At 38.6% G+C, this 51,606-nt stretch overlaps 2 protein-coding genes across 9 annotated transcripts; both read left to right on the top strand.

Moving 5' to 3' along the window:
- The first annotated feature begins 8,428 nt into the window (after positions 1-8,428).
- POLR2K (RNA polymerase II, I and III subunit K) lies at positions 8,429-12,181 on the top strand. Of its 6 annotated transcripts, none has more exons than XM_071421494.1 (4): positions 8,429-8,511; positions 10,757-10,820; positions 11,533-11,625; positions 12,026-12,181. In XM_071421494.1, the coding sequence occupies exons 2-4, from the start codon at positions 10,760-10,762 to the stop codon at positions 12,046-12,048; spliced, it is 177 nt and encodes a 58-aa protein (XP_071277595.1). In that variant the 5' UTR covers positions 8,429-8,511; positions 10,757-10,759; the 3' UTR covers positions 12,049-12,181. The 6 variants fall into 6 exon arrangements, with proteins under 6 accessions (XP_071277595.1, XP_071277600.1, XP_071277598.1 ...); XM_071421499.1 differs by having other exon boundaries at positions 8,433-8,624; XM_071421497.1 differs by having other exon boundaries at positions 8,449-8,539.
- Positions 12,182-13,514: 1,333 nt separating this feature from the next.
- On the top strand, positions 13,515-51,229 carry SPAG1 (sperm associated antigen 1). Of its 3 annotated transcripts, none has more exons than XM_071421491.1 (19): positions 13,515-13,671; positions 14,999-15,140; positions 15,692-15,851; positions 16,174-16,299; positions 20,915-20,982; positions 22,846-22,964; positions 23,432-23,537; positions 25,718-25,848; positions 26,468-26,574; positions 28,984-29,146; positions 33,058-33,480; positions 33,862-33,961; positions 36,065-36,217; positions 40,406-40,578; positions 43,083-43,224; positions 44,125-44,251; positions 47,423-47,587; positions 49,499-49,876; positions 50,045-51,229. In XM_071421491.1, exons 2-19 carry the CDS (start codon positions 15,001-15,003, stop codon positions 50,174-50,176), a joined length of 2,913 nt encoding a protein of 970 aa, XP_071277592.1. In that variant the 5' UTR covers positions 13,515-13,671; positions 14,999-15,000; the 3' UTR covers positions 50,177-51,229. The 3 variants fall into 3 exon arrangements, with proteins under 3 accessions (XP_071277592.1, XP_071277594.1, XP_071277593.1); XM_071421493.1 differs by lacking the exon at positions 13,515-13,671 and adding an exon at positions 13,714-14,016; XM_071421492.1 differs by lacking the exon at positions 13,515-13,671 and adding an exon at positions 14,221-14,690.
- The last annotated feature ends 377 nt before the right edge of the window (positions 51,230-51,606 follow it).

Genomic DNA, 51,606 nt, shown 5'->3' with positions numbered 1-51,606 from the left:
AAAAGTGCTGTTTTATCTGCTTTAACATTTAAGTGTTATTTTGTAAAGAAGCTCTCTGCTTTTGGTCATCTCTACAGGTAAACTGAGTGTTGTGAAGGCTTACATTTTAAAGAAAATGACTACTCACCAGGTACCTAGAATTTAAGAGCTACTATATATTTTTCTAGAAAGGTTAGACGTGGCTGATGCACACACTTAAATAAAAGATGTGTGGAAACAGGCTTACTTTTGCCACTCACACACTGCAGAGTTTCTCCACCCTAACTGTAGAGGCATTGGGTCACTGCTTTCTATGCACAGTAACTGTACAAAAGATGTTATGACTAATGCAGCAAGAGGGCTGTTCTCACAGACACCAAAGTCATTCACATCAGGGTTGCAATACTCAAGAGTTTGAATCAGCAGCTTTTACTGTAGTATGTTGCCTCTAGAACTAAAAGGAACAAAAAGCCTAGAATTAGCAACTGAACTTTCAAAACAGAAGTAGCAATCTTTAAAGGTGGCTTCAACCCCAACTGCTAAGCCATTGCTAATATCCCAACAGTCCTTTCTTAATCTAGCCCTAAGCCAATAATACTAGCAATGGGAACTCAAACTGCTCGAGAGAAGGGAGGCAGAACTATTCTTTGATGATCTTGGATCATTAATCAGCATTTTTCGACCCATATGGAAAGCACTTTTTAAGATGATTGCAATATTTTAAAAAAAAAAAGCTTTGTTTTGTTTTCTACCGTAAGAAGATAGCAACAAGAGAAGTTCAAAAGGAAAAGGATGTTAAACAGCAGAATGGTGTTAAGACATACACAATCTTGCTAATATCAGTACGAAATCAAATAGACTTAAACAAACAAAATCCACATACATAACTGAGAAAAACTCTTCTATCAAAGACAGGTATGTGAAAATAATTCCAAGACAACAACAAACTGAAATCTGACATGCTTTGTTCCCTTCTCCCATTCACCTCTATAAGTACCTTTCTTTCCCATTTGTTTTCTGTCTCTGCTTTTTTTTGTTCCCTGTTTTACACAATGAAATAAGTGACAGCAAAAATAGGAAACACAAGGGCAAAGCTCTTAGTGTTTAGTGAATTAGAGATTACTTCTTTGCTGCTGCAGGACCAACTCCAAATAGCATTTAATGTTTCATCTGCATCACTTCTCCATGTTTTAGTAGACCTGTAAGTACTGGTGTCCCCCAGTGGTTGATCCTGGGCCCACTATAGTTCAGCTCATCATCTGTGACTTGGATGAAAGGGGCAGACACCTCCCTCAGCAAGTTCACTGATTGCACAAAGCTGGGAGGAGCAGCCAATACCCCACAGAGCTGTGCAGCCCTTCAGAAGGACCTGGGCAGGCTGGAGATGGGCAGAGAACCATCTGAAACCCAACAAAGGCAAATGCAGATCCTGCACCTGGTGAGGAACCCAGGGACCAGCAGCACAGGATGGGGGCTGGCCTGCTGGGAACAGCTCTGCAGAGAAGGTCCTGGTGGACAACAAAATGTCCATGAGCCAGCAGGGTGACCAAGAAGGCCAATGGTACCCTGTGGTGCATGAGGAAAAGCATTGCCAGCTGGTTAAGGGATGTGATCCTGACCCTCTGCTCAGCCCTGTTGAGGCCTCACCTGGAGTGCTATGTCCAGTTCAGAGTTTTCCAGTTCAAGAAAGACAAAGAAATACTGGAGAGAGTCCAGTAGAACTATGGACATGATTAGGGGACTGGAACACCTGAGTTATGAGGAAAGGCTGTGGAATCTGGGCCTGTATAGCCTGGAGAAGGGACCTTATCAATGTCTATCAGTATCTGAAGGGAGGGTATCAAAAGGATGCAGCCAGGCTCCTCCTGGTGGTACCTGGTGATAGGACAAGAGGCAGTGGTAAAAACTGCTGCATAGAAAGTTCCACCTAAACATGAGAAAAAAATTTCTTTACTGTGAGGATGACAAAACAGTGGAAGAGGCCACCCAGAGAGTTCAAGGGGTCTCCTCCTCTGGAGATACTCAAAAGTCATTTGGACACAATTCTGAGTAATATGCTCTGAGGACCCTGCTCAAGCAGGAAAGTTGGACTAGATGATCCTTCCCTATGGTCATTTCCAATCTTACACATTCTGTGATTCCATGGTTTTAGGAAATAGGCTGAAAAGGCTTTCTCATGAACCAAAAAAGAACGTCTTCCTATATTTTTAAAGGTATGGAATCTCTGTGCAGTACACTGCTATACTTCAGTTGATTATTCATGCTATGAGCAAAGGACCACATGAGCATAGCTCTTTTTGTAAGAGGACAAAGACCTATAAAAAATCTGTCATAACAAGAGGGCATTATCTTCACTTTTATGCTGAATTTTGGAAAAATACAGTTAGTTAGCAAATGTTGCCAGTAGATATTATTGCCAAAAATGTTGATAGAAATTTAAACTGAATGCTAGAGACAGCCGTTCAAAATCTCAATCCCACCCAAAAAAACCCCCAGTCACACATCCACACTTACCTTTCAAAATATTAGTATTTCCCTTAAATACAGTCGAACTAACCACACATTTAACAAAAGCCCAAAGGCTCCCAGGCTTAGAAAATTAATTTTCAGGCAGGACGCTGAAGAAGCAACAACAGGAAAACCTCATGCTTGCAGGTTCACTCTCAGGCATTCTAGGGTAGAACTGAGAACAGAAAAAAAATTAAAACATTACAGTACAAAAGAAGCAAACTTGTGTTTCAAGTAACACAAAAATCACAGCAAAACAAGATTTTGCAGCTATAAGGGAGGTCAGAATAGCAGAGTTAAAGAAATTTGTGTAACTCTAGTAGAAGCCGAATATAATGCTGTCCCCCAGCGTCCGGCAGGGGGAACTCGTGAGCGCATGACATTGATTCGGATCTGTTAAAAAACATTACAGGAGAAAATAAATAAAATTGCCAATTGACAAAAAAAAAAAAAAGTGAAGAACGGCCGTCCATTAAGCTTCATTTCACCTTTTTTTCTTTACCTCTCCATTCATTCATACATTTTTATACTTATGTTTACTTCTTTACCCCCTCCTTCACAATTCTGAGACCTCACATGGAGTACTGCCTTCAGCCCTGAGGCCCCCAAAAATAAGGAGGACATGGACATGTTGGAGTGAGTCCAGAAGTGGAGCATGAAAAAATCAGAGGGCTGAAGCACCTCTGCTCTGAAGAGTCTGAGACAGTAAGGGCTGCTCAGCCTGGAGAAGAGAAGCCTTCAAGGAAAAATAATTGTAGCCTTTCAGTACCCCACGGGTACCCATCAAGAAAGCCAGAGACTTTTTACAAGCACATTTGGTGATGAAACAAGGCAGTAAGGACTTTAAACTGAAAGAAGGAAAGCTAGGCTAGATGTTAGGAAGAAATTCTTCACTATGAGGGCAATGAGACACTGGAACAGGTTGCCCAAAGAAGTTACTCCATCACTAGCAGTGCTGAAGGTCATGCTGGATGTAGCTCAGAACAACCTGATCTAGTAGAAGGTGGCCCTGCCCATGGAAGGGGCTCAGAACTGGATGATCTTTAACATCCCTTACAACCTGAACCATTCTGGAATTTACACAAACCCCAGTATACACCTCAAGCTTGCATATGATTTTTTTCCAAAATGTAGTACCTGTACAAGTTAAGTTTTAATTTAACATGAGGTCTCATTTTACAAATACAAAAGGAAAAGCCTTTCAGAGGTGCTGAACATTTCCCATAATAGAGCAAGATTCTATTCCTATTCATAAGAGATACATAACAAATGCTCTTATAACACTACCTTTTATAAACACTTTTTTATTATGAGAATTTCATCTACTAAATTTGAGCCATAACACCACATCTTTTTCATTTGGGGATCTTTAACTAGTTCCTGAAAGTTTTATTAGCCTTGTGTTAGATGTCATCAAACAGATGTCCCGGGAAGGAAAGGCTGGTCACACCACTAGTCAGTTACAGAGGAAGTAACAAAATCCACGTGTACTAAGGACAGATTTGTGTGCATTTCTCATATCTATTATTAATTTTGCCATTCTCAAATCAATTTACAAATCAACTGCAAATTTTCTGGGAGTTTACTGGACAAAATAATTAATATTCAGAGACTCAAATTAAATTTAGGGCAGGATTCGCAGATTTGGACAAGGAATAATTTCTAACAAGTTTAGTCTTCCCAAGCACCCTAAAGAGATGAAAATGTTGGTCACTAGAAGGTAATATAAATGGTATCTCCAATGTAGACATAAATTCTAGGATGGAGTCACACCTGTTCCTAGCAACTTATATTCCTCAGTAATACACACAGAACACTTATGCATTGAACAAGACATTTTCTGCCTTTTTTTAAAAACCACTGTGGTGACACTGCTAACAAAATAGACAAAGTCTTGGTGATACAGAAGTATTTTTGCTGTTATTTAAATAGATATGGTATCTGCAGTAAAACAGACTCCGCTCTTTGGCCCCAAAGTCACTGATACCTTCCTGGTAATAATACTGAAGATGACACAGCCAAGTCCTGTCTGCATGATGTGGGTCACTTACCCTAATTTGTGAAGCAAATCAAGATCTTCCAATGCAAAAGCGGTGTATTCAAAGTATTGCTTACCCCTAGTGATGACCTGAAGTGAGAAAGGATGTGGAGAGAAAAGAGAGGTGCAAGAGAAACATTACGCAGCTGAGAGCTTTCACTCCACAAATATATGTGTTAACTGCAATGCCTAATTACCCAGCGATGGCGATAATTAAGACGCAGCTGAGGACCAGCACCCGAGGGTCTCTCAGTCCCCTGGGATGCCGGACACAAGCAAAGCAACCGCTTCGCTTTCTCGCCGGGCAAACCGGTGGGCACAGGAGCGGAGCCTGGAGGCCGCCCTCCCACCGGGAGCAGCTGAGGCGGCGGCGGGGCACCCCGAGCGGGGCTGAAAGCGAGGAGCAGGAGTGAAGGCGGGCTGGAGAAACTTCAGCCGCTCTCGCCGCCCGGCCCGGGGCCCGTTGCCCTTGGCGAGGAGCCGCTTCGCTCTCCCCACCCACACCGGCCCCTCGCGTGCCGCCGCCGCTTTCCCTCGCTCGGCTTTGAACTACCCGCCCTGACCAACCGCTGCCTCCCCGCCCCCTCCGCGCTAGCCCGGCCGGGAGACTGAGGAGACCGGGAGTGCCCAGCCCGCCCCGCGGGGACGTGAGGGAACAGCGGCGAGGCTTGCCCCGCTCTTCACGCTTTATACTTCAGCCCCGCGGCCCCCGCCGCACCCAGCCCACTGTTAAAGCGCCCCCGAATCGCTCCTGCCCCTGCTCTGCTCTCCAGAGGAGCGCAGCGAGAGTGAGGTTTTCCCGCCTCTGCCAGAGCCCACTCCGCTCCCTACGGTGGAGGGGAATGGGGGGCGGAGGCGCAGGGGCGCCGGCGCTAAGGGGTGGCTCAGGGGTGCCTGAGGCATTCACAGCTAGTAATCCTTATCAGCACTACAGGCTTTGAGCTTGGGTTATAAGGGCGCTAGTTAATTTGAGTTAATTAGCACCTTTTTACCCGACAGCCCAGGACTAAACAGTCACAGACAGTTTGTTAAGTACATCACCTTCAAAGCAGTCGGGAGGAGGATCTCCGACTCCAGCACCGCGTAGGTTCTCCTCAAATCTCCCCATGTACTTTTTGCCAGAGATTCCAGGAAGGACCATTCTCCCTAGCTACGGGGAGAGCACATTTTCCACACCTTGTCCTGTCGTGAACGGCCTACGGGCTACTCCCGTTTAATTTCTTAAAAATCTTGTAGTAATTCAGAAACTGGCGGCTGAGTTGTGCTGTGGTTTTAGTTTTTCTGTATACTAAAATAAACCCAAACATAAAACTGCCAAAACTACAACCACATGGATGGCTGCTTTTTCTGGGCTCGGTAAGGATAACGTGAGGCTTCACACCGGCGGGATGGGGAATGTCAGACCTAAAACCGACTCTAAAAACAACACCTACATTTTAATAAGCAAACTCCGGGTTTAAGTAACGTAACCCCTGTTCGTAGGATCTGGCAATTTCTCAGCCTTCCCCTTTGGCAACTCCGCTCCTCCTGGTGTGAGGCTGCCTGAGAGGGCCCCGAGGAAATAAGGGATTAAAAGTTCCCTACCCAGAGCCGGTGGAAACCGACATTTTTAGGGAAAGAATATCGGTTTATTTGACTACAAGGTAACAGTTATGGCTAAAAAAGGAAAAGCTCTTGGAGTATCTCCCCCTTCCTTTTTAAAAGGAGAAAACATTAAAAACTTTCTTTAGGGTAGTAGAACTTTTCTGAAAGTGTTTTCTGTAGTACCGTCTGTTTCGCAGGAACTGAATAAAATTGTTTTTCAAATATCTGTACTTTTTTTAAAAAATACCTTCTCAGTAAACCTGGAAGCTTACTAGTGGGACAGCCGCTGCGAGCTCTGTCTCCACACAGACCTGAATGGATTTATGCGAGCTGGATCAAAAATATCCAAGAAATTTAACAAGTCGTAATTGCGACATTTTATGCAATACACAGAAGTCACACTACAAAGTGTGTTTTAACAAAAAGAAACAAAAAACAAACAAAACAAAAACAACAACAACAACAAAACCCAACCAAAACCTGAGAACGCTACTTCTAACAAGTGAAATGAGGTGAGACATTCTGCAACACTTTCACTGCGCTCGGTTGCGGCTGCATTTCCTTCCCCTGTCTAAAGCACCTGTACCCCTGTGCCTTCCCCATCTCGACACACAAGCCTTTCCTCTGATGTGCCTACCCATTCCCTAAGAATTAGTTCACTTTACAGTACAGTGGGAGTCTCTCACACAGTCTCAACACTCTCTGCCACTCTAAATCCGAAGGAGCATCTTTAGGGCTAGAATTTACCGGCAGATGGGAACGTGACTTACCAAAGCTCTCCTCTCGTACGTAAGGGGCGGATTTTATCGGAAACGGCTGAAGTAACCGAAGTAAAGCATCCCATTTTTCCAAGTGAATGTTGAAAGGATGCCGATAATCAAACAATTACATTATTTCTTTATTAATAATGGAAACATTATTTTCAGAGGATTAACTAAATTCTTCGTGGAGATATATTTATTAAGTCCTTTTAAATTTGTCGGCTGACAAATGCGTTTTTAAAATACTAACTAGCCTAGAGAAATAATACCGGGGGGCGGCGGGGGGGGGGGGGGGTGTGTGTTGCTATTTGCCTTTTTAGGACTTGTAATTTCTTACCATGCGTTTACCAAGAAAGATAGAGATCAGGCTGTTTTTCTCTTCTGTTTAAACCTCTTGGTACCCACCCATACCAGCGGCTCCGTAGCAGAGGAGTGGATGCAAGTAGTGACCTATAACAATACCTCTGCCTTTTACAAACCATTTTTCTTGCCCGTGCTTCATTCTGACATTCCAAAAGTTACGTGTAGCTTTATTCTTAAAGAGCAGTGTGAAGAAGCAAGTCTGAAGCCATTGCTGATTTCATTACCTTTAATTTAAACACAGAATTAGGAAAACTACAACTATTTATTATTACCTGAGTCCATTTTAGGGAAGATACAAGTCCTATATGAAGGTGATTTGCTGGTAGGAGAACATCAATGAATTACAACTGATAAAACCTCATCCGTACTAATTTGGATGCTTAGGAAACAATTTTTATTCAATATTGAGAAACAGAAAGAGATCTTTCCTTAAACTAGAGAACCATAGAACGATCTAGTAGTTTAAATTGGCATGTTCACAAAACATAGTATTCCTTAAACATGGGGGGAAATACAGCAAAGATACCTAATTATACAAACTGTCAGTTGAAAACTCAAAATTCCTACCACAAGCGAGGTGGAGCCAGTGACAAAGAGCAAGCGGGGTCGTTTCAAATCTTGCACTGTTTTAGTTCAGTACATCGGGAAATACAGACATATGAACTTCTTTCATAACAGAACCTTACACTTAAAATGTGAAATATATATGTTTGTAGTGTGTAAGTCTGGCTTCATGCGGGTACATACGATACCGACCACGGCATCAAGATATCAAGATGCCGGGTTTATCCACGAAATTTTTGTTAAAATGCTTCTGAAAACAGAGGGGACCTTGAGGTAGAACACCTCGGTGGTTTAAAACTCCGCAGCCGTATGACCAGATCTGGTGCGGGGCATTGTCTATCCCGAATATGTTGGGTACAGCTAAATAAAAGAATGAAAACACCGGGTACCTTGGGGCTCATTTTACCTAACCATGCAGCTGCCTACTTTCTTCATTGACAACTGACGCTGCTATTCGTATGGAAGCTTGTGTTTTAAAATAATCTATAATCTGTGTGCCTTTTTTTTTCTCCTTTTTTTCCCCTCAGGTGGCTATCACCCAGAACGGAATACTCGTTACTGCCTCAGCCTCATTACCACTGACGGCGCGGAGCCGGAGCTGGCGGCGGGCCGCAGCACGCCCCGCCCCGCGGGCGCCGGGCGCGCGTCATCAGCGTGCGCCGGGGAGGCGGCGAGGCCGGCGGAGCTGCGGGAGCCGGCGGGCGGCTCCTCCGGGTGTTCCCTTCGCTGCTGGGCGGTGCTGGTGCGGCCGTGGTGGGCAGGGAAAGGCCGGGACCAGGCTCGTGGGCTTCGCTTCTGCGTGCCAGACCCGCGGGACGGTGCAGGAGGTCGGAATTGGGCCGGGATGGGGGGCCTGCGGCCCGTGGGCTGAGAGGGCTATCTGCCCTTCTCCTTCATGGGCTCTGCGGGACGTGAAGGAGCGGGTTGGCCTCTTTTACGGGTGCATAAAAGATGCTCGGAGAGAGGACCTCATTGATATGTAAAAATATCTGAAGCAAGGGGTGCCAAGAAGACGAAGCTAGACTCCTTTTGGTGGTGCCAAGCACTAGGACAATAGGCAGCAGGCAGAAACTGAGGCACAGGAAGTTCCACCTGAATAGGAGGAAGACCTTCTTTACAGTGCGGGTGACTGCGCACTGAACAGGTTGTTCAGAGAGGTTGCAGAGTCCCCCTCACTGGAGGTACTCAGAAACCATCTGGGTGCACTCCTGTGCCATGTGCTCTAGAACGGTCCCGTTTAAGTGGGGAGGTTGGATCAGATGACCCTGTAGTCCCTTCCAGCCTTTCCCATTCTGTGATTTGAAGTGCTCTTGCACATGGTACCCCCACGTCTCTGCAATGGATTCACCCCAGTACGTGTTGGTGCATCACTGGGCCTGTTGGCTCTGCCAGCTTGGTGGCACTTAGGGCTGCAGGGTGTGTGAAGGCCAGCTAAACTATGCAAAACACAGAACTGTAATTCACTGCTGCCCTTAGCAGCAGTGTAATTTTGCTGCACAAGCAGCACTAACCCAGGTTATTTAGCTACAACGTTGTAGCTAAGTTAGCTGAACCACCTTAGTTCAGCTCTGTGTTTTAGAAGAGTCTGCTGTTTTCCACTGGTAATGGGTGGCTGCACATATATTACTGCAACGTGCTGACACAAAAAACTGTAGCACATGTGAGTTAAGATACCACTATGATTATGGTGTAGCATACTTGAAAGCTGTAGAGTTCAATGGATTCTTTTCAGTTCTCCTAAATGGAGTGACATAGTGGGAGTTTTAAAAAGATGGTTTTTCAAGTGTTGATCAGACTCCTAGAGTATGAAATGTCTCTGCCCTGTTTTCAGTATCATAGTTTTCCCAGCTCAATTTATGCTGAAACAAACTCTGAAGCTGAGGGAAATAATATTTGCTCTAAGCAAAAGCATCAGAGAGCCATTCTCATAAGGAAGCATCAAGAAGGCTATTTACTGGCATAAGGGTTAGGAATTCTTGTTTTCTGTGTCAGAACAGCAATACAGAAAACAGCAGCCTCAAAAAACTTAATAGGAAATATTCGTGTTCTTGTCTAGACTTAAATTTGGTGGGGAAAAAGTGTTTATCTATGTACAGTAACCACCTTAAAATTCATGGTTGCAAGGACATTTACATGTTAGGATAGGATTACTTAAAGATTGGTAGAGTGTTTGTGGAGTATATGTAACTATTTAGTCTGATGCCATGAAGAAATACTTGTCTTTAAATTAAAGTCTGAACAATCAAAACCATTCTAGGACATTAAGAGGTGTTTGGAGAATAGCATTGAGTTATTACTCTTGATTTGGTAGGATTGGAAGGGTTGTACTTCATCATGTTTGGGTTTTTTGGTTTTGTTTTGTTTTGTTTTGTTTTGCATTTTATTTTCTGCTACTCTTTTACCCACAGTCTATTCCCAGTATTTCTAATACCTTAGAACAACAAATAGTGTATCAGGTTAGCTAGTGTGTCAGAGGAGGAGGAAAGGTGACAAGGCTTACCTTCTTTGTTAGCACCATTGTTACAGGAGTGGCATATAAGAAATTATTGAACTTTATATTTCCAGCAAGGAAATTCTTAACTTTGGCAGGAAGGAGGAAAAAAAATATTACTCATTAGTCTTTAATGTTTAAAATACTGTTTAATAGAAAATACAGTGTTGTCCTCATCCTTAGAGGTTTTCTATACCAGTGGTAAAGCTCTGTGGAACCTGATGTTACTTTGCTTTTAAGAAGTTGAACTAAATGACTTTCTGAAGTCTCTTTCAACCTGAATTAACCCATGCCCTGTGCATCAAATATAAATGGAATTTGTTTGTATTTACTTTTAAGGAAGTGATTTCATGTTCTCTTGCCTTCAGCTTGAGATATTAAAGTGATTGTGTATGCCTTGGAAACAAAAAACGAACAAAAAAACCCCACACCCAAGCTAATGTGCATGTTGTGTATTTTTTATTTTAGAACATGGATTCACAGAAGGATGTTCAGCCTCCAAAGCAGCAGCCAATGATTTACATTTGTGGAGGTAAAGAAAAGACATTACTGATTTTTTTATTACTTGTTACTGGAGATTTGGTGTTTTAATAATGAATGGTGCTTAGTCATTATACTGAAGGGTACATAGATAGAAGTAGTTGCAGTGTATGTCCTGATGATGTTTAAAGCTTTATGCATTGATGGTGACACACATATGAGGTACATACACAGTGTTGTGGAGATAATTCCCTAGAGCTTGTGTTGCTGTGTGGAGCTCCTCGATCTCTGTATGTTTTATTGACAGTGCTGTAAGAGCACTCAGGTTTTCCTGAAGTACAGTAGTCAAATTCTCTCTTACCTATAGATAAATCAACAACTTAAAAATTAGTGATTTTCAGGAATCCCTGGAATATTTTGTCTTTTAAGGCAATAGACTTTGGGCTTTGGAGGGATGAACTGAAATTTTCATTAGTAGACTATCTAGTATCAACTGTGGAATGTGTTCTATGCAAGAATATTTGGGTGATTTTAGCAAGATTCTCTTTTATCTTAATGTAAATGAAGCTTGCTTTTTATTTTCTCTTTTTCTTTTTTTCATGGTATCTTGTTACCATTGAGCTCTTGATATAGATTAATTACACTTGCTATGTTTGTTTGCCACAAGTAGGAATTTGACTATCACACCTTTTCAAACTTATCTGTGCATTAACAGTGCTGTTCTTCTTTGCCCCCATTTCCTTTTTCTTCCTCCATAACATCAGAATGTCATACAGAAAATGAAATAAAGGCAAGAGATCCTATCAGGTGCAGAGAATGTGGCTACAGAATAATGTACAAGAAAAGGACAAAAAGATGTATCCTTTTACAAGTGCACTTGAATGCCTTTGGAAAGCTGTGGATGGAGACAAGAGGAAACAGAACAGAAGATTCAAAAAATCACATAGCAATTCTTCAGGGTCAGAAATCAATACAGTACAGCAAGCTACTATAGCACAATCTCTGCAGTGTTATTTGGCACCTGGATTTCTTTTCTGGCACTTTCTCTTCTTTTTCCCCATTTTCTTTCTATATTAAGTTACTATAATCTGCTGGGTAACATACTGTGAATTGTTGATATTATTCAGCATCTTACTAAAAATGACTTTTGAAATACTTTATGTAGAAAGTTGTGATTAGATTTAGACAGTCTCTTTTCCTCTCCCCCATCTTTTTTTCAACCAGAACATATTTTTTTCTTTAACTGCATTATTCCAGTGGTCGTTTTTGATGCTCGATGATGTCTGCTGAAGATAGTGACTTCATGATACAATCTTTCTGATAACTTTGTTCTGTAAAACTGTTTGTGTGTAAATGCACGCTCTTATTTGTGTTTCAAGAGATTGAAATATTAAAGTTCATTGTAAAACTAAATTTTGTCTATATTGTCTTCCATCAGTAGATTTCTAAAGCTGTTGTTTAAATTGTAGTCAAAGTATGCAGTGTTTTTTAAATTCAGTGATAACTGTATTCTTTTTGAGTTATCTTTGTTTTCATTACACTCATCTAAACTTTATTTGCATTTTAACTTTGCTAAATGTTCTTTGGACTTCGGTGAACTGCATAAAATAACTGTGGTTTGAATAAATTCTACTGAAAATGAATAGAAGGCTAGATTTGAAACAGATCTGGATTTCAAAAAAGAAAATCTTAAAGGACATGAGAGCACCCAATTCTGGCACCCAGTTGTGGACATGTCAAAAGTATGGATGTCTGAAAGTATGAAAAAATCATTTCTCCTGAAAGAAGAGGGAAAGGGAGGCAAGTTAAACATTAAGAAGCAATGCAGAAATAGAAATTTCTTAAGTGTTGTTTGACTTGTTTGTATTCAAGGAAAGAATTAGATCTGTGTTACAAAGATTTTTTGGATAGCAGCCCAAAAAAGTGGGATCTTGTTTTGCTTTTCAGATGACTTTTCAGGGGTCTGTAATTTAAAGTGGTGGGTTTGTGATGATGAGCCAAAACTTTTTGCATCTGTTTGTAATGTGTGTTACGTAATACTACTGAAGGGTACTACAGCATACTGCTGGACTGTGTGTGTCTGATCTCCGTTTTGATGGTGCTAACGGTGCTGAGATAACTTGCTTATCTCATCACTGTAATAATATCTTTTTTAAGGTCTGCATGACTGTGTGATGACTTGTAAATGAACTGCAGTGGCTTGGTATAGGGGATAAAAAGAGCATTCTGAGATGCTGTTTTGGAGCTGTTTGGTTAAGATTTTCTTAGGTACCTGATCTATGCTACAAAGACTAGATTTTTTTCCTGGAAACCAGATACACTCGGGTGTAAATGATAACCTTTTTTACTACACAGTTGCCAGCAGTTCGCCAGCCTGGCCTGCGCAGCGTGCACCTTGTGCCTGCACAGCAGAACGAAGGGGTGGCTGTGACACGGCTGCTCGGAAGGGTGAGGAGGAGCGGGCGGCAGCAGCGCTGCCGAAGCTCGCCGGCAAACGGAGGCGGGCTTGGTCCCCGTGCGGGCAGGCCGGGTGCCTCTGGCTGCCGGACTAAGGCGGCGAAGAGCCCCCAGTGCCCTCGGGAAGGGGCACGGACCTTTGGAGAGCAGGGCTGGGGGAGTGCAGAGCTGACGGGCAACACTTAACTGGGGACACCGGCAGCGGGAGAGGGACCGCTTGCTCTCCGCTGAGTGAAATACTACGCTGAAACACAAGGATGGTGCTGACCACAGCTGCACCCCCGGGCGCTGCATCTCTGCCCGCCCTCGGCAGCCGCTCCCCTCAGCCCAGATCCCCGCCCTGAGCCCAGCTGCGCCTGCGCGGCCTGGGCGAGGGCCGGGCGGCCCCCGGCTGCGGTGTGGGCAGGGCCGCGTCCGTGTCCCGGAGACAGCGCGGCCCCGGGCAGGTGGGTGCCGATGGGCGACGGCAGTTTGGCCGCTGGAGCCCGGCGGGGCTCTGCGGGAGCCTCGGCTGGGCAGCCCTGGGGCGGGCGGCACCGTGTCCCCGGCGCCATGTTGTACATAGCAACAGTTGCTAGGCACGGGCCCGCCGCGCTGCCCCGGCTCCGGCCGGGCGTGAGGGCAGCCCGGGGGCCGGCCTGGAGGTAAAGCCCCGATCCTGCCAGGGGTGTGTGGGGAGGCTGTACTGGAGCCGGGCTGTGTCACCGGGAGCCCTGGTCACCGCGGTGCCCGAGAGCTACGCCGGGCAGCTCCTTCCCGGCCACGGGAATAAACGGGAAAAACCGCCGGTGGTGATGAGCTTTTAGTTCTTCTATTCTTCTTTAATTATTTCCTACATTTGTCCCTCTTTCCATGCGACTTCTTCCTTTTCCAGTACTGAAACCGCAAAGTCTTGGGGCAGAATCTCTGTGCAGCACCTAATTATGACCAGTTATTATTTAAGTGATACTGTATTGTAAACGTTTTTTGTGTAACTACAAATTAATGTGTGTAATTATGCAAGACATTAGAACACAATTATTTTAATTTGGTTTATAACTACACATAGTTGTTTTCACATACTAGCTAGTTGCCCTTATTGTATTTCTTCAAAATTAACTGATCGCTTTGTGCACTATGTAAAAGGCGGGGGGGTGGGAGATTTCAGCTCCCTAGAGCTTGTGGTCAATACAGAAAAAGATGCAGATGAGCAGATCAAAGGGACAGGGAGACAGAAATATCTTATTTGAATCCCTCATTTCTTCATTAACAGACTTACTGGAAAAGATTCAGATTCATGTGTAATATAATCAGAGACCCAGAAAATGCAGTCATTGAGGAAAGAGAATTGAATTTATTTTGTCTACCGAGAAGCCAAAGATTTTTGTTCCTTTAGATATGCTGCATTGGTTAATGTCTTCCCTCTGAAAAAAGGAGTGTCCTTCACTATCTTCTCCTTTGTGATTATCCCACTTGGTTAAAACAGGTATGTGTTAAATAAAACAGAGAATGTGATCGGTAAAAATTGGCAATTTTTCTTTAAGAGGTCTTTCTGAATTGTTCTGACTTGCAGTAGAGTTGCATACTCTTAAAAAGCATATCTCATACTTCTGTCAGTAAGCCTCTAGTCAGCAACAGTTAATGTGATCAGGCCTTCAAATCTGATATTTTTTCTTTTACAGGTCTGCTTGCATGAGACAGTGGCGAGTGAGCAATTTTATTCCTTAAATTTGCATTACTTCAAAATGTAACTAGAAGCTTACAGAATCACTTTTTTTTTCTTTTAATATTTAGTTATGGGTGATGCATCAGTACCATATTTTCTGGGTGAAGGAACCACTAAAACATATCAAATACCTATTAGTCATCTGGACTACAAATTCATTGAAAAATGCACAGATGTTAAGCACCTGGAAAAGATTCTCAGGGTATTAAGGTAAACTTATTTTTTTACCTTCATTAATAATTACATTCCTGTTCTGTAAAATTTGAGTGAACCCTTTTCTATTTGTCTGAACCTGTCTGTGACTTTCTAATTTAAAATTAAAGTACAAAGTTAAAGTGATCATGCTCAAAGTGTCCCAATGATAACACTAGAAATCCAAGTCTTTTTTTAACCATCCAAAAGTTTGAGTAGCTCAGTGCTAGGTTTTTTTAAATGCTGCCACTCTGTTTTGGTTCCCTCATGATCCATGTTGCATGACTAGCAATTTCAGATGCCACACCTGTTTAACTTTTGCTTTAAATGACACAAGTTTCTTTTTAATGAGCACTGTGGTGAGAACTTTTGAACAGTGTATGTGGGCATTGGAAAATGATTGAAGGTTAATTGGGATTTTCTAATAAAAATGTTATTAGGTGTTAGTAAAATTGGGTTGTAACAGGAAAATAGTCCTCTGCAGTCACTGTATGGACTACACATGGAGGGAACATGGAGGATGTAGTGCAGTTCTTTTTTGTTAACATTTCTATCTTTGCATTTTAAAGGTCTGGGGAGGAGGGGTGTTACCCTGAACTGACGATGGTTTGTGAGAAGCGAATTGAGTGTTTGGATCCAAGGAGCAGAGCTCTGAGGAAAGATAAGCCTGCAGCCACAGCTTCTGATTTCACAGCTGAAGAATGGCAAGCAATTAATAGTGAACTGATGGTACAGGATCTCATTTATAGTGGGCCATAATACAATCACTGTGATGTATCAATCTTCTTGTGCCTAAGTAGAATATAATTATTTGATTAAAAGAGGAAATTATCAAAGGATTATGTTTTAAAATTTATTTTTTGCTTAATGTCACTGAACATTAACTGCCCATTTTAACTCTACGTGTTGGTTTTTTTTGCAGATCACTTTTTATTCAAAAAAGCACTATTGCTCTTTGTCTTAATTGCTTTTCCCCATTAAGAGCAGTGCTTTTTAAGGATAATTGCTCTACTGCCTTAAGGTAAAAAAAATATTATTTATTTATTTCCAGAGCTGGCTGGCAGAAATGAATGAAGATGATAAGAAATCACAGCTCCTGAGAACAGACACACCAAATGAAAGACAAGATAACTTGCCTCCCATTCGTTGTTCCAGCAGCTGCCTTCCCACTGATCAGGTATCTCCAGTTTTTCTAAAACTGGGAGATTTTATATGTATGAACTTCTAATCATTGTGCCTTTCTTACTAGATTTATTTTGTTAACCAGAAAATAAAAACTTTTGTTTAAGCATTGGTCTCTTGCAAGGGACCTTTAAGCTCCCTTGCAAGAGACCAATGCTTAAACAAAAGTGCTTTCTGTACTAGCATGTGTATTGCAATAATGTTTTAATTCTGATCAAGAATTCACTGCCAAAGCAGATCTCTTTAAACAGCCTTTTATGTTCTTTGATTCATATTTCCAAGTACTGCTTAAGCATGTGAACTAGGCTCCTTCTGGATGAAATTATGCCAGGAGATTTTCTCCAGCTGCCAGCAGGCTTTTTTTCCATGGGACCAGTCAGAAGCCAGTCCAAAACAAACACCCTGGAACTCATACAGTGGGGATGTTAGAGCCTCTGCAGCAATTCTTTTACTCTGTAGCCACTCCTGTACTGGGTAGGCTATGGTGTATATGTAGCCTTTGATTGTGTTGGTACCTTGTGTTGATATTCCCACTGCAGCTGTACAGCATAATTCCCAATTTAGCCCTTAAGCAGACTTAACAAATCTTCATGACTACAGAAAACATATTTACATTTTCCCCCCAGGTATTAGTTTCCTTACATTTTGCTGAGTTTTACTTTTTTCATTTATTTATCTGCCTGAAATATTTTTTTTCTGGCCAGCTTTTCTTGCTAATACTAAATACAGTGCTGCTGAAGTGATTGGCAGACAAGTAGGTGTGGATGGGATTTTTCTGAATTGTCAGGTATTGTCACAAATCAGTTCAGTCTGATTCTCAAAATTATTTTTTTTTAAATTCTGGGACACTGCAATAGGAAATTCATTAAGCATTGTTCTTTTTGGAGGTTTGTGAGTCAGAAACATTATGAAGGGATCCTTACAGGTCGTGTGATCTTTCATACTAATTTCTATTTTCTTGAATAATTATGTATTAGTAAATGCCTGATCTGTGTTCTTATGTTGTCAGAAACTACTTCTTATTGTCAGCTACATAGATGTTGGACCAAGACATTTGGGATAGCTAGGCAGTCTCTGTTATGTGGTATACAAAGAGGCTGGAGATTCCAGTGCATGTTTTATAAGTGCTTAGTATTGAGGCTAAGGTGTGCTTTTGTTTGGTTTGGTTTGTGGTTTGGTTTTTTAATTAATGTGTACTCTTTAATATTTTGCAATGTATGTTCCTCTTGACTGTCCTATTTTGCTGAGATGGATTGTGCCACTATAGCTTTATCCTTGATTCATGTCCTGTGTAATTGCTAGAACAGAAAATGGCTTAATACCATTTTACTGAACTCAGTAAACCCAGTTTAGAATGTTAGCATAAAGTGATGGAAAGTGTCTTGAAATCTTGGATATGCCATGTTACTAAAGAGGATGTGTTCTCCATTCAAAGACAAAATATTCACCTTTTTTTCCCTCTTCCTTTAAACCATGCAGCAGTCTTCACATCAAATTTTGTTCTTTTGCTCTTCAGCTTTTGTTCTCCCTACTAGGTTTTGGTGTTAACATTATTACCCAGGAAACCTAGATATAGCTTTATGCTTTACCTGTGGTATGTGATTTCCATTCCTTTTGTCTAAGCAGACAACCTCTGAGGGAATTGTAACCTGTCCTGGAAGAGAGCAGGAAAGCCTGAAATATTTTATGCAGCACTACAGTTGTATCACCACTAGATTCCCACTGAATAAAAAGAACCTGTTTATATAGCACACACTAAATTTTATACCTGCAACATGAAATCTCAAAAATTCGAATAATGTACATAATCAGCTTTTCTTTTTTTTCCTTTATTTCTTTCTTATAAAGGTATGTGTCATCTTACAGTTTTTAAACATGTTTGGCTAATCAATTGGGACTATAATTATTTTTCAGATTGGCATCATATAATTTTGTAAGTGGGTTCAAGTTTAGAATCATCCAAATTTATCCTTTCTGCTGGAAATAAATGCACAAAGCCGTCCATAATTTTATGTTATTACTTGGTTGGAGACTGTTCATCTGATCTGATACAGAAAAAGTTCAGCATTTTCAATGAATCCAGTTCTGGAAATCATTATTGACCCTAAACCAGTGGATTGCACTAATGGGTACAAATTTGGTAAATGAAAGCATCTTGTTTTGTCTGTAATCACATTTTCTTGCCAATACTATATGTAGGTGTAATTTCAATTCACTACTGATAGTTTGTAACTCTGTAAAGTGTTTTCTTTTAATTGCTGTGAATCCATGGGGGGGATTCAAAAAATGGGCTGAAAAAGAGTAAAATTTTTGCAATATTCCCCTCTATAACACAATGTGGAAATTTCCATTTTACACCCCTCTTTTCCTATCATGCTGCCCAGAACTGTCTTAACGGTCCACACTGCATAATTATAATTTTTGCTGCCTCATTTTGTCCAGGAGAGAAGTAAAGCATGTGTTTAAAGATACTAATATTCAAAAGACTGTATTGATGGGATTTCAGCTTAGGCTTCTTTGCCAAACATGGCTTTCTAATACTGTTCCAGAAAGATTTGCATCCTCAGATACCTCCTCGTGCCACAGCCCAGGGCATGCAAAATGCATACAAGTTTTATGTTATAAAAATCCACCATGAGAGGATTGAATAGCCTTCATGTTGTTTTGGATATTCTGAATTAAAAAATAACAGTGGTTAGCTGCCATAGAATAGTAATGTTTTAGGATGCCCACAGGAGAACCAAGGCCAAGTTGTGTCACCTGTACTGAAGCCAATTTGTAAGTGTTCATCTTTGGTCCAGAAAATGTTCAGTGAGCTTCAAACCCAGTGGGATTCATACATTATGAATTGTAGCAGGAAACATGACAAGCAGAGAGATTTATTTTTTTGAGTTCCATGGCGTGCAAGTGTACATTTTTTATCAAAGCCTCTTGGATGAGATCCTCTGAAATATTATTGATCAGAAATAATATTATTAATCAGAAATAATAAGATCAGATTCCTGACTCTGTTGGAATCACAACTTGATTACAATTATTTCAAATATATGAGACTTGAGATTTTTTTTTAAATGGTGGGTTTTTGAGTCAATGTTTCTTCCTCATTCTGTAAATGTACATGCTGTAGTTCTCTCCCTGAGCTGGAGTTGCATTAGTGTCAGTACCTTATGAGAGTCTCTTCTGAGAGTTGCAGTATTTTTGCTCATTTAAATTAAGGACTTTGGTTGAAAAAAAAAAAACTTGATATTCATTAAAATAGTAATATACACCAGGATGGATATATAAGGATAACTCATGTTTCAGGAAGGTGTATTTAGGAGCTCCCTCCTCTAAACATGTGTTGATCACTGAACATATTTGTCATTTTGTCTTGCTTCCTGAAAGACATAACATTAATTCTGGAGTTATATACTACAAAAATTTGTGTAACCTAACATTATAGATAGTCAGAAGTGTTTACAGGAAGGGTCACATTTGCATTATGTAAATTGAGGTGTTTACATCCAGCTGCAGAAGTATGTCCTCGTTACAGTGTCACCACTGGCAAAGCGAGTTTAGGAAGCTTCTGGTCATTTCTTTGGTCCAGTTTATCACATGCTGAATTGAACTGGTACAGATATTTGGAGATTGTACTGTGATCTCTATCAGATTGTTTAAATACAGAAAATTGTAAATATGCAATTCTACAAAGAATTACACTGGTCTAACTCAGTGAATGCTGGATTGCAAGGTAAGAGGAGGACTGAATGGCCAGGATAGGGAAGATGGGAATATTTTGAACTGGCTGTTCCACTGTGAAATACCTGTTTGGAACCACACCTTGCTATTAAGCATTTTGAAGTCAACAAGCAGGGAGGGGCATAGAAGTATAGTCTCATGACGGAGGTAGAAGAGATGCCAAAGGGGACAGCTAGGGAAATAGAGTCCATTAGTGTAGGAGATGGGTTGAGATACAAGGCAGTCAAATCTGATTGTCAGAACTGATTGTTGCAGGAACATCCTCAAGATAAAATCTTAGGTAAGGCAAGCTTCAATGATAAAGCTTGTCTAAAATCTAAAATGGATGTAAATAATCGTGGAATTGACTTTAGTGAAGTGATAAATGGTAAAAAGAAGTTCAGACACTACTTCGAAGTAATTTATTTGCAAATTTGTTGTGAGTGTTCCAGGGGCTACCAAAATCTGTGCCTGGAATTCTCTTGGGAAAGGGAAGCCTAAAATCAGGTTCTGATTCGCTCTCAGTGTCAAACACCTCATCACAAGGCTGGGTCGTCTGAAGACTGAGTTCTCCCTTGCTATGTTGAAAGGGTGGTTGGGAAGATGGCATCACAAGATACTCATTAGAAAGTTTCACTCAGTGCCTCTGTGATGTGACAGGACAGCGGACAAGAAGTGTGAGACTCAGGAGCCCCTCAGATTGCAATGATTTGTGAAATGCATCAAGATTTTCTTTAAACCAAGATTAATTACATTTTCAAGACTGAACTAAGATTAGTCATGAGTAGTGGTGGTTACTAGGAAAATATGTACTGCAGAAACAACCAAAAAAACCACTGCGAATTCCACTGCAACAAATTGTCTTACAAGATGGCTGTTTGTTTCTCTTTTAGAATAAAAAATTGCAAAACAAACAAAGAAGCAAGAAAAACATACCACGGGATTACAGTGAATGGGACAAGTATGTTTAATTAATTTTATATTTCAGTTTTTAATAAATCTTATTTAACTAGGGAACACTGTATTTTGCAGAAACATAGTATTAAGGTCAGCATTTTAAGGAACTGTAACACTGGTGAAACTTTGGTTTTTCTTAATAAATATTCTGTTAAAATGCAAATGACACATTGTTTTGCTAACAGTTGAGAACAAGTTAGTCTACACTTTTGTACAAGGTGTGTGAAATATAGTAAAGCAGCAGAAAAATAAATAAAAATTGATTACTTAATTGATGAGATTTTTGAAAACAGCTGTAGGGTTATTTAACATGGACCTATAAACATGGACTTGTCTATATCTAAAGCCACAGTTCTACACTGAAAACAAAACTGATGAATACTTACTCCTGCACTGAGCCCCACTAACCTCAAAGAATGAGCTTCAGGCAGGTGCATCAGTTTACTCAGATGCAATTACACTTAAGAGAGGTTTAGACAGTAACTATTTTAGAATGGATGGAGCTCTGATACAAAGACATTCTGCATCATGTAATGGTGGCACATCACCTTCCCAAGTTACGTGACAGGTTCATGCCCAAATTGTTGAATACCGAAAGCAAAAAGCACATTGTTATTCCTGTGTTGCACACTGTAGAAGCTTTTCTGTAGTTCCTGAAATCTGGATTATAATGCTATAGAATCAGAGGGAGGAGGCACAAATTTCCAGTGCAGTAGATGGGGATTTTGTGGGGTTTGGGTAATGAAACTATATCCCAAAGCCCTTACAAAAACCCTGTTCTGCATAAGTTTTGCATATACCCTGTTTTGCATAAGTTATTTTCATGCATGTATCTTTCAGAAATTGGTGCTTTCTGCTCAAATGTGGACAAAGAAATTAGGTTATAAAAATAATTTCTGCAACAATTTATTCTTTCATTTATTCTTTACTCTTGGTACTGTATCTTTCCAAAGTAATTGTACAGATTTTGTTTACAGATTTATGTACACAATCTTCAAGTGCTTTAGCATGCTGATAATAGTACAGATTGTGAATTTTTCCATAGAGGGTATTTATTTTGGATTATGAGTACACTGTTTATTTTGGATTATGAAACAGAGCTGTCTGAAAGATGTTTTCCAATTTAAAGCATATAGTGGTTTTAAAATGCTTTGAGGAAAATTCTAGAGCTTTCAAATAATTGTTTAGGCAATTTCTAAACAAAGAGTTTTGCTTCTTATTTAAAAAAAATATTTGAAATGTGCTTAATTTATAATAAATAGGTAAAAGCTAGCAAAAGATCAGATTCAAAATGAAGAACAATAAGTGTTATGTGAAAAGGTTTTGAGTTGGAGAAATTTTCAAAATAGTATCTTGATTTCAGAAAGAAATTATTGATATTGTTCAGATTATTGTGAAAGGGCTATTTTCCATTACACCCTACACAGAAAAGCAGTAAGAACAATGTTTATGTATAGTGTAGAAATTGATTATTACTATAGTTATTTTACAGTATTACAGCAGCAATATTTCTTTGATATACATTCCTAAACTCTGTTTTCAAAACTGCTTTAGAGCTGCTTTGAAATGTTGTCTCAAGTTTACAGTATAAATTGCTTTGAAGCTGTTTCTTAGGTATTTTGGCCAAGGTTAAAGGGGATGTTTGATAGGGCTGGGATGGAGCCTGATGATACTGTTTCTTAAATTTTACCTGTCTGTTTTGGGGAATATGGTGAGGAGGCGAGGCAGAGATTTTTCTTGGTCACCAATAATTGAATGCAGCCTGTATCTCTTCCTTTGGTTTGTAATGAAAATACAACATGCCTTTCTGTCAGCTGAGGAGTCTTGCCATGCAGAATTATTGAATTGGTCATTTTATGAATTAAAGGTTTGATGTGGAAAAGGAATGTTCTAAAATTGATGAAGACTGTGAAGAAAGTAACTCAAAAGCAAGATTCTTCAGTAGGCCAAGTCTTCCCATAATTGAAAAGAAAATTGACACAACTGGTAATGTCTTAGAAACATAATTTTTCTTTAGTTGTAATACTGTGTTGTAGAGTATGAATACTAATTAAAGAAGTATATAATAAAGTGCCCTTATTTTTCAGCACCTAGAGATGCTAAAAGTTGTTAGATTTTAAAGTGAGCTTGAAGCCATGTTTGAAAAAAATCTAGTCTTGCTTAATAAACAGTAAGATTAGTTGAGAACACAAGGCAAAGAAGTAAAGCATATATCTGGTATTATAAATTAATCATAGAGGTTAGCCAACTGCTTTTTTCTTGCATGCTGAATTGTATGCCTATCAGAAGAATTTAGTGTTTTATTACAGAAAATAAAATACAAATGTTTCTTTTACCAAGCCATGTGCTTTTAAAATAATGCAAACTATGAGATTCAGAGTATTTTATCTGACTGTTTTGGTTACATCTGTGCAAGTTGCTAGTTGTTGTTATGTAGAAATATTTTTTGCTAGGAATGACAAAGAGAGAGAAAATTTTTATTGCTACTCGTGAAAAAGAAAAGGGCAATGAAGCTTTTGCCACTGGCGATTATGTGGAAGCAGTGACATATTACACTCGGTGAGTAAATACTATTGTGTTCTTTTATTTTAATAACTCCTACTTGTGAATGTTGGTTTCAGACCAATGTAATTGAAGCAACTTCTTATTGAAGCAACTAGTGACAATTAGATTATTTTCAAAAGGGCAGAAAGATTTGACAGAAGAATATTTAAAGCACTGATCCATCCTCATATTAATTTTTATTTGTCGGAAGAGAAGGGGCTAGAAAGTGATGGAATGCAATCTGCAGTTGTCACAAACTTCCTCAGATTTTTTTAAACCATTGAGATTCCAAGGGCATGTTTACAAAAATAAAAGGATAATCAGAGTGCTGAGAAACGAAATAATTACAAATGTAATTTAACTCTGTGCTCTGAAATGGTAAGGACTTAAAAACCCCTAGAAATCAGAAAGTGTCAAAGTTGTTGTTTAGAAATTTACAGTACCTGGGAATCTTGGGGTATTAATTACCAGTGTAAATGGAGGATAATGATATGACACTACTGTGAGATGAAATGTAAAGATAATTAATGAGCTATGATATTATAGTGGGATAACCTTGAAAAAAGTATGAGAAAGTTAATACATTTGTGGTCAGTGCAGATAAGTATGGAGAAAATAATGAATAGAAATAGTGTGGAACAGAAATAAAATAAATATTTAAAGATTTATGTTTAGGAATTATCATTCATAATGTCAATGAAGGAGTTAGGGTTTTGTAGAAAAGCTTATGAAAATTAATCTGGAGGTTGCTGATATAGATATGTATATATGTATGTGTGTGTGCACACTTGGAATGATATTCATAGAGCACAAGCTGCTTAACTGAGGCATTTGATGCATGATGCGTTTGGTTTTTTTGCAGCCTAAGGATCTTGTTTTGTTTGGGTTTTTTACACAAACATAAAAAAAGTCTATAGCTGTATTTCATATACAATAAATAAAATACAAATACATAATATAAAAATAAGTAAAAACGTCTGCTTTTGGTACATAAATAAGGTACTAATAACTAAGGATAGGCAGAATCCTTTCTAATGGAGAGTTTTTCCATTTTTGACCCCCATGGAGCATTGTATGCCTTCTGAAATGTATGATAGTGACACCATGCTGTTCTAACTGGTCACTTTTCTAATCCTATCTGCAATCTATTTTCTTAGAGTTATAAATATTTAAGTAAAATATTTTGGAGTGAATTGTTAATAATCTGAAGGGGTCATCTGTGGCTAGAATGGAAAATCACCTCTTCTTCTGACCTCTTCTTCTTACCCATTGGCTTTCTTGGCTGGCTTGTCAGTCTCTTGCCTGTTCCTCGTGTGTGAAGACAAACCTTCATACATTGAATCACTGCTTAGACTAGAATGCATCTCCTCTTCTTCCTCACCCTCCTCCCCTTTTGAAAGAGCATGCACAGATTATCCCACTGGAAACATAGCTGCATAGAGCTTTTATTCTTTTTTTTTGTTTCCAATGTGTTGTGCATTTGTGGAGAAGTATTTGAGATTGTTCTTCAGCCATGGTTTTTTCACAATGAAATTGCGTCTATTGCAGTGTGCTGTCCCCCAGGCACTTCCATTGCTATTCTTTCCAGAGAGCACAGTTTAGGGTCTTCCTTGCAACATTAACAAGGTCGTTGGCAAAGATTCCCTTACACCATTTTGTTATGTGCATCCTAGCTGTCCTTGTTCCTCAGAGATGATCCTGTTGTCACAGAAACTAAAACCCTACCTACAATACCAGCCCTGCAGCCAGACATGGACCTGGACAATTTATCCACTGCTGAATCTTTCCATCTTACAAGCAAGATCAAGGAGAATCCCATGTGTCCTCCCCCACCACCATCCTTTTCATCATAATCCCCAGAGCTGTGTAGTTACTCTTCATCTCTCAGAGTTCCATCTAGCAGTTTCTTTGGAGTCTACATGGATGGCAGGAGGAGGCAGTAGTCTAAGTGACAGATGAGCCATGGCATCTCCTCTGCAACATCTCAGGTCTAAGTCCTGGCAAGCAAGAGGCCTCTGAAGACAGTAAATCTAGTTGGCAGATGGTTGCCTGTGGTCACATAGGAGGGAGTCTCTAACCACTACTGTGGTTAGAATACCAGTATTAATATTCCTATAGCTTCCAGTAGTGAAGTTTTTCTAGATTCACGTTTTCTAACTCTGACTCTAACATGAGCAATATTCCCTTTCTTTTAGGAGTTTATCAGTAATACCAACTGCAGCTGTGTATAACAACAAAGCTCAAGCAGAAATCAAACTTCAGGACTGGGACAATGCTTTACAGGATTGTGAGAAGGTACTAGATATGGAACCTGGCAACATAAAAGGTAAAGTAGAAAATAAAATTTCAATGTAATATTTTACCTCTAGCAAATAAAATGGTACATGTTGTTAGTTGACTGAACTGAGCTTTACATCAGGTCTAAATACAAATAAGGGAACTGCATAGCTCCCCAAAGCAGTTATAGTCGTTCTTTGGGGGTTAGTGAAGTTTTATGCAGTTCATCCTGTTGATATGTAAAGGGAATTCTTACATGGCAGCACGTTTTCCATATGATAACTATAAGCCCTCTGGTATTCATGCAGTGTTTCCATAATACCCACACTGAATTATAAATTAATTTAAAAGTGACATGAAAACAAGCAAAGTTGTTGGTTTATTCCTTTCTGAAGTCAAGGACTTGAATGTAGCTAACTGTATTTGCATGGGTGGAGGTGGAAAATTTGAAAATTATGAAAAGGTGCTTCACAATTCATGACTGCTGCCTCAAAAGATGTCATGTGAAATTGCATCATTAAAGATCATCAAGAAAACAGTTGTTAGTAATATAGAAGTAAGTGCAGAATTTTATAAACTGCACAACTGCACTTATGTCTAGGAAAAACAGTGTATTTTTATTCACTTTATACTTTAAATGCATAAAAATACACTTCATTCTTTTGTAGCTTTGATGCGTCGTGCCACTGTCCACAGTCATCTGCAGAATTACCAGACAGCTATAGAGGATCTGAATAAAGTGTTGTCTGTTGAACCAGAAAATTCTATGGCTAAGGTAAACATCAGTGAGTTGAATATGGCTAGAAAGAGGTTGTACACAGTTGTAGGCTAAAGTGAGTGCAGTTCCTGTTGTTTGATGTAACTATGAGTTTTGAGGACACACTCAATCTGCTGTACCATTGATCAGCTTCCCAAGATCACATGTGGTGGAAATTAGGTATTGAATGTGGCCAGATCTTCTGTTCATGACTTGATTGTGAGGGAAAGCCTTCTCTTTAGTGTAATTTAGGTGCCTAAAACGTTTTCTGCTGAACATGCTTGCAGTATTAGTGTCTTGCTGATCAAAGCTATTTGGAAATTTCTCTTGAAAAGATTCATTGAGATAGGTGCATTTAAGTTTGAGTACATAATGAGAAGAAAAATCCAACAGATGCCAAGCTTTTGTTGTTACAGTGGTAAAGTTTACCCAAAAGGAGGAGAGCTGGATTCTGCTCTTGCTTCAGTGTGGTGTTATAAATTCTCATTTTTCATCTCCAGAGTAGACTGGAAAACCTTTCTTACCTTCTTATAAATCTGGACTCTTCATAACCAATTTTGGCTTTTCAAAGAAAGCCAGATGCTTTCTTTGAAAATTAGGGTCAGGATGTGGTCCTTGAACTACTATTACTCTGGCTGTTAAGGAGAGGATTGGTTTGTGTCCTTTATTGATATCTTAGGGATATTTTGCAGGTTAGAACAGTCCATGCATTTGGACTCTGTGTGTCCTGAGAACCTTCAGTACTGGGCAGTTTTGATAGTAAACTGCTCGTTGTATGTTAATTATGAGTCCATCATACTACTACCCTCCCAATGTTTTTACATATGACTTCTGGATGCTGTGCAATTGTCCCAACTTCTGTCCAGCTCTTGTTGGTGGCATATTGTAAGCTGCTAGCAGCTTGTTGATTCCTGCTTCTTTCCATGGAGTTATTTATTACTATTGCTTGTACCAGAGAAAGTGGTACATGCCTCTTGTGTCAAATTGACCACATACAGCATTTATCCTTTTTAGGGTGCTCCTGGAGCTAAGTTCCTGTCCAGAATAGTTCCTGAGTTTCACATCAAGCAAAGAATTAATTACATGTCTTTAGATCTGAGTTCTGAAAGAGATTTTGGTCTTTTTATTTTCTATTTACAAGACTGAATATCTAAATAGCTTGTGAGTCTGTGATGACAAATTGTACAACAGTCTATGTGAAAAGATGTATCAAATAGGCTGTGCTGAGACTTCTTATAATACCAGACAGAGTAACTCATTTTGATTGCACTCTTCCATTACTTGCTTTGCTGAACAGTGCTTTTGTAGCTGAAAGCAGATATCTGTACTTTGTCCTTATTCATGCCAACTATTATGCCTTGGCTGGCACATACAAAAATGAGAAGTGCTTGGCAGGGCATTTTTTCAAGTTTCTCATTGCTTGGAGAATCCTCAAAACTCTCTTGAGATAAATATGAATGTATGGAACATATGCAGAGTGCATGTTCATATCCAGAATCACTAGCAGAAAAGTGAAGTGGTTGTCAGTAACTGGAATTCTTCAGGGTAGTTTGTCCATGTGAATCTTTGCTTGATCCTGTTCTTGTCTTTTTCTTGAGAAAGTACTGAGGCACTTTCTTGCACAGCATTGAATTACATTCAGAATACCACATAATGCTGGGTGTGTCTTACTCTGCTCTGACAATGTAAAGCGATTTAGTGGTTTATGGGTTACAGTGATAGTGCTGGGTTAACAGTCGGCCTTGGTCTTAAAGGTCTCTTCCAACCTTGATGATTCCAAGTGCAGTTAAAGGGGATGTTTTGAGTAATGGAAAAATATTATGGAATGAGAAGCTGTTTGATCATTTAATTGCAGTTCTTATAAGAGGAGCAAACCTTATCATTATTCCATAGTGTCCTTCTGCTACACTGTTAAGGGACTGTTGTCTCTTGGTTCTTGTTCTCTCAGTTGTATTTTTCCATCAGTTGTCCATCTGACATCAGATTCTCCGTAGCATAAATTTTGATTCTGATTTTAGGCTTTTTTGGAGATTCTCTAGAGAACCTGTTTTCCACATCTCTTCCATGCCAGATCTCACAATCATAAATCTACTTTTTTCCCGTTGAATTTAGTTTTTTTTATTTTTGATAAGCAGTGCAGTCAAGAAAAGTATTTATTTATTTATGTGATATCTTCACACAAAGATGTGAAGATATCTTGTGTCTATTTCTTGTGAGAGAGACAGAAATTGACTATTACTCTTGGTTTGATGCTGACTCTTGTAAAATTCACATTTATTACCATCTTTTAATATTGGCAACATTTATCTTGATAATTCTTCAGGATTTCATGGATTATTTAACAGAATGTATTTGCTGTATGTGAACTGTAATTTATATACATCATAAAAAAACTTCTGCTATTGCTGGTTTTTTTCTCTATTATAGAAAAGTCTGCTAGAGATTGAAGAGAAACTGAAAGGTTTAAAGCCTGTATCTGAGCCTCAAGGCAAAGGAAAAAAAATACTTATTCAAGAGATAGAGGATTCAGAAAGTGGTGAAGGAAGAGAGGAAAATACAGAAGAACGTGAAAGACGTGGTGGAGATAAAAGTAATGTCTTATCATTTCCTACTTTATTTTAACCTAAGGAAAAATAGTTGTCTTTGAGGTAGTAATGTTTATTCACACAATTCATCCATATATTCTTGCAAAGAATTTTGCCTGTTTGAAGACTAAACTTACATTGACTACTTAAAGTAGATCTGAGTGTGAAATCTAGAACCCAGTTTTATTACACATCTTTGTAATTCTTTCTAGAATGGGCATAACAGAGACAAATGGAAAATGTTGCTCTAAATCACCTAGTTCCCTGTGCCCTGTGTAATTTTACACCTGCCCTTTGATGTGGACCCAGTTAAAAATTTCTTCTGGTGAGGGAACATTTTGTGTTCCTGAGATCTTTCTCTCACACAGCTTTCCTGCCTTCCCACCAGCACATTTTTCTCATTTTTCTTCCCATGCTTGCATCAAAGGGTGTAAAAATGATCAAGTATAATTTGTTAACATCTATAATTTTTGTTATTGTTTGTTTTGGAAACTATAATTCTCTTTTTTTTTTTTTTTTTTTTTTTTTTTTTAAGAGCTCATCTCTATGCCCTGGAAGTTTGTATTAGAGGTAAACAACATGTAATTCTTGTAATTCTTGTACTGGATGTAGTTTACAAGCAGTTGAAGTGTATCTCCCATTCCTGGATTAGTGTGTGGTTAACTGCAAGGCTCTTTGGGTGAAGCCACTGGCATAATCAGAATCCATGGCTTGCAAGAGGTGAGGCAGCAGGGGCTAGGAAGGCTTGCATTGGCAGCTTGCTTTTAGATTCAGCTGCATGGCTGGCCTCTGGCCTGCTACAGAGTAAAATCCCTAGGCTGATTTCACCCTTCTCCTTTCTTTTAGTTATGTTGGCTCTTTAAGGTATTTAAAGTCACAGCGGTGGCTTTTATGTTTTCTGTGTTTTATCTTGAATCTAAATCAGTCTGTGGGTTTTGCAGCTTAATCATGAATGTATGACTGTAAATGTGTGATATAATAATGTATTACTGGCACACAAGATTAGGGAAAATATATTTTCCCATATCAGTTAGTGTCTACCAAATCTCCTGAGCTAAAACCTTGGAAGAAAGGAGTGCATCATGTCCCTAGCCTTAAATGTCTGTTCATTTGGGGGTGTTTTCTATTGTGAGCATTCAGATGACTGTGTGCCTTCTAGCTCCATAGGAAGACTTCCATTCTGTTGATGAAAGGTTAGGCCTTTAAACATAGGGAAGATTGTCAGTTGACACCAAGGTGTTCCTGTGATACACAAAAGTACTTCTGAGATTTAAGTGGAAAGTATTTTCATAGATTACACTGTATTTTCTTGTACAACTGGAAACAAAGATGAATTCAGTTCAGTTAATGAATAAAAATGTTCTTTGAATCTAACAGCAATAAGTAGACTAAACCTCTAGTCCTGTAATCACAGGCAGTCCAGTAGTCCATGTAGTCCAGTCATGTAGTCACATTTATTTCGCATTCTAATTGGTAACCCTGATGCATTCCTACTGAATTTACAATTTAGAGATTGGAAAAATTTTGGTTTTGTTTTCTTTAGGGCTGAAAAGTTGATTTCTGAACTTTAAACAAAAAAGTCTAAGTAGAGTGTAGTCTCTCTTCATCTTCTATGTAGCTGAAAGCAAAAGTAAATGGAGCCCTTTCTGTACAATAGAAACAGAAAATTGCTTGCATCCTAGAAATACAAAACCCAGTATTCAGGCACTGCAAAAACTAAAAATCATGTGCTTGACAAAGCACCTGGTATTTTGACATGTTTCCAGAAGTTATAACCTCAAGTAATAAATACAGTTTAAAGATAAATTGATACATTTTAAATAGCCCCTTTTAATTAAGACAAATTTGTTGAGCTGTGTGGTATATAATTGATCTATTGCAATATTAAATAATATAATATGTAATATATTATTATATATTATATAATAGTAAACACTCACCAAACTTCAAATATTCCTGTTAGAGTATTCAGTGGGGATTTCTTTAGTTTTATGATGGTCCTTCCATTTTAAGTTTGCTATTTTAGTAATAACATAAATTAAAATTCTTGCTTGTGTGTATTTGTTGTCATTCTGGTCAAAATTCCATCCAGACTTTTCATTACCTTTCTTCAAATTCTCCTTCAAATTTTTAAGGTGTCTTGAATTTTTTTTTCCTTAAGAAAAGTTCAGAAGTATTGGTATTTTTTTAACCCAGAATACTGCTTTAATTTCTCTGTAGAGACCAGTACAGGAACATTGCTTTTAAAGACTGAAACTAAAAGACAATGAGAATTATATTTGAGAAGTATAGCTGTACATTTTTTGCATGCTGTTTACTCAGACTTGAAGTATTTAACCAATTAGTATTACCCAGCAGCTACATAAGGTAACTATCAGCATTCCTATTGTCAGGGGGACTCCAGACTCCAAATGCTATAAATGCTTCCTGTTTAATCCAGGACTGGTTCTGTGCACTTCATCTTTAGGGAATTTTTTCCTGTATTCAGGAATTACAGATTATTCACATTAATAACATTCACACCACATATTGTGTGCCTGCCTTGCTTTCTCTTTGTCTCTAGAAGCTGGGATGCTCTTTGACAGTGTTTCACTATGTTTTGTAAAAGCTTGTCCTATCACCTGTTAGTCTGTGACATTTAAATTATTTTTTTTTCTGTTTTGGTGTATGTAAAATGAAAGTATTTTAGCATGTATGTTAAGGAAGTTTTTAATATACTGGTGTCTTCATTCATCTGCCCAGCAAGCCTTTTACCACCATTCTCCCTAGCAAATAGACTTTAAGACTTTTTGGTGTATTTGGTACCATCAACTGGATGAGTGGGTGGGTGGATGTATCAAATATAAATAATTTAAGTTTTACAAAAATGTCTGTGTGGGTAGATTTAGCCTATCATTGCTCCCTCTGTGGAGTATGAACTTACTATTAAGTATGGTATTTCAAAACAGGGATCTCAGCTAGGTAGGAGGCACTAGAGGATTTGTTGTTTCTACAAATCTTATCCTTTCCTATCCTGTTCAGTTTGATTGCAGTAACATTTTGTGTGTTCAAAGAAAATATTTCTTTCATTTTGGACCGCCTGGAGTTCATCCATGCTGAGTCAGTGTCAGATATTTTGTTAAAGTCAATTGAAAATATTGTTCCAATAGTTGAAAAAATTCTGTTGGGCAGATAAGAACATCAGGTTAAGGGAAGGGGAAGATAGCATCTTAATTGTACCAAAAGGCAGAGTTGTTGTGTTCTTAGTAGTATTGAGAGGCTCTGCAGAAATCTGTCTTTGAATACTGTGGTGGTAATCTGGTAGGAATTCAGGTGAATATGGAAGATAGATATTTTATTATCTAATACCCTTATTCTATGATTTTTTCCTAAATAAATTTGTAATAAATAACAGTAAAGGTTGAATGATTACAAGTATGCATAAAAGGATTTTTGACATGGTTAAATGAAATCTTCTTGAGAAGGATTTATAAGCTTTTATCCTGCCTATTCCCTATTATATTTGAGGAGAGTTTTGTATAACGTTACAAGTTTGATAGCTTGTGATCTAACTTTAACACGCAGGCATTTGATTTGGTCACGGCAGATCAAAGCGTCCGTGTTGTAATAGGCGGTATTTAAAGAGTTAATGTCAAGGTGAGCCCTGTACCATTCTGACACCTGAACAGGGGTTCCCGTGTGCCCAGCAAGGGGCAATGAGGCTTCGTAGTAATCCCTTCTCAGTAATACCTGCAGGTTACTTGTAAGGAGGAATTTTGTGTGTCCTCAGCAGTGTTTTCCGAGGCAGACAAGCCCCCCTGGCGCTGGGGTGCCGCGGGCTCGGCTGTGTGTCCCTGTGCCGCCCCCCCGTGCCGCGGCGGGCCGATGGTTCGCGCTGCTGATGCGGCTCTAACCCGCCTCATTAACGCCCTCGCAGGCTCCGGCGCGGCAGCGGCGGCGCGGGCGGCGGCCGGGGAGCCCGCGATGGGCAACGCGCACAGAAAGTCGCACGGCAAAGGCAAGGCGCAGCAGGACAGAGACACGCACAAGCACAAGGACTCCGCTGAGAGCGGGGGGAAAAAAGGCGCGTCAAAGAAGAAGTCGGAAAAGCATTTGTCGGACCACGAAGGCGAAGTTAATGGCTTTTTACGCAGCGATGAGAAGAGTGAAAGCGCCGAAGCTGAGGAGATCTCCACACCGCATAGGGAAGGCTCTCATTCGGCTGGTGGTGGCAGCTCCACTTCACTTCCTCCTACTGCAGCAAAACTAAAAAGTGAAGGAAACGAGTTATTTAAGAGTGGACAGTTTGGAGAAGCTGTGCTCAAATATTCGGAAGCAATTGAATATGTCACTGGTCTTGGTGAGTGTAATACCTTATACTTTAAATCTAGAACTGTTTAGATGATTTAAAGGAAGTACAAGTGAATGAATTTAGCCTGACCCTGGATTTTTGACAGGAGTTGCCATGCAGTAAATCTTGCATCATTTCAGTAGACAGCAATTCACGTGACAGAAGATACAGAATGATGAGTGAAATAATGTTTTAATTTTCTAGGGGTAGAGCTATTGACATTTATGTTTGAATACTTACATACTCCAGGCGACATGATCAAAGAAGGTCTTTACTGCTTTGCAGTGTCAGCAAACTGCATCGCTGCAGTGCAGCTTGGAGTATGCAGGTTTTTAATTCTTAAGTGTAAATTCAGTAATACTATTTGATTTTAATTGTAACTTCTTTTAGGAGAACAAAGTCCAGACGATTTAAGTATCTTGTACTCAAACAGAGCAGCATGTTACCTCAAAGAAGGGAACTGCAGTGACTGCATTCAGGATTGTAACAGGTAAATTGAAACCTCCCATGTAGAGCAACAACATTCCTGGTGATGATTAAACATTTTAACTGATATATTGCTAGTGCTGTTTGACTCAGAACAGTACCAATAAAGTCTGATTCCTTGTCTAAATGACAGATACCTTTGTTACATAAACAATCATATGAAACTAGGAAAGAAATAATTTTTAACTTAATGTCTTACTGTGTACGGGCAGTTTTTAAGCTTATTATGTTCACAGAAATGCATAGTGGAATTCAAGTTTATAATATCAAAGCAGGTTTACAGTGGAGTTCTACAGTAACAAATATGTAAAAGCTTTAAGCCAGATGCTTGTCACGGTATTGGAAATTGCTTTTGAGCACATGTATGGTGTATGTGTGTGTGTTCTCTGTTGGTTTGTTGTTTTGGTTTGGGGGTTTTTAATATATACTTGACATAGTTATAAACAATAATTACAGCTGTTAAGGAATTGAGCTAAAATCCTTTCTGCTTATTGTGGCTTTTAAGAATACAGGAGTTAGAGAAGATGAGACACCTTCAGTAACTTCCAAACACTGTGTCCCACTAAATTAATACTGTATTTTTGATGGTTTGGGTTTTTTTAATATTTCCATAGATTGAGTTTATAATGCTGAGGCTTAAGGTGCAAAAAAGAATCTTAAAAGAATTAGAAATCATATTAATCAGTGCGGTTTTTTGTACAGCATAACACTACTGTTAAAAAAAGCCCTCCAAAACAGAAAATAAAATATGCATGTACCTTTTTAGTACAAAGGTACAAAGCATTTAACTTACTGTATGTATTCTACCTGACAGAATAAGTTCTTTGAAAAAAATTACTCATTAGCACTATTTTGTTAAAATAGATGCAGGATTGCAGACAGCTGGCTGAGATGGTGTATCTAAGACCCATCTTCCTATTGAGGAAGTTTGAAGTATGTAAAACTTTAGCTGGAATCAGTAATACAGAGGTTTTAGGTTTTGTATTCTTACCAATTAAAAGCTTTTTATTCTTACTATCTAATGATAGTGTCCTTAATGTCATGCATATTTCCTGGATGTGCAAGAACTCATAGTGCTTAGTGGTAGAAATAATACAGAGGTAGAAAAAATTGAGAGACTGGGATGCAGAACTGCAAACACATGTCATGTCAAACACATGTCTTCAGTAGGCAACACAATATAATAGATCACCTACAAATAGGTTACTTGATTTCAAAGTAAAAAAATTTGTAGGGTTGTACTAGGAGAAGCCTTCTCCCCATGAACACTGCTTGACATTGCAACAGGTTGCCCAGAGATGTTGGGCAGAGATCCCGTGGAGGGTCTTCAGGCCCAGCTGTATCAATCCCTGAGCAGCCTTGTCTAATCTTGGAGCTAAACATGTCTGTAGCAGAAAGCTGGGATATCTCAGTCTGGGTGGCTTTATGACTTCATGAAATCCAGTTGTCTAGACTCATCTTAATTTCACTATTCAAAAGTTTATCTCTCTTTAGCAAGAATCATTGAAAAGAAGGTAGTTCTTGAGAAATAAAATCTTTGCTTCATACTGCTGGAAAAATGCATGGTGTTGGGAAGGGGTTCTAATTGCACAGTGTTGAGGTTGGTGTTGACCAGACAGAGAATCAAAAATGTAAACAGACAAAAGGCAGGCAAAAACCTTAAGTCCAAAGAAAAGTGCATGCATGTTCCTGTCCTAGTCAGTGGGTTTTTTTAAGTGCATACTTTCATTTAAGGAGGAAGAACTGAAAGTCATGTAAGCAAAAGCACCATATACTTGAAATCCTTGTGAATCTAGGCATGACTTAGGAAAAATAGCTTTTGCTCATAAGCAGGTGCCATTCCATTAATCATATCATGATGAGAGCAGTTTTCCAGATGGAAGACAGAGCTTTGAGTAGAGTAAGCTGTAGTAAAAGCACTAACAATTTCAAAACTGGGTGTAATTTAGGGCGTTGATATGAACCACTCAAACCCGTTTTCCTTAGTTATTTTACTGTAAGTGCCATCTGAAATCACAGGGTTGCATATAGTTGTGTATATCATGAAGTAGTTCACTTAATTCAGTTACTCCTTTTCAATCCTGCATTTTTCTTCTTGTCTTCCCAGGGCTCTGGAGCTCCAGCCATTTTCCCTTAAGCCTCTTCTACGCCGAGCAATGGCGAGCGAGTCAATGGAGCGGTACCGACAGGCGTACATTGATTACAAAACAGTCCTGCAGATAGACAGCAGCATCCAGGCAGCAAACGACAGCGCTAACAGGTAACTGCACACACAAATGCTCTGATAACAGTCAAAAGAGACGAGAATTCAAATTTGTTTGTTTTACATGCTCCCTCTGTTCTGTACCCTTGGAGTTGTTGCACAGCTAGTTCATTATAGGTGGAGGATTGGGTGTTCTTTTAGTTGTTTTCCCATAATTTCAGCTTTCTTCTCCTAGCAGTGGGTTCCTTTCCTGTTTTTCAAAAATGTAATATTTTTAATATTTTAAGGCTGGGTTTTTCAATAGTGCTTCTACTTGTTCTCTTTCCTAACTTCTATTTTATACTATATAAAGTAATTCTTAAGGTCCATGCCATTTCTCTGACATCCTGTTTCCTTTACATATTAACAGTCTTTCTGAGACACTTGGAGATTTATGTTAAGTGTGAATCCTTCTGTATGCTGCAGTTGTGGAAATAGTGAAATAGCCTGAAACAGTGGTTGGCTACAAAGCTTAGAGGTGTAAAAAATATAATTGAATATTATTTTCAAGTATTAATACTTTCAACATTAATTCTTTCTGCTAAGAGAGACTTTTGAATTTCTCTAATTATACTTTTAATACTATAAAGTTGAAAACAGAACAGCCATTAATCACTGAGCAGAAACCCACATGCATGTGACTTTTACAGTGGAATCTAGTGTAGGTTTTTTTTTCCTAAGGCAAGACCATGAGCACTTTCACTATTCATTAAAAAGCCCATAATATCTTTCTTTAAATTCTCTTTATTTGACCAGAGGAAATTGTGGCACTTTATAATCTCTTAGAAGTCCTATTTTTTTGATACCACAAAAATTTTTAGTGATCTTCTGTATCTGTGGTGATAATAGAGCACTTGGATTGGTGGAATAGCTGCTTATCCTGGTATCTATGTAATTATTACACTTTTTAAAAATCTTGTTGGCTTATTTTATCTGCAGATACTCTTTTCATATTTCTCCTTGACTTGGAACTTGCTTAGTAAAAAGCTTATTTCCCTTTTCTCCTTAACACTCTTCCTTTTCTCCTCTCTAGGCCTTCCTTATGTTTTTAGCTTCACTGCTCATTACTCTTTTCCTCCCTGGCAACCCATCACCTTATTTCAGCTGCTTCTTCCTTCTTCTCTTCTGCTGGTAATTCACTTTTGCTTGCAAATTATTAGTTCCTAAATCATAGACCTCCTGCGTAATTGAACTTTATTTTAAAAAAAAATATTTTATCATTTGAAACTTCAACTGAGACTGTGCTAAACCTTTCATTTTCATTTCTAAAGAGACCTTTCTAAATATGAATTTTAAAAAAACATTCCTGTCTTTTAACTTAAAGAGACTACCCCAAATGTAATTTTTTTTTTTTTTTAATATTAGGAGGATCAGGTCTTAACAACCTTATTTTATTGGAGGAGTTCTTGGTTTTTAATTTTCTGTGGGAAATTATATAGCCATGCTTTAGGATGCTGACAGGAAAAATTCATCATCCTACTTGTCTGAGGGTGGGTTTGATAAACCACATTGAAGCTTGTCTCTCTGTGCTTACGTGGCTAAGCAGACTTTTCAAAAACCTTAGAATCAATTGCATATTTTTCATACTCACATAAAAGACAAGGATTTTTAATATCAAACCTTTGTCTGATCATTTTGCAATCAAAAGGAAATAAGAGTTTGAGTGCATAATGGAAACAAGTATAAACAGTTATTTGACTGTTCATTATGTTGGTTAGATGATGTTAAATTGTGTCTTTTATTGATTCCTGAGGTGATTTTTTTAGATAAACTGGAAAGACGGGCTCATTTAAAGGTGTGTGCCAAATAACTGGAGATTGCATTTCAAGCATGCTTTTAATTAGTGGCATTTTCCTAGCATTGTGAACATCAATGGATTTTCTACTTCATGTATTTTAATTTCCTCTTGAGTGTTTCATTATTTACTTTTCTCTGTTAGAAATACAGAAGCTCTAATGTGTGGGAATATGTTTATGCATTTCCTCCTACTAAACTGAAACTTCATTCCAATTGTCCCAATTCCTTTAGTATCAGTGAGCAAATTGCCTGAAATAGCTCAGAAGCTGTTTTTGCAAAGTCCCGTATGAGTACTGTACTTCAGAAAGAAATTTGTGATCAGCTCCAGAACTGCAGGATTGTTGGGTCAAGCTGGGGCCTTGGTGGTGGGAAATGAGTGTGTTTGTCCCAGCTTTTTCATGAGACACCTGTGCTTTTTAAGCTAATCATGGCACACAAGTTTGCATTTTTGCAAAAAACTCTGCTTACATTATGACATTACAAGAAGTCAGTTAATCATCAGATACTGCAGGGTTCTTTCTGTGGATTTTGATGAATTAAGAGTTTTTTCCTGCAACTTTTTAAGCCCATTATGATAAATGAAAAAACAAATAGGAATTCAATATGACTCTGGTTTCCTGTGGAATTACTCCATCACTTCTATGGGAAATATCTGAAGTTAATTAATTGATATGTTAATATGAAGTGTACTGTTTTGTTGCCTAAAAAAACAACCTGAGTAAATCTTTGGGTTGTTCAATTTGTGATGGTGTGCCACATTTTTTCTTAGTAGTTGGGTTCAGGCTATCATTAGAATCCTGAAGTTTTAGTGAAATTAGAGCAAAGCAGTACTTGGACAAGCCACATTGTTGGTATGTCCTCTGAGATACTTAGGAATGGTACAGGCAGAGGAGAGCCCCTGCAAAGGCATGTGCAGTTAACACAGATTAAAATAGTGGGTTTGGTCACTTAGAAAACAAATAAAGCAACTAAATTATACTATGGAATGTGATATTCTGTTAATGAAGAAATTCACTTTCAAGTCAAAACCACATGGTTTTTATGCAGCATGGTGTAAGACACTCATTATATGGCTCTACAAACAGACTTTTTAATCTACATAATTCTTTAAAATATTTTGGTAATTTCTGTTCTACATAAAGGAGATTAGAACTGTGGGGCTGCTTTTTTGTTTTAGTGTTTTGATAAGACCACAATGGGAAAAGAATATGGCCCTGAGTGCTCTGATTCTATTGCCAAAGTATTTGACTGACGCTTTTTTTTTTAAATAGCTGCTATTCAAATACTTTAAAAGAAGAAAAGTAAATAAGAAAACTCCATTGGGTAATTTATGTTCATTCTATATTGTTCTTCATGTCACTTTCAAGGTTCTTAATTTTGTTTTTGGATGTGTGTTCATGTAGTATGTTTTTCACACTGTGTTAGATGGAAGTGCACCTGATAAAAAAATTTTAGTTTTATTTCCTGTAGTATCCATGGGACTTGCTTTGCTACTCAATTCAGATTTTTCCTTTCTTAAATTATGAATTAGACTTTTTACTAGTTGGACTTGATTTTTAAGCCCATTTTGAGACTAGGAGATGTTTATCACACTATTATTCTCATAATTATCATAATAATTTTTTTAACACCATGAAATTTCTAATAGAACCATGAAATCTTAAATTGTTTCACTTACTATGTCAACTTATGTTTTTCTCTAAAAGAGAAAAAGGCAATGGGAAACTCCCACTTAAATAGTTTTGGATTGAACCACATATATGTGGAAATAGTTGACATATATATATATATATATATATGTTGGTTTAAGAAAGACTAGACAGTTTTTATGTGTAATTAAAATATTTTTAAATGGGCATTGATCAATACATTTCTGACTATATAACTATAAAATGCAACTTAATTCAGAACAGTTTGTGACCTGCATTGCTTTCTTTAGACAGTTGTTGTGGAAGAGGTTTCATGTAACATTTGCAAATTTAAGTATCACATTTTACCTGAAAATATTGTAATCTCACTTACTTCAAGTAACACCTATGAACAGCTGAGAAGATTAACCAAAATAAATACATCTTTTTTTTTTTTTGGTATTTCTTTACTTGATGTGGTAGGCAGCATTTAGAGCTTAGTTACAGAATCAGTCATTGATTGAATATTTACAGATCGTGCTGAAGTCAGCTTGTATTCTAAATGCTTCCATAATACTCTAAAGTGGAAAAAGTCTAAATCTTAAATGAGTGTGATACTGTTGACTGCTGTGATAATATTTTTCAAATTAGCCTTAAGGATAATTGTTCAAGTTTTGTTTTTTTTTTTAATTGAAACATTGCAGTATTGAACTGGTTCTAAGTTACTAAAGTGCAAGTTAAATATATGAAAAGTCATGTTGGTGGGGCTGTTCTTTTTCAGAATAACAAAGACTTTAATAGATCAGGATGGTCCCAGCTGGAGGGAGAAGCTGCCACCAATTCCAGTTGTTCCAGTTGCTGCTCAGCTGCACAGGTGGGATGGAGGAAGCCTCACTTCAGAGACTAAACCAAGTACTATAGACATCAACAGAGAAGAAGAATTGCAGATGAATTGTATGTATAGCTAATGCAAATACACATTCAGAAAATAAACCTAATTACAAAATGGAATATGTTTTAACAATGTCAAAGAAACTGCTTTAGAAAACACTCATTGAGGCCTTTGCGAAAACCCAACGTAAATTACTGCCATTTACATGATGGAGTTTAATGTGCTTTGTGGAGCAGTTATGGTAATTTTTTTAAACCAAGTGATGTCATTTGCAGCATGTAATTTAGTTACATAAAGTTAAGTTATATAAAATCTGCAGTAATACTCACTGGCAAAATGTCAGGATAACCAAAGCCCAACTGCTGGCCCTGCCCAGGACACCCCAAGAGTCACACCATGAGCCTGAGAGCATTGTCCAAACCCTTCTTGAACTCTGTCAGCCTTGGTGCTGTGACCACTTCCCTGGGGAGCCTGTTGCAGTGCCCAACCAGCTTCTGGGGGAAGAACCTTTTTGTGATATCCATCCTAAACCTCCCCTAGCTCCACTTCCCTGAGTCCTGTCTCTGGTCATGAGAGTGAAGAGATCAGTCCCTGCTTCCCTGCTTCCCCTTGTGGGGATCTCAGTTTTGTCCAGGCTGAACAGACCAAGTGACCTCAGCCACTCCTCATCCAGCTTCCCCTCTGACCCTTCACCATGCTCTTCTTTGGATGCTCTCTGGATCTTTCTTATGTTGTGGTGCCCAAAACTGCTCCCAGCACTCAAGGTAATGCTGCCCCAGTGCAGAGCAGAGCAGGACAATCCTCTCCCATGCCTGCTGGCAGTGTTTTGCCTGATGCCCCCCAGGACACGAGCATCAGTGGTTTCCCTGACATCATAACACAGTTAAAAAACAGTTTTCTCCCAGAAAAACCCACCACCCAAACAAACACCCAACTTTGGCAGAAGATTAGGAGACACCTTTCAAAGATGTTCTGGACTTGTCCATATGTAATCACTGAGTGCTGAACTCTGGGAAACTTAACTTCCTTCCTGACTTTTTTTTCCTGTCATTGCAGCTTCCATTTTTCTCCCTCAGTAAATAAAGTGAAGGAAGCACTCTGATTCAGTTGTTACTGACATTAAACACTCCCTTTGCAAAGGCTTTAACCCTGTGATTCCTTATTCAAGTATTAATTGGCTTCCCTTTGAGTTTATTTCAATATAAAGTAGTATTGAAGATATTCTCCCCTCAATTAACAACAGGGGTGGCTGCAGTTTGTAACTGGGCTGTTGGCCAAGTATGTACCAGTGATGGGGTTATGTATCTATAATGCATTACTGCAACACTGAGTGTCCTCCAATGCTTGGCAGCTTTGTGATACAAGTCATGTCTATTTCAAATAGACCAGGCTTTGGTTAGGCTTTATTTTTAGAAAAGTTAAACAATGATTGTGTAACTGTTTTCTTCACTGAAGGCTGACTCTTAAGGTTCTGGTTGCCTTCTCAGGCCTCTGCTGCATCAGTGAGACCTGACAGTGATAGCTGGTACTGAAAGGCTGCCAACAATAATGTTCAGTCAGTAGTTAATCCTTACCATTGGCTGACAGTTTTTTGCAACAACTGTAAGTTTTCTTTGTGTCTTACAACTCAAGTTATAATTTAGTTGTGTGATTCACGTAGTTTATTTTTACCCAACTCTACATGTAGTTTTCTGGCATAGGAAACTACCATGTTTCTGTAAAAGAACTCAGTGAGTTCAGTTATAGGTTTAAATTGTTGGTTATATACAGTGTTGAAAACCTGAAGCTTGGCAGGAGGCTCATATTCTTTAGCACAGTGCAAAAAGTGGATTATTTCATTATGATTTACTTAGAGCTATATTGGTAATTACTGTTTGCTCATAACAGAGTCATGAAGCTGCAGTTGGGATCAGTTTTTCACTGCAAACACAGCTAAAAACTGTAGCCTAACCCAAAAGCATCTGCAGCAAATGATGTGGAATTAAGAAGGAAGGCAATTATGGAATAACACAGTTACTACACTAAAAAGTCTAGTTAGGTGTTTCAAGGTTCCTCACTGCATATTTTAGAAATAGTTCTTAACAGAGTATTGTCACTGTCAGTTTAGCTTAGTAACTGTGGTATGATTGCAAAGACAATATTAGATCAAATAACGGCCACCTTGGTGTGATGGTGGAGATCTGGAAGGCTTTAATCCTGCTGATTAAGTCTCCACCAGTGTAAGTAAAAGCAGGGCCTCAGTGTTCACAGGTAGGCCCTCTCTACCACACAGAAACTGGGAAAGCTTGGAGCTGTCTGTTGCATTCCCATTATGTTCAGCAGAGAAGTAACACTGGTGGATGGGGAAGTATTTGTTGAGCCAAATGTAGGTGTGGCTTTGCCTTGGCTGGAGCAGCAAGGGAGGCTGGGGACAGGAATGGCCGAGTGCAGTGACAGACTGGGACAGAGTGACAGAGTGACAGTGCAGGGACTCCACTGCCAGGTGTTAATCCTCAGTCTGCACAGATCATTCAGCCACCCATAACAAACTGACCTGATGTGACACTGTGATCCTTCTCTGCTCTAGGTGAGGAAGCTACGGAGAAGTTCAAGAGGTTGAAAAATGAAGGGAATGATTTTGTAAAAATTGGGGAATACGAAGAAGCTGCAAATAAATACAGTGAGTGCATGAAGTTAAATACTGAGGAATGTACTGTCTACACTAACAGGTAAAGATCCAAAGGCTAATGCTGCTTTGTGGGATAGCAGTAGTTACATTTTCTCATTTCAAATAGAGATTTTGCATCTGTTCATTCATTGTTGTGAAAAAGGGATTTTTTTTCCCTACTTAGTAAGTGTTTATAATAACAAAATGGATTTCTTGTAAAAACATTTTTCAAGGGGAGCAAGTATTAATGTCACTGATGTATATCTTAAAATCTTATCTATAAATAAAGTAAGCAATAGTAGAAGTTATAATTAGCATAGCATTTTGTAGTGCTTTTGAGATTTTTTTTAAGAATACTGGTATGATTTGAATTAAAAACTTAACATGAAGTAGCAGTATCTCAGATATGAAGAGTAATAATTCAGAGAAAATGTACATTCTGAGAAAATAAAAGTAAGAACACAGTCATACATCAGCATTATTTTAAAGGTTGACCTAATTCAGCAGTATAATTCTTTATGCTGTAATCTTATCAGCTCCTACAAACTTAAGAAGGATTTGATTAGACCAGTACTTGAATAGGAGAGTTCCAAGTAATAATTAGGTACAGAGAGCGGTGTTGTTAATTTAATGCAGAGCACTTTTTTACCCAGGATGGCTGTATAAAATCTGTATTACATTAACCACTATACTATCATATTGTGCTAATGTAAGCTCTGCTTTTAAAATATTTGCATATCTATTTAACTTCAAGCATTAGTTGTACTTGCATTTTGGTTTTTTTTCAGGAATTAGCCTTCTCTAAATCCATCCAGTGATGTTCTTGATAGTTAATGGTACTTAAAAAAAAATCACATTGAGACTGAATTGTTTGAAGTATTTTAATTAACATTTGTGAGTCAGAAGATGTTGGCACTGTAGAATTACTTACATTGCAGTGTATTCTGTTTTTCTGTGTTAGAGCTCTCTGTTACTTGAAACTGAATAAATATGAAGAGGCCAAGCGGGATTGTGATCATGTTCTTCAGATAGAAGATTCTAATATTAAAGCTTTTTATAGAAGAGCACTAGCCTACAAAGGATTACAGGTGAGGAAAAAGAACATGCCAGGTATTCTTAAGCACTTCTAAACTTGCTTTTATCCCCTTCAAAGGAGATGAGGTAGTTGCTGTCAAAGGGTGACTACAAACAAAGTACTCAGTGTGATGATTTATTACTTTGTAGAGCATTAGGCATACATAAAACATTATATAAATATTTTTGCTACATCAAAACCTGCATGTTGATGTAATAATTTGAGAAAATACAAGAATATTGCAATAAATAAGGTTTGACTGGGGATTGGTTAAGTGAGTTTCAAATCTGTTCTAATGTTCTAGTATTGTCCTTCTGGGTATCCCAGTCTCTTATCTGTCAAGGAGTTTACTATGACTTTGCTGATGACAAATGGATTCTCTCCAAGTTTGTCTTCATCTGTCCAAACCAAAATCTCAAGCTGTCTTGGCATCTGCTCATGTTTAAGTATCATATTAAACCAAGGTTTGAATTACTGTTTTTCCTTTGTTCCCCCAATGCGTTACAGGCCTTTGTCAGTTCTGTACTTTGTCACTCTGTGGCAGTGGCAGTGCTCAGCCTTTCCCTTTCCATCTGCATGGAGATGGTGGTGTTTCCACAGTGCTCATCTTACATACAGTTTTTAGAGTATCCTTTTACCTGATCATCATAAATGCAGACGCATTGATCATATCCATCCTGAATGTGACTTCAAATCTCATGTTCCATCACTGAATTATGCTGTTCTGTTTCTCCCTCCCTCTGGTGGTTCCCCATCTTCAGTGATGTTAAGTCAGCCTTAACACTCCACAATTCTCCCACAGCAATCTTTGCTCTACCCATCAGCTCTTACTTGGTATTGAATTATCAGCTTCTTGATTTTGTGGGCTCGTGATGGCAGCTCTCATCACCTGCTTTGTATTAAACTTACAAGTGTCTTTAAACAAGCATCTGAAGTGCTGTCTTCCACATTGCAGGAGTGGACTGGAGGTACACCAAGTTTCATCATTGTCCTTCAGATGCATGGATGCTTACTCAGACCTCCATTATGTTTGATGCCTTAACAAAACATTACTGGATGGTGTCTCAGCTTACAAGGCACCTGAGAACCTGTTTGTGCTTAGCAGCATACCAGCCTGTTCTCATCCCATGTTTTAATTCCAAATGCAGGTCCTAGGAACATGATACGTGATATATTTGTTCCTCTGTTGCATTAGCTATAAAATTTTTGAAGTGTGATAAGTCCCAATTTGTAATGTTTTTTCTGTAACTGTGCTAAGCTACCTGTTATTAATCACCTCTAACCTTATATTGTTAAAATTGATAAAACATCAGTGTAAATGTGATTCTACCAGACAGTAAAAAGGATATTACACACCTGTGAAGAAGGCTGAGAATTGCTTTTTGCATATCCAAGGAAAAAGTGCTATTTTTGTATTATTGAAGACAACGTGAAACATAGTGTTGATAAACTCCTTCAGAACAGCCTGAGCTGGGGACTCCCAAGATGTTTTGTTGTGGTTGAATTTAATGCCTTCATTATTGCTAATTTCAGGGATGAAAGTGATAGGTAAACTCAGATAAAATGACAAAAATTATCTGAAGTTGACAAATTACTCTGTAATGAAGAATTGTATGCGCTAAAGGCATATAGTTTGGCAAAAACCTCACTAAGGTGGGAAGTATTATTTGTAAATAATTAGACACACATTTAACTAAAAAAGCTGCAGTGGAATTTAATGTAGTAAATGAGGGTTTTTTTACAGATTTACCAGGATGTAGTTAAGGGAAGATCAGGAAAAAATGTTGGGGAGGTTATGTTAGACCTAGGACACAGGACCCCAAAGAGCATCTCTTGCAGCTGGTAGTCCACCCTCCTGCTTTGGGTACAGTCATCTTGTGTGATTTTTGTTGGGCAGTCAGGCAGGCTGCAGTTTTAAATTCAGTAGAGTTGGTTTGACTGACCCTTGTTACTATTTCCAGAAGTCTGTTCCAGAATCTCTTTCTCTGTAGTTGTGAATCCTCACATCTGTAATTCAGATGATTAAGCTTAATTAGTAGTGGATTTCTCATGAAAGCAACCTGGCCCCTGTGTGCATTCCTTTGTTAGGGGTACATAATTCTCATTCTCTCTGTTCCTTCATGACCTGGCAGGCTTCAGTTCACTGCTGATGTTCTGCAGCCCCTCTGCACCTTGAATACTGGCCACCAGTTTGGAACAAAATGTGGGAAGGAGTTTGAGTGACTTGGACACTGGCTCCTCTGTTACAGTTGAGGTGCTGAGGAAGTACCTCAGGTGCTACATGAGGATTTTTTTTCCATAATACAAATTATTTAATAGTAACCTTTTGATGCTGCTTGGGAACAGAAGCAATACAAGACCTAACAGAAGAAATACTAGGCCACTCACACAAGAAATTATGTTGGTCTTTTGCTGTCTGTATGGTCTTTTACTGTTTACTGCTTCATTTCATCTTTATTTTTGATACTCCAGCCCTTGAGATGTCTTGATTTTCCTTTGTGATAATTCCAGTCTCCTCAATTGATGCTATTAACTTTGTGACTTTAGAAAATTTAGTTTAAAAATAGTAATTATACATTAAAAAATGGGAAATAAAAGCATGGAACAAATTACAAGACTGATTATTGAGGAACTGTGTCCTAATGCCACTCTGTCACTGTGTTTGTCCTAATCTTGTTTAGCCCAGAGGTTGTAACATAATCCCAGTCTTCCCAAGTATTGGCAAAATTTCACTGTAAGAGATGGTCTATTGGATTGAAGCCCAGGAAGATTAGATATATCTTTAATCAAAGCTCAGTTTAATTCTCTTATTGGCAATGCAAGTATGCAGACTTACTGGACTCACATTATATTAATTGTGAAGCAGTGTTACACTGTAAGTAATCATGCTTAAAAGCAGCAAACTTCAATAATTTGCGCTCTGACACAGGGAATAGGTTTCTGAAAATAAATTATTTCATTTTACATATTTAATTGGAAATATTTAGTCACAGAGTATTAACTCATTCTCATTTCCTTTTTCCCCTCTAAAGAAATCACACTATCAGTATTTAGATTATTTTTGTCTACTTAGTGTCCAGATCCCAGTATTTTTACCTTTCTTACTTGTAAAGAACAGTGTGGTACTTCAGATTTATTTTTCTAGGGAGGTGCTTATGAGAAAAATATTTTCTTCTACTTACAGAATTATCAAGCCAGTGCTGATGATTTCAACAAGGTACTTCTAATAGATCCAAATGTTGTTGAAGCACAGAAGGAATTAGAGGAGGTAACCCAGCTGCTTCACCTTGACAGCAGTGCTGGAGATGGCAGTCAGCAAGCACACGGGAAGAAGATAACCATACAAGAGGTGGTGTGCCTGTTCATTTCTTAAAAGCAAACACAACAGAAGCTGCACATTTGAAGAGTTACTAAAGCTTTTGTTTGTCCATCTTGAATCTGTATCTTTGTGGGGATGGTGTTGTATTTTTCATATAATTTTGAGGGCATATTGGAGGAGTTTTACACATGATAAAGCTTGGACTGCTCATAAGTGTATTCAGAACTAGAGCAGGAAGGAAAATAGTCCATTTAGATGGCACTAAACTCAAGGGTATGCTCCTTTTAAACAAAAGCTTTGAAATATGTTTTACAGAGTGCAGCTGTGAAATAGCAGTTTCATTTTTGAATTCTGTGCTCCTTGGGCAGCCTCTGGGGCTGTGCTGGCAGAGGTCTGTGGTCAGCAGATGTGCTGGCTGCTCCTGTGCTGGTCCTGAAGTTAGGGGTCTGAAAAATGAAATCCTACCCTAAAGAGCAAGAGTAAAAACATCTATAGGATCTTATAAAAGAAACACAGGATGTAATGTTATGTACAAGATCAAAATGTTAGATTTGCACAGTTCTGGGTAGAATTAGGTGATGAAAGGATTTTCTCAGTCATCTGATATTTTTGGATTGTAGCTTTGCTGGTTGTTAAAGAATTCTTTCCCCCCTTTTCATTTAAAAATATATAGTTAAAATACATAGTTACCAGTCTGAACAGTGGTACTGTAATTTGATAATGTAATTTCAGAATCTGGTATAATGGAAACTGCAGTTATTAATATGGGGGGGGGGGGGGGGATGTTCTTGAAGTACTTCAGGTGGTCACGAGCTCATGGGATTTTATGTAACAGGCATAATCTGGTATAGTGTTAGTTAAGCTCTGAGTTGTGACAAACAACAGGACCTGGAAGGTGGATAGAGGCAGTTTGGGAAGTGACCACATAATTCAGAGACCAGCTAACTACATTGCTGGCACTGGTAATTTTTCTAGGGGTCATGCAGGAAGCATTTATGTTTGCTGGCATCATTACAACTGCCCCTGTGGAGAGGCTCCCCTCTTTCACCTGCTGTAGTACAAGATTGTCTTTTTCCATGAAGACAGACTGTAAAGAAAAACAAAATTAGAAAAATAATTTATCATCATTATTCTTTGTTAATCAAGCTATAATTATATAAAAGACAGTCAAGGTTTCTCCCTTGATTCTAAGGATTGTTGAAAAATAGAACAAAATGTCTATAAGCCAAATGCAGTATTTTCCAAAAATTACTAATCTCCTGTTCAATGCAATATAGTATCTTCAGACTTTTCAAAATACTTGGCATTGACAGACCCTGTTCAGTAAGTTTTAGTCAGGTTATAATAATTTCACAACTCTTGATGGCTTGAAATAGATTTTAGCAAATGTAGTTAGTTGGCCCCATAGTTAATTTTTAGTTACTGATTCATGAAACTTGATGGAGGTTGCAGCCTCAGGAGAAGTTAAGTGGATAGTGAGGCAGGTTATCCATGCTGAGCTTTCTCCCTCCAAAGCAAGACTCCAAACAGCAACCTGATGCAGCTGCCATGTGCCTGTAGTGCCCTGGAGGCAGAGCAGAGAAATGGAACGTGGGTGTCTGCTGCCTTGACTCCAGCCGTCCCTGTCTGCTGGAACTTCACATTAATACATGTGTGGAGTCCTCCTTTCTCCTGGTGCTCTGCAGGGGTGATTCCACAGTGCAGTGCCAAGCAGTGAAAAGGAGGTGTGAAAAATACACTTTGGACAGTGAGCCTTTAAAGGTGAATTAGAGAGCTCCTGTTCTGGGGGCAGTAGGACATGGAAGAAGGTGGGTGCACTTCTTTGTTGGAGAGCAGAGTGCCAGCTTTAATCCAGTGCTGTGATGGATAAATGCAGTTTATGAAGCTTCTGGTTATCTCTGTGTCCACATGAAGTGATGTGTTGCCCCTTTGTTTGTGAAGGTGACTGACCCTGATGCACAGGGAGAGGGGCACTTTGCCACATCAGAAGATGCTGAGGCTCAGCCCGTGGCTGCTGAGGAGGCTGCTCCAAAGGCAGTGCCAAGGAGATCCTCGGAGAGGCTCCGTGCTTCAGAACCACCCAACGCTTACGACTTCGGTCAGATCATCAATGCACTGAATGCCAGTCAGGATAAAGCTGCTTGTGCAGATCTCTTAACAACTACTGAGCCAAAAACACTGCCAGTGCTGCTGAGTAACAAACTTGAAGGAGAAATCCTTCTGATTTTTATCCAGTCATTGGAACATTACATAGCTGGAAAAGATCCTGGCCTTGTATATCAGCACCTGTTCTACTTGAGCAAAGCCAAAAGATTTAAGGTAAGAACCTAGACTGATTGAATGGGTACTTAAATTGCACAGAAATCTAAAGGAAATGTTCATATTTTAAAAGGAAAAAACACACTGACTTATGTGTCTCTGTCAGATATTTTGATTCTCACTCAACCTGTGCTGATTATAAAATAATTTGTTGTGGGGTTTTTTCAGGTGGTGCTGGCTCTTCTCAGCAAAAATGAAAAAGAAGAGATACAGCATCTGTTTGACTTACTGACAGAAAGCCAGAGTGATCAGTACTCACTGGAAGATCTTGAGAGCCTTAAACAGGTTTATGAACTTTAAGAAATTAAAGTTTATTGGCTGCATGCATATAGTTCATGTTAGAAGATGAATGAATGAACTCTGCAGACTTGCCTGGGTTCAAGTGGGTCTTTACCTGGACTGCTGGAATTCTATTTTGTTTTGACAGCATATGCACATTTAGAACTTGCTGCTCTTTTCTTCTGGTAGTTGTATACATCTCTAGAATTTAATGCCCCTCTGTGTTCAGTAAAAGAGTTCATTTCATTTGGCATACTGATTTTATTTAGACTCAGAAAATATATATTTTACCTTATATATGCAATGGGAAATACCTTGATGGTGCAGTAGGTAAATACACTTTTAGTCATCACTTGTTACATCATTTTGTGAGTTCTGTGTTCTTGTGATAAAGAAGTGTCTTCAAGATAAATTGGTCAGTTAGCAGTAACTTTACTAAAATGAGTTTACAAGAAGTATTAACATTTTTCAGAAAATTCCTGTGGACCATCTATTTGTTCACTATTCCTGGTCTGTACAAAACAGATTTAAATATTTTGGCTCATTACATCTTAACAAAAAAGGTGAATGAATTATTGATTCTTTTCATGGAAACAATTATTAAATGGATGGGTATGTTTTTAACAAGTGAGTAATTTTTAGTGCACAGAGAACTCCTTTCCTGTGTGTGCAGGAGGATGGCTGGTTTTCTGACTTCTGTTGGGCAGTGACAGAAGAACAGGTAGCTGCACTGCACAATAGAAATATTTAACTCTGAGTTTTGTATTCAGATTATTTAAAATACCAGCTATTTCTGTTTACAGATATATTTATAAAACTACAACAATCTTTTGGACCAGTATATTTTTTTTTTAATTTCAGGCATTACTTATGTTTTATATTTGATTCTGACAAAGTTCCTTCAAAGGTGAAGCTTTTAAATTTTTCAGATACCTGATGCCTTCTTTGCACAGATGATATAAATGTATATCAAACTCACTTAGCACTGCAGAAATATCCTTAAGAATGTTGTTCTAATGAAAATTTTTCTCAGGTATGTACTAATTAATAAAGTTATTTTCTTGAGAAATACAATTATGGCTTCTTTTCTGGTTCAGTACACTTTAGGCTTATAATTCTGACATGTGGATTATGAGTTTCAGCTTGGAGGGCCAAGAATGAGGCTTTTAATTCCTAAAGCATCATCAGTACAACTGATACTGAGCAATTAACAGGTTTCACTTTCTTTGTGTGTGATCTCCTCAGATTAAGGCTGTTAGGATGTAAAACACCAGCACTGCCTGCAGTCATTTTGGTGATGGTCCTGCCTCCTTCAGCTTTCATTGAGATTGGCTGCTTTTTTAGACAGCATTTGGGAGGGCCTGATGGACAGGCAGAACAATTTCTAAAGACACAAAACTTAGAAAAAGCCTGAATCAAACACATGTAAGGGACTGTGCTGCTGACTGGGC

Source organism: Agelaius tricolor, unplaced genomic scaffold, assembly GCF_023055355.1.
Source record: "Agelaius tricolor isolate 1412-34295 unplaced genomic scaffold, bAgeTri1.0.p SCAF_2, whole genome shotgun sequence".
Lineage (NCBI taxonomy): Eukaryota > Metazoa > Chordata > Aves > Passeriformes > Icteridae > Agelaius > Agelaius tricolor.
Note: the sequence above shows the minus strand (reverse complement) of the source record. Positions and strands in the feature narration are given on the sequence as shown.

Bases quoted from the DNA above. Each gene is read 5' to 3' on its own strand.
- POLR2K (XM_071421494.1), top strand. From the start codon at position 10,760: ATGGATTCACAGAAGGATGTTCAGCCTCCAAAGCAGCAGCCAATGATT. The intron at 10,821-11,532 runs GTAAAGAAAAGA...CCATAACATCAG, and splicing joins AATGATTTACATTTGTGGAG to AATGTCATACAGAAAATGAA. The intron at 11,626-12,025 runs GTATCCTTTTAC...GCATTATTCCAG, and splicing joins CAAGAAAAGGACAAAAAGAT to TGGTCGTTTTTGATGCTCGA.
- SPAG1 (XM_071421491.1), top strand. From the start codon at position 15,001: ATGGGTGATGCATCAGTACCATATTTTCTGGGTGAAGGAACCACTAAA. The intron at 22,965-23,431 runs GTAATGTCTTAG...ATTTTTTGCTAG, and splicing joins AAAGAAAATTGACACAACTG to GAATGACAAAGAGAGAGAAA. The intron at 33,481-33,861 runs GTGAGTGTAATA...AACTTCTTTTAG, and splicing joins TGAATATGTCACTGGTCTTG to GAGAACAAAGTCCAGACGAT.